The sequence below is a fragment of the Triturus cristatus genome, chromosome 5_1 (genome assembly GCF_964204655.1).
Source record: "Triturus cristatus chromosome 5_1, aTriCri1.1, whole genome shotgun sequence".
NCBI lineage: Eukaryota > Metazoa > Chordata > Amphibia > Caudata > Salamandridae > Triturus > Triturus cristatus.
This window is the reverse complement of record NC_140587.1, coordinates 1,006,230,622-1,006,302,710: the sequence shown is the minus strand read 5'-3', so window position 1 is coordinate 1,006,302,710 and position 72,089 is coordinate 1,006,230,622. Positions and strand designations below refer to the sequence as shown.

The following is a 72,089-nucleotide window of genomic DNA, read 5'->3' as shown; positions in this document are numbered from 1 at the left end:
CCAAAGGAAATGATGGACGGAGTGTTGAACATTGCAAGCACTCACCCCCAGTCAACTGATCTGGGTTTAATCCATCACCATTCTTTAGCCCACTCTGCCACCCCAGTTCAGACATGGCCATATGCAAATCATTCTGACCCTGTGCCTCATGGGAACAGTCCAGCCCGAACTGCCAAGCCATGTCTTCCCTGGACCGGAAACAAGCTTCCTAGGACCGGTTTCTGGCATTTCAGCCGTCTTCAGCCAGGCTTGCTTGAATCCAGTGGCAAAGTGAGCAAGGGACTCACGTCTGAGCATACCCTGCCAACTTATGGCGAACAAAGCAAAACCAAAGGAAATGATGGACGGAGTGTTGAACATTGCAAGCACTCACCCCCAGTCAACTGATCTGGGTTTAATCCATCACCATTCTTTAGCCCACTCTGCCACCCCAGTTCAGACATGGCCATATGCAAATCAGTCTGACCCTGTGCCTCATGGGAACAGTCCAGCCCGAACTGCCAAGCCATGTCTTCCCTGGACCGGAAACAAGCTTCCTAGGACCGGTTTCTGGCATTTCAGCCGTCTTCAGCCAGGCTTGCTTGAATCCAGTGGCAAAGTGAGCAAGGGACTCACGTCTGAGCATACCCTGCCAACTTATGGCGAACAAAGCAAAACCAAAGGAAATGATGGACGGAGTGTTGAACATTGCAAGCACTCACCCCCAGTCAACTGATCTGGGTTTAATCCATCACCATTCTTTAGCCCACTCTGCCACCCCAGTTCAGACATGGCCATATGCAAATCAGTCTGACCCTGTGCCTCATGGGAACAGTCCAGCCCGAACTGCCAAGCCATGTCTTCCCTGGACCGGAAACAAGCTTCCTAGGACCGGTTTCTGGCATTTCAGCCGTCTTCAGCCAGGCTTGCTTGAATCCAGTGGCAAAGTGAGCAAGGGACTCACGTCTGAGCATACCCTGCCAACTTATGGCGAACAAAGCAAAACCAAAGGAAATGATGGACGGAGTGTTGAACATTGCAAGCACTCACCCCCAGTCAACTGATCTGGGTTTAATCCATCACCATTCTTTAGCCCACTCTGCCACCCCAGTTCAGACATGGCCATATGCAAATCAGTCTGACCCTGTGCCTCATGGGAACAGTCCAGCCCGAACTGCCAAGCCATGTCTTCCCTGGACCGGAAACAAGCTTCCTAGGACCGGTTTCTGGCATTTCAGCCGTCTTCAGCCAGGCTTGCTTGAATCCAGTGGCAAAGTGAGCAAGGGACTCACGTCTGAGCATTCCCTGCCAACTTATGGCGAACAAAGCAAAACCAAAGGAAATGATGGATGGAGTGTTGAACATTGCAAGCACTCACCCCCAGTCAACTGATCTGGGTTTAATCCATCACCATTCTTTAGCCCACTCTGCCACCCCAGTTCAGACATGGCCATATGCAAATCAGTCTGACCCTGTGCCTCATGGGAACAGTCCAGTCCGAACTGCCAAGCCATGTCTTCCCTGGACCGGAAACAAGCTTCCTAGGACCGGTTTCTGGCATTTCAGCCGTCTTCAGCCAGGCTTGCTTGAATCCAGTGGCAAAGTGAGCAAGGGACTCACGTCTGAGCATACCCTGCCAACTTATGGCGAACAAAGCAAAACCAAAGGAAATGATGGACGGAGTGTTGAACATTGCAAGCACTCACCCCCAGTCAACTGATCTGGCTTTAATCCATCACCATTCTTTAGCCCACTCTGCCACCCCAGTTCAGACATGGCCATATGCAAATCAGTCTGACCCTGTGCCTCATGGGAACAGTCCAGCCCGAACTGCCAAGCCATGTCTTCCCTGAACCGGAAACAAGCTTCCTAGGACCGGTTTCTGGCATTTGGTTCTTACAAGTAAAAACAGTCCTCGGTTGACATCCTTCACTGTACTCGGGCAGTCACCTACCCTGTCTTGACATTTCCAGGTCCACTCTCTAATCTCCTCAGAGTCAAGCATTACACCTTCTATCTTGGGAACCACCCTCCACAGGGCCACCCACCGCTTTAGGCCCCTCTTAGATAGCCTTGAACGGTAGGATAAAGATATTGTTTCTTGATTATGTAGGTATCAGGTATAGGATTATGTTTCCATTGTATCTTTGGAAAACAATTATGCACGACTACGAATACAGTTTATTATATGCTTCACACACAAATTCTTTATCTAATACTTTGGATGTACTTCAACTTGCTGATTCTCCATCAACAATTGTTGATACTTTGGTGGGGAGTGACACAGTTTCTAAGGCTGCTTCACTTCATCAGTCTAATACAGATAGATACAAACCTTTTAGAATATCATTTTAAACATATCTCAAAAGTTCAAAATTGGATCAGAATTTGGATTAGGTTGTTTCACACATCAAAGTCTGCAAATATTACTCAATCTTTATTTTTGATACATAATCTGTTGTTGGCCACACCACTTTGTGTTAACAAATGTGATATTTCTTTATATTATAATTTATGTTGAGCATACAATAATGAAGAAAAACATTGCTTTATATGTTGTTCTACTGTCAATATGTAAATGCATATTGGAAGTTAGTGTTGTCTAAAGGTTCTAAGATATTGAATATTGGTATAACTTAACCTTTTTGTAAATTTTGTTTTAGGTTTGTTATCTACTCTTAGTTGTGAATCTAACAATAATGTTAAGCAATCAAGGTACCTTTTGTACTTTTGGCTTTAGGCAAATCATTTCTTGTTGGAAAATGGTTTCCTAGTTATCTTTTCTATCTTGGTGAAATCATGTAAATGATAAGCATAGAAGTGATATTGTTTCTGCTTTGGATATTAAGACCAAGATCGGGAATGATACTTCATGGATACCTTTTGTTAAAAGCCTGTCTAGAAGTTCTTTTACTTCACAGGTAACAATAGATTATTCTACTCTAGTTGTTATTTGTAGTTTTCAAATGTTCTCTTACTTATTCTTGTCTCTCGTCTTTTCTTTTCTGTCTTTTATTCTTTTCTTTAATTTCCTTTTCTCTTAATGTTTTTTTTCTCCATATTATCTAAAGAACGATCCCCAGCATCTGATTCCTGTATTTGCCTTTTATCCTCTCAATACCTGGTTTAATACTATGAATAGAATTAAATAAATTGGTAATTGTGTATATTTGTCTTAATACTTCATAAAAAATTCTATTCAGCACAGAAAAATATTAGCACCTTTATTTTTTGAGGGCATTAACACTTACTATTTAGATGACCACATGTTGATACCTCTTCACAGCAATCAGGTTTACTTCAATTTCTCTTTACTTGTTTCTGGTTTAAATATATTGCATATAGTTACTTAACTTACATCCAAAGGCGGGAGGACAGTGCTTCAGTAATCTCGAAATAAGCGTAATTCAAAGGCCCAAAAACCAGTAAAGAGCCAAATTATAGTCTTTTCAACTCTCATCACCTTCGCCATCCCTACCCCCTCCAGCATATGAGACAATAAAAACCATCCAGGGCAGTCGAATGGGTATTCTGTAAAGGAGTTTACTGTCCAACTCTGTCTCCGAGTTATCACAGCAAGGCTGCGCTGTGCATGTGGCCAATGAAACTGTACTATGAGATTGTACGAGTCGATGCACCCATAGGTTTTTGGGCAGGGGAGTTCCTTAAATTCCTGTGACAGAAAAGCAATACATTGCCCCCATGTCCGCTCTAATTGCACTTCATTCGCCTCTGAGCTAGCTGAGATTCTTTCCATTTCTAGGCGGTTCCACAGTGTTTGTAGTCATGTACCATGCTCTGGGACAGTATCCGTTCCCCACAGTGCAGTTATAGTCTGCTTGGCTGCACATGAAATTAGCATTATGGCCTTCCGTCATGAAGATTGAAGGTATGTGAGTTCATTGGGGAGGCTGGGAGGGTGTAGGCTGGATAGGTCCAGAAGGTCCCTACACTAGCACTCAGTAATGAAGCATGCCTCAGACTGAGGGTAAGAGTCATGTAAAAACACTGGATAGTTGTTGAGATTAGGAAGGGAAGGTTCTCTTTAACCCCTTCGCTGCTGCGGACATTCCGCTGCAGCGCTGGGGGGGGCAGGGGGGCAGCGCGGCGGGCCTGTGCTCATGACGGAGCCGCTCCGTCATGAGCCACAGTTGAGCTGTGCTCATGACGGAACGGTTCCGTCATGACTCCGCCCATTTGCGTTGTCGCCCCGCACAGGCGGGGAAACAGCGCCGCGCAGGCGGAGCGGCCGCCGGCAGGATTGTCATGACGGAACCGTTCCGTCATGAGCACACGACAACCGTGGCTCATGACGGAACGGTTCCGTCATGAGCAGGGAAGGGGTTAAGTTGAGTAGTCATACATACTGTTTACGTGGATGAGGTGAGTGCCAAGACAGCAGTCTGGAAACCTGAAAGAAATTGACAAGAACAATCAGGTCAGTACTGAAAAAGGTTCCAAAGAAATAAAATCTCTTTGAAATACAATCTGTTGATGAAATTATGATTATCATCTCATTGTATTGTTAATTACCCTATCTATCTGCTCAATAAAAGTATTTTTTTTTTAAAGAAATCCAATCCTTTAGAAAGTTTTAGCTTTTAAAGGTATTGTGCTATCAAAAGATGTACATCCTGAGATCATTATTTTTATTTTTAAGGATATGTACTTATTATCCTATTGTCCTTTACCTTCATACAACTTTTTTGGGTCAATTCAAGAAAACAGTAACTCTGCTTGAGAAAAAAGAAGGTTGGTTACAAAAAAACAAAGAAACCTGAACAAACGTAAGGCAGTTGTCGCTTTGTTACTATCAGGTCTGGCTTTTGTTATTCTTAAACATTTATGTAAGAATGACTGCGGCTAATATTGAATCCCCTACTCTGTCTATTCTTGAAGAAATGTTAGATTCATTCCATCCGAATTCAAAAATAATACTGGCAGGAGATTTTAACACATCTTACGAGCCATCATCTTATATTAGTGAGGTAACATAAGAGGAAGATGAACAATGGGGCATTAGAGCACTAAACGGGAAGCCACAAACTAACTTTACGGCAACAGGACGCAAGCTAGGCTCTATAACAGTGAGCAGAGGATTGAGGGCATGTAATGGTCACACTACCTCATATCCTGATTGAGCACCCACCTTTAGAAGAGGTAATTATGCAAGTGTTATTGACTTTGCTATCTGATGTGAGGTTGTGGCCATTTTTGGCCGATATGAGAGTAGATAGGCAATCTGACAGTGACCACCTTCCCTTGATAGTATCACTGGTCGGAGATCCCTTAGCTAGGGCAACAAATACATGTTATACAGTTGTGCCTGAACCTGTTTTATCCAATTGTAGATGCTATGTTTCCTGGCCTAAAGTTATGACAAACCCACTTTTGCTGGCCCAGATATATGAGCTCTATGTTAATCATTATACAAACTATGAAGGGAAGAACGAATTGGAAATCCCAGTACGGAGCATACACAACTTATTCTTTAAAGAGCTGCAACAGGTGTTCTATAAAGATATGGCCCACAAGAAGCCAGCCCTGGAGAAAAATATTAAATGGTATGATCTTTCCTGTAAACGAGCCAAATGTTTCCTAAGGACTGCTGTTCTAGGAGGTGAAAGGAGCCAGATAGCCCATGCAAGGCATACTTATAAAGTCTTACTAAAACAGGCTAAAAAGAGTTGACACAACAGAATTTTGGAGGACATGCTGCTTGCAGTTAAAACAAATCACAACAGTCTGTTCTGGCGTACAGTGACCCAAACTAGAACAGATAACAACACAAAGAGCTACCAACATCATATATCAGCTGATAAGTGGGTATCCCTTTTTTTGAATCTGTAAGAGCTACTGACTGATGTCCCCCCAAGTCCTTGTGGTAACACAGCACCCTTTATGGGCTTTTTCCTTGTCGTGATACCACAGAATCTTATGGCTCAGCTATTACTTTTAGCTTAGAAGACACTGCTAGTGCCATCCTTGCGTTAAAAACTGCTAAGGCACCAGGACCTGATAAGATCCCAGGGGATTTATACAAATTGGAACCTCAGATTTGGAAAGTCTATTTTAATTTACTTGCCAATGCTATAGCACAAGGGGGAGAGATACCTGATTCCTGGAGAGAGGCAGAGATTGTCACACTATATAAGAAGGGCGACGCTTGTGAGCCCTCGAATTATAGGCCAATAAGCCTAATTGACAATGCCCAGAAGATTTTTGCAAGACAAATACTTGACAAGTTGTTATACTGGGTAGACACAAATAACATTATGTCAGCCCTTCAAGCTGGGTTTCGCCCCAAGATGAGTACCATAGATCAAGATTCCAGATTCACCACATTAGATTGGAAATATGTACTACTTCAACAGCAGAAGCTCTATGTGGCGTTTGTTGATCTTAGGGCTGCTTTTGATCTTATTCCCCGTTCTATTCTGTGGCATATCCTAAATAGGATGGGAGTTCCTGGGAATTTGACTCATCTCATGTCCAAGCTGCACAGTAATAACTTTGCTCAGGTGCGGTGTGGGCATGTAGGAGAGATAACTGAATGCATCCTTATACAGTGGGGGGGTGCCAGAGGTGTGCCCTTGCTCCTATGCTCTTTACTCTCTATATAAATGAAGTGGCTGACATTCAGAAGGATTGTCTAAATGATTCCCCTACACAGAACAGTAGTAAGGTACCGATCCTTTTATTTGCCGACAACTCCCTTCTCATCTCCAAGACTCCAATGGGACTCCAGCTCCTTGTTAACAAATTCACAGACTTCTGTGTGCCAAGGGGTCCGGAGCTCAATGCTAACAAAACCAAGTTTATGGTGTTTGGGAAGGGAGTGGCTAAAAACGTAGTCATATGTGCTGGGGGGGACATTGGAGAGGGCGAGGAGTTTTGATTATTTAGGAGTTAAGGTAATGGAGAGCTTGAAGTGGAATGACCAGCTCAGGAAAAGCATGTTACTACTCTTGCATAGAGCAAATGCTACTAACAGGTTGCATAGACAAACAAGCTCTCATGCTGTCTCACCGGCTTTAGAAGTTTATCGCAGTAAAGCACAAGGGGCTGCTCTATATGGAGCTGAGTTATGGGGATGCGCTGATGTATCCTTACTCACTGCTGCAGAAAATAGATTTGTAAGATGGTTGGTCTCTGTCCCTAGCACCACACCGCTAACTCCCCTGTTCTTTAATTCAGGACTTGCAGATCTAGCCGCCTTAAACCCACTTGTCTATTTGATTCAACTATGGGTCACCCCTAGTTAAGGGAATTTAGTCTTGTTGAAGTGCTCTCTACTAGAGGTGCCAAATCGATATCCTGGGTCAATCATGTTTCCAATTGGTTAAATAAGCTGTGCTTAACAAGATTATGGACTGACCTGGAAAAAATTAGCAAAATTGATCTGAACCTCATGTAATCTAGTTACTGGGTTTACATCCAAGTTAGCTATTTTAATAACCAGCAAATGGGTACATTGACGAATAGATTTTTCGACATTAAACCGCTTTCCATTTTTTGAGGAATTTTTAGATTTTGTTTCCTCTCCTTTAGCTAAAAGCCTTTATATTCGTTTTGAACTTGGTACTTTACCCTTCAGATCTCTAACTAATAAATGACATAAGGTCCCAAGTCCCAGTATTTGTCTAGCGTGTGGCTGGGAAGATGAGGATGAGGCATATATATCATTTTTTTATCCCCATTATCTTGGCCCGTGCCGGAAATGGATTATTCCCTTATGTCATAACCTAAAGGTGATTAAATATTTAGTGGCTTTTAGAACTTTAAAAAGTGATACTACTCCTGTTATTGTTATTGCTGTGAGCAAATTTCTACAGGCAGTCTGGCATAAACGTTGTAGGGTTTTGAATTTGACTCCTAGTGTTTAGATTAATTCTTTTTTAATCATTGTCTGATTCTAACTGTGCCAATTTAATATTTTGTATATTAAGCAGAAATATAAATTTCACATGTTTTAAGTGTTTTCTTGAATTGCACATAGCCCTGCCTGATCACAGCTTTTCTTTTACACGCTAGTAATAATGAAAGGGAAGGAACTTGGAATAGTATCTACGGACAGTGAGGGTATGTGAGTTCATTGGGGAGGCTGAGAGGGTGTAGGCTGGATAGGTCCAGAAGGTCCCTACACAAGCACTCAGTAATGAAGCATGCCTCTGACTGAGGGTAAGAGTCATGTAAAAACACTGGATGGTTGTTGAGAGTAGGAAGGGTAGGTTATCTATATGTTGAGTAGTCATACATATAATTTAAGTGGATGAGGTGAGTGCCAAGTCAGCAGTCCGGAAACCTGAAAGAAATTGACAAGAAAAATCAGGTCAGTACAAAAAAAGATTGCAAAGAAACAAAATCTATTTGAAATACAATCTGTTGATGAAATTATGATTAACATCTCATTGTAATGTTATTTACCCTATCTATCTGCTCAATAAAAGTATTTTTTTTTTAAAGAAATACAATCCTTTAGAAAGTGTTAGCATTTAAAGCTATTGTGCGATCAAAAGATGTACATCCTGAGATCATTATTTTTTTAAAGCATATGTACTGAATATCCTATTGAGAAAAAAGAAGGTTGGTCACAAATAAACAAAGAAACCTGAAAAAACGTACGGCAGTGAGGAATATTAACAAAACAAATCCTGCATAGTTAACTAGTCGGAGATTTTTAAAGTGTCTGACTTCAAGTTGTTTGACATTATTTTTAATGAAAATTGTGACATTATTCAGTGAGCAGAAGACATTAAGTAGGAGTACGTTATCACAACGGAGAGTAAGAGACAATCAAACCAGTTGCACTCTCCCGCTGATGATACTCACACACCAGAGCAACTGATTAATAGAGGGGATTTATTTTCTTCCCTGCTTAGAATCCTTGATTAATCAGTTGCTTTGTTGTGTGATATTAAGTAGGAGTAGCCTTATCATCCCTTAGAGATACTGTATTGGGTAAGAGCTTCATGTGAAAATGTCCAATAATCAATGCTGAATTGTTTTACGGACAACTGGAATATTCATTGTGTTGTTCTGTTATACTAGAAAATAGGGGGTAAACTGAGACCTCAAGTTTAAGTTTAGACCTGAAGTCTATGGGTCCGATTCACAAAGGTAAACATAGGCCTGTTGTCTAAGGCCCCCATTCACAAAGGTAACCTTGAACCTGAAGTCTACGTTTAGACCTAAAGTCTAGTTTTACCTTTGTGAATTGGGCCCTCAGTGATCCAAGGCAAAGAAGCATGAGCTGCCCAAGATAATTAAAGTGAAATGAATTTGGTGAGGAAGATATCATCTTGCTAGACTTTCCTCTCTCCCCACCCCATTTCCTGATGAGTTGCAATCGTCAGTTTGTTAGGTATGAAGATTGGTGTTGTTAGATGGGAAGGGAAGTGGTGGGATTCACGGCATTCCTGCAGAAACTCCGATGAAGCCAGGTAAGTGGATTTTGACACAGTATGCATTGAGACCTAGGCTTTTCAACATGTTGTGAGGTCCAGAGCCTACCTCTATGGTCTGGAGGGTGCATCAAGTGCACTCTCTAGTTGATATGGAATTTCTCTCTATGTACTAAGTCATATACATTAAGCGGTTTTGGCAGCATTCCAATTTTTTAATCAATAGTACTGACAATGCCTTGTTTCTGTTCAGGGATGTGCATGGTGCCTACAGGCCCCACACATGTGAAGTTCTACTTGAATGTAATGCCCAGACACTGTCTTTGAAATTCCCATGTATGTGTTGTGTGCTTGTTGTATTATTAGTGAGTGGTAGTGGCACTACTGTTAATTAGTCTGTGCCTGCAGAAACCACTCCAGGTAAAACATAGCACAAGATGGAGATTGTGGTACAGCCTTATCAGAGAGTGAAAGAATAATGATTGTATTCTTAAACTAGAAACTGTCTGCTCTGCAGAAGACAAAATTAAATATAGAAATTACCTACTCCAAGATGTTCCAGTATATTGACAGTGGGATCACCATTCACTGGAAAATATGGGAGCACCCAAACTTTCCTAGTTGGGTCCAGCTCCAAGTTCTTCAGCGACCTAGAGAAGGAGCACACTGCAGAATGCTCTAAAGACTACTGAGTTCCAGCGCTGGTATGTTTGATAGCCAGTGTGCCAGATGTGAATAAACATACCCTAAACTCTGCACATTTTGCTGGGGAACTGTAGGCCTGATTCACAAAGGTAAACTTATACTTTCATGCAAGTTTATGATTGTTTTTTATTCACAAAGAGATTACGATTAATATCCTAATGAGTGCAGAGACTCTGCACATAAATGTATTCATTGTGAATAGCAAAAAATTGGAAATTTACCTGAAATTATAAGTTTACCTTTGTGAATCAGGCCCTGTGTGTCTGCTGTGGCATGGCCTGCTAAGAGAGAATAAGGAGCCCCTCACCATGCATGGAGGGAGTTCCTAAAGAGGATTAAGTTCAGTTGCTGTGCCCAGTGTGTGGGGTAGCCTAAAAGAAGCAGACTCATCTCTGGAGTGTACAAGTGCTTTCTCAACGCTGGAGAGGATTCTTGGCCTTAATACGACCTTCTCTACCAAGTAAAGTGAGCTGAATCATTCCATGACCCCAGTATGTTTCAACCAGCATGACCACAATGTGCCTGTCGTCTGCTAGAGGCTGGAGAACTGGTGTTGAACTGGTGTTGACTCTGCCACCACATTAACTTTGTGACTGATGACTGTGGGAGGATTTCTATTGGTAAGGCCCATTGAAGTGCTGCCAGCCCTACACTGCTCCTGCCAGGACCAGCATACTCAAAGAACCAATGCCTTGAGTCAGTAGCGTAACGAAAGTTGAGGGGGCCCCCCTGCAATGTAAACAGAGGGCCCCCCGCTCCGGATTTAATCTGAAGCTCTCAGGCCTGAGTACTGTGCTGAGGGGGCCCCTTGCAGCTCTGCCCCCCCACGGGTGCTGTGTGGGCCTGTGTTAGCCCCCTGCCGTGAGTTGGAGAAGGAAGGGCCGCCAGCCTGCGCTATTGCGCTATTGGTATTTGCGAGCAGGACTACTCATCTGTATTACAGGCACTCGATCCACTAGGTAACTGTCCGATAACCTTCAAAACTGACTGTGTCTCTTTCTGCTAAAACTCCAGTGGGCTATTTAACAACAAGGGAACAAATTGACCTAAAGAACCTTAGTAGAGGGACCTATATGAAATGTCCTATCCACAGAACTATGGAAGCTGCTTGCATCATATAACAGTGACATCACACCTATTCCAGATTTATGTTGGAATAAATCTCTATTTTTAGAACCGAGTAGCATTTGTCTTGGAGGGGTGTGGCTCATTAACATTTTCTATATATTGTATTTTGCGTCAGTGTGTGATTAAAGTTTTTTAGAAAAATGTGTTTTTTAAAAAATATTACAAAGAAAAGCATGGGTGTGCTGCTGTGCTGCTAGATTAGCATGATAAAAAAGGCCTGATTTCTGTCAAGCACTGATGCCTTTCTTTCACATTCCAATCCAAATATTCTGTGACACTAATTAGAGGCACCAATGCACTTTGACATTTATACTGAGCAAAGAGTAGTAAGTATGTATGCAAGGTACACACTATGCTTTCCCTGCTTTGGATTCAACATGATGTAACCACACTTGATATTCATAGCCTCCCTCCTATTTGTTTTCTTCAAAAGCCTCCTTTTCTAGAAAATCTCAATTAGGATTTTATTCACAATGATGTATTTCTGTTGCTAACATGCTGTTTGTTTGCTAAATTAAAACGTATTTCTGTTGTAGTTTCCATACATATATTTTCTTTATTATGTGCAATGTTTATTGCGACTGTGCTTTGTAACAGGTGCGTTATGTAACATGCTGTTTGTCTTCTATAACATGCAGAAGTGAAAGTTATCTGTGTTATATTTTTTATTTATTTTCCACAATTTTACTTTTCTTCGTGATGTGTTATAGTAAATAGGCTGTGGATTGATTTTTTCAGTGTACTGGGTGTCAAAGTATTGTGGCTAAAATTTACTTTTGACAGTGTGCAATTTATTTTACTACATACAGTTGTGGGCACTTGAACTTTGATCCCTTGCTTCAAAGTCGGCGTCTTTCTCCCTTTATTTTGTCAATGTTTTTTTCGTCCTAGTTCTATAATATACTGTTTCTTTGCTAAAATAAAACGTATTTCTGCTCTAGATTAGCTATATATATATATTCTTTATTCTGTGCAATGTTGGTTTTCTGCGTGCTGTATAATGTGCATGTTCTGTTATATAATGCTTGTCTTTTATAACACCCAGTAATAAGTCCCCTGTGTTATACTTACTATTTAGGTTACACTATATTGCTTTTCTTCGCATTGTCATAAATATGCAGCTCCATTAATGTTACACTTTAATACCGAAAACAAATTTGTGTTGCGTGTATTTTTTGCCATCCACACTGTATATCTGCCTTACTTAGGGTTACATCGTTTTTTAAAACTACGCTCACTTATTTATGTAAGCAAATTTAGACTTAAAACTACTGTTTAATTTCAACTGGGGTTTTCCTGTGCATGTAACTGCACTTCATAAGTAACACATGTTCTTATAATGCAAACATCATCCAAAAGTATTGATTGAAGTGCTTTTAAATAACACCACTTAAATCCATAATACATTTACGTACACACAAAGTTAATAAAATATTTGCCCAGGATCACAGGATATCGGGCCCCAGCAAAATTTAACTTTAATCCCCAACCTCAAATTCGGCACCTTTCTCCCTTACGCCACATCCACTCCACAATGACCTTTCTCTCACACATTTGGTTCCTTCTTTACAGCACATTCATTTGCCTTTCACACCTGATCCCTTCCTTCTTTTCTACTCTTACCACTTCAAACTTTTTCCTTTTAACATTTTCTCCTTCTCTCTTCCACTCCTTTCCTAATTTCGCCCCACTCTCGCCCTCACTTACTCCTATTTCATCAGCCTCTTAGCCACTCTCTCCACACTTTCTCTCCTTCTCCCATTCTCCTCCTCTTCCCTTCTCATCTGTTTTACCCCCTCCCTCTCTTACATTCCTCTCCCTAGGACACATTTCACAGTGAAATTAACTATATTTCAATGAGTCCTTAATTTTAGCCTGAGTTTTCCAGTGTGCACAGTGGCACTTGATAGCAAAAACAAATCACCCAAAAGTATTGAAAGTAATTTTACATAACACCACTTAATACTATAATAAATTTTCTTACATACAAAATAAATAAATATTCTGTCTCTTTGGTTAAATAATGTTTTCTTTCATATTTAATGTACAACACTCTTTTTTTGGCTTTGATGGCCTTTTAAGTCAACAGTGCACACATGGCAATCCTTCTTTTGTTGTCAAAACTGGAGCCACTAAGCATCCTGTTTCCCACTTGCATCAGAAGGCCTTTTGATATTTATTAGCATTGCCATCTTTTCTATATGGTTAATTTGCACCCAGACAGTAAACAGAACATGTACTTTACCATATGCTGTTTCATTTCACAGTTTGTTGTGAACTTTCAGCCAATGGGCTAAATTATTTCCTTGCTGGATACATTAACATACTGCTTTCAAAACACAATTGCATTTTACTATAGGTTTCTGCAAAATGTTTGTACCATCCATACTGTATATATGTTTCTTTAACCCAAAGATAATGCACTTTTTTTAAACATCACTTGAGGACATAATACATTTGCATACAGAAAAAAACATTAGAGGAGTTTCCCAAGCACACATGCTGTTAGGCCACGCCACGTTTGTTGTTGCAGGCTGCACAACATGTCTTTTGCTTGTGCAACCGCTGACGCTGCAAAGTAGGTACTTTTGTATTTATCTTTAGAGCTGTGCAACATGCTGTTTGTCTTAAGCAATTTTAGCCTTCAAATTAGTGCTTAATGTGAGCCGGGGTTTTCAATGCAGGCTGACGTGTTTCAGGCTACCACTCCCTTGATCACAGGCAGGCTGAAGTCAAACAGGAGATTGCAGTTCCTCGTTTAAATTTTACAAATGTCCTGCCCTCAATGGGCTCTGAGCATTCTGGTACTTGGGGTCCTGCATAGTATAACCACGGTGGGTCTCCATGTTGCTCCCACTTTCAGCCACAGTTAAACGAGGAACTGCAATCTCCTGTTTGACTTCTGCCTGCGTGTGATCAATGGCGTGGTAGCCCGAAACGCGTCAGGCTGCATTGAAATGGCTTCCTGTTGTTCATCATGCTGGCTGCACCTTTATTAAATAGAAATAACCACCTACCCGTGAGGCTTTTTCCGTCTGAGGGCAACCTTTTTGTGGATAAATTACTGCTGGTCCAGCCGTGGAAATTGCCCGCCGCCTGAGTGTGGAGTTGTTGACAGCATTGGCGTGTCAGCGAGGTTTGGTGGTTCTTAATGAAGACTTTGGTATGGGCAGAAAGCTGACTGACACTAAGATGCCAACCCACTGGGGATATTAACTCTGGCTGAAAGTGGGAGCAACATGGAGACCCACCGTGGTTATACTATGCAGGACCCCAAGTACCAGAATGCTCGGAGCCCATTGAGGGCGGGACATTTGTAAAATTTAAACGAGGAACTGCAATCTCCTGTTTGACTTCTGCCTGCCTGTGATCAAGGGCGTGGTAGCCCAAAACGCGCCAGGCTGCATTGAAATGGCTTCCTGTTGTTCATCATGCTGGCTGCACCTTTATTAAATAGAAATAACCACCTACCCGTGAGGCTTTTTCCGTCTAAGCTTTTTTGTGGATATATATATATATATATATATATATATATATATATATATATATATATATATATATATATATATATATATATATATATATATATATATATATTTATATATTACCTACTGGCGGTCGCCAGTAGGTAGTTATAGTTAGGACCACGTTTCCATAGGAAATCTGCAAAATTCTATTTTGAATAACTTTGGCGCCGGTCGACGAATCCTCGCGAATTTTTCAAAATAGGTGGGGCGCTACGCTCCGCTCCTACCCTGAAAGTCTCGGGGGGATTCGTCAAGCGGGGGCTGAGATAAAAGGGGGGTCCCAAAACGCGTTTTTCCCATGCATTTTTCCATAGGACCTTTAGACAGGGCTACAGCCCGAACGGCTGAACAGAATTACTAGAAATTTGGCAGAGAGGTAGTCCTCAGGTCAAGGAAGTGTCTTTTGTAGGTTTGGTGTAAATCCGTTCAGTAGATTCTGAGAAAATAGCCTTTAAATCAATATATATATCTGAGCCAGCTTACGGTGCGCTTACGGTACGCTTACCGTACGCGTACGGTGGCGTGCGCGAGCGCAATTCTGATTGGCTCTTAGATCTTAGTAAACATTCGAATCGGCCGAAACCAGGAAGCGGCGGCCGCCATTTTCTCTCTCGCACTGAGAGTGATGTTTAAAATATAAAGCACAAAAACATGTAAAGGGGCTGTTTAGACAGCTCCCACACACATAGCAATGTTGAGGGAGTCCCCAAAGATCCCCCAAGGCCAAAAACGGAATTTTTATTTTTTCGCTAATTTCGCCGATTACGCTTACCGTACGCGTACGGTAAAAGATTATAAAAAAAAAAAAATTATCCACAGTCTCCCCACCCCGTGTGCAATTGGTGCCCGAAGGGCACCATTTGTGCATGGCTTATAACATATACGAAAAATTAAAATATTACCTTTCAAAACGAAGTGCATCATATGTCCTCCATGTGCGCACGGTGCGCGAAGCGCATCGTGCGTACATGGCCCATCTAGCGTAACGTGGGCACGCGGTGCGCGTAGCGCACCACGTGCCCTCCGTGCGTGCACGGCACTAACTGCGTAAAGTGGGCGCACAGTGCGCGAAGCGCACCGCGTGCTCACTGTGCGCGCACGGAACGAACTGCGTTAAGTGGGCGCGCACGCCACGAATGGCGTAAAGTAACTTAGCATTTAAAAAAACCTACAAATTCACTGAAAACACCATAGGTTTCACACACGTTATAGTTAGCGGAAATTTTACAGATAAAAAACCAATGAAATTCCCCCGTTATAGTTAGTGCAGGCAACTATAACTCACGCGACCGCAATCTTCTGCTGATGACATATGTGTCTTTATGAAAAAAAAATATTTGTAATATATGTATAGCTAAAAATGTATGGAAGAAGACATGGGCAAATAAGTGTCTAAATACAGTATTAGCATCAGCAGAGGATTGCGGTCGCGTGAGTTATAGTTGCCTGCACTAACTATAACGGGGGAATTTCATTGGTTTTTTATCTGTAAAATTTCCGCTAACTATAACATGTGTGAAACCTATGGTTTTTTCAGTGAATATATATATATATATATATATATAGATAGATAGATATATATATATATTATCTACTGGCGGTCGCCAGTAGATAGTTTAAGTTAGGACCTATTTTCCATAGGAACTCCGCAACATTCTATTCCCAATAAGTCTTGCGCCGGTTGACGAATCCTCCCGAAATTTTCCAAACTTTTGGCCAGCTCCGCTCCGCTCCTACCCTGACAGTTTTGTGGTGATTCGTCAAGCGGGAGCCGAGAAAAAAGGGGGTTCGCAAAACGTATTTTCCCCATGAAATTTCCCATAGGATCTGTTGTCGCAGCTACAGCCCGAACCGCTGAACGGAATGACACCAAATTTGGCAAAGAGGTAGTCCTCAGTTCAGGCTCGTGCCTTTTGCATAAATGGTGTGAATCTGTTCAGTAGTTCCTGAGAAAATTAGAGTTAAAAGTACATAAATATCTATGGCCGGGGAGGATCCGCGGACCCTGCCCGCACCGTATGCGCACCCACCCCGAACTGAGCGCGCACCCTCCCGATCGCGCGCTGAACGCTAATTGGCTGTCGAGTGCCTCTCTACATTCGAAACCAGGAACTGTTGGCGGCCATAAGCCAGGCTGAAGAAGCAAGGGGAATAAGTGTGTAAAACATATAAAGGGGGCAGAGTGGAAATACTCTGACCCTTTAGAGGTGCTTAGGGGGTTCCAGAAGGACCCCCTGGGGCCCCCTTATTTTTTTTTTAAACTGCGAAATGCGCGCACGGTGCGCGCATCCTATCGCGTTGGGTGCAAGGATCCACGGAATTTTTTTAAAGAAAAAGACAATAAATCATTGGTTGTATGACTACTTTGTACAGTGAAAGGTAGGGTGTATATTTCTGTTTTTTAAAGGTATGATTCTTATTGGTTAACAAAAACAGATTGTAAGGAACATTATATATGATTAGCTGATATGTTGAAAAGTGAAGCACACTTCATCTCTTGTTTAGCAACATTGTGTGCTGAACTTCTGACCTGTGTGCTCAGTGCAGTGTTCCATGACCTGTTTCTATGGTACCAGGCAGAAGGCAGATTGGGGGAAGGGTTGAAATGTATTTCAGTTGGAAAGGGTTGAAATGTTTAACCAATAGAAATGTGTGTTTGCTTTTGAGTTTATGTGTGAAGGATTGTGATTTGATGTTTACATGTATATGTTTGGAAAATGAAAGGGAAACTTTTCCATTCTTTGTTTTTGCTGAGAGGTGCACAGTGCAAAGATTCTGTAAAAGAAAATATGGTGAGTGACTGATATACTTCTTAATCTACAAAAGAACTTGAAAGATGAGTTATTTAATTGTGAGGGGATGTATGTAGACTATTTTGATTTTAATCAGACTAATGTATTTCTCCTGCTAAAGTGTAGGGAGTACTTTTTTTCTCTACAATCTTATTGACAGTGTGTGTGCATGTAGAAACCATTCTGTGATAAGTATTTGTGATTTTCATGTGTTTGCAGACAGATAACTATGCTGTTTTTAAATTTTGGTAGAATTAGAAACCAGTCATTGTTTATGAATTTGTGAAATGAGTTATGTTATGTTTCTATACTAAAATGTAGTACTTCTTCTAGATGAAGAAATGTGTTTTGGTATAGTGCAAGGGATAGTGTTGTTTGTCTAGAATCATACCGTGAGTATGTGTGTATTTGGCAACCACTGCGAGAGAAGTATTTGGTAACATTGTGTATTTGCTGACAGATAACTGTTTTAACCTGTCATGTTGTGAAGTTTTAGTAGCATTAGAAGACAGTTATGGCTTATGCTTTGATTAAATGAGTCAGGCTTTGACAGAAAAGTGCAGTTCTGAAATATGTAGATTGTGTGAAGTTCCCTTACCACTTGCACTGTAGTGAATGAGTTTTGGTAAACTCCTAGGGATAGTGGTGCTTGTCTAGAATCACACTGTGAGTTAGTGTGTATTTGGGATCACTGTGAGAGAAGCATTTGGTAACATCATGTATTTGCTGACAGATAACTGTTTTAAAACCTGTCATGTTGTGAAGTTTTAGTAGCATTAGAATCCAGTCTTTGCTTATGCGTTGATTAAATGAGTTATGCTTTGACACTAATGTGCTGTACTTAAATATGTAGATTGTGTGCAGTACCATTAACTCTTCTAGACTAGTGAATGAGTTTTGGTAAACTTCTAGGGATAGTGGTTGTTGTCTAGAATCACACAGTGAGTCTGTGTGCATTTGGCAACCACTGTGAGAGAAGCATTTGGTAACATTGTGTATTTTTTAGCAGATAACTCTTTTAAAACCTGTCATGTTGTCAAGTTTTAGTGGCATTAGAAGCTAGTCTTTGCTTATGCATTGATAACATGAGTCAGGGTTTAACACTAAGGTGCAGTACCATGTACTATTCTCTTCACTGTGGCAGAACTGAAAATTTAAAAGTTGCACCCAAGCACTAGAAGTAGTCTGATGATTTAGTCAGTTTCTAAGTACCAAATAGACTGCTTCAAATGTCTATGCAGCATGCATGTAGTGTTCTAACATACTATACACTTGTCTTTTACACCTTCAATTCCCTAGTCAGTATCCATACACTTCCAGGAAACACCCTGCCACTCCCTTTGCAGTCCTCTAGTGACCCATTCAACACCATGTACTAATCCATTCACTGTGCCAAAACCCAAACACTTATAAATTCACCAAGACACTCTCTTTCCAGTACTCTAATGATTCAGTCACTGCCTAAGTATTCATGCACTGAGCCAGGCCTTAGCACATGGACTTCTTCAAACCCCTATCCACTATGCATGCAGTCCTCTAACCACCTACACACTTGTCTTTCACACCTTCAATTCCCCAGTCAGTATCCATACACTTCCAGCAAACACCCTGTCACTCCCCTTGCACTCCTCTAGTGACCTATTAAGCATCATGTACTAATCCATTCACTGCACCAAAACCCAAACCCTAATAAATTCACTCAGGCACTCTCCTTGCAGTACTCTAATCATTCAGTCAGTACCCAAGTACTCATCCAGTGACCCAGGCCTTAGCATATGGACTGCTTCAAACCCCTATCCACTATGCATGCAGTCCTCTAACCACCTACACAATTGTCTTTCACACCTTCAATTCCCTAGTCAGTATCCTTACACTTCCAGGAAACACCCTGTCACTCCCTTTGCAGTCCTCTAGTGACCCATTCAGCATCATGTACTAATCCACTCACTGTGCGAAAACTCAAACACTTATAAATTCACCAAGACACTCTCTTTCCAGTACTCTAATGATTCAGTCACTGCCTAAGTATTCATGCACTGAGCCAGGCCTTAGCACATGGACTTCTTCAAACCCCTATCCACTATGCATGCAGTCCTCTAACCACCTACACACTTGTCTTTCACACCTTCAATTCCCCAGTCAGTATCCATACACTTCCAGCAAACACCCTGTCACTCCCCTTGCACTCCTCTAGTGACCTATTAAGCATCATGTACTAATCCATTCACTGCACCAAAACCCAAACCCTAATAAATTCACTCAGGCACTCTCCTTGCAGTACTCTAATCATTCAGTCAGTACCCAAGTACTCATCCAGTGACCCAGGCCTTAGCATATGGACTGCTTCAAACCCCTATCCACTATGCATGCAGTCCTCTAACCACCTACACAATTGTCTTTCACACCTTCAATTCCCTAGTCAGTATCCTTACACTTCCAGGAAACACCCTGTCACTCCCTTTGCAGTCCTCTAGTGACCCATTCAGCATCATGTACTAATCCACTCACTGTGCGAAAACTCAAACACTTATAAATTCACCAAGATACTATCTTTGCAGTACTCTAATCATTCAGTCAGTGCCTAAGTATTAATGCACTGAGCCAGGCCTTAGCACATGGACTGCTTCAAAACCCTATCCACTATGTATGCAGTCTTCTAACCACCGAGACACTTGTCTTTCACACTTTCAATTTCCTAGTCAGTATCCATACAGTCCAGCAAACATCCTGTCACTGCCTTTGCACTCCTCTAGTGACCCATTCAGTACCAGGTACTAATCCATTCCCTGTGCGAAAAGCCTACCACTTATAAATTCACCTAGGCACTCTCCTTGCTGTACTCTAATCATTCAGTTAGTACCCAAGTGGTCATGCAGTGAGCCAGGCCTTAGCATATGGACTGCTTTAAATGCCTATCCAGTATGGATGCAGTCCTATAATCATCTACACAGTTGTGTTTCACACCTTCAATTCCCTAGTTAGTATTCATACACTTCTAGCAAACACCCTGTCACTCACCCAGTGTGTCTCCTTATAGTACTGTAATCATTTAGTCAGTTAGCATGTAGTGTTTTAGTGAGGTAGGCTTTAGGGCATGAACTGCTTCAAAGTAGTATGCACTATGCATGTAGTGTTTTAACCATCGTCACACTTGTGGTGCAGGGCTATAGTTTCTTTGTCAGTATTGATATAAAATGTGTTTGTACAGTAATGGAATAGTATAAATTTGAAAGTTATTAATATACATTTATTTGTGATTCTTTTTTACAGATACAGAACAGGAGTGTTTCTCATCTGTTTGCACTCTTCTCGTGCAAGATTGTTTGGATGAAGGGTCCTTAGGTGTTTCATCATACTTGCTGTGCCGCACGAGTATTTTTTGTTAGGATCCCCTCGTAACAGAACTCTTTTGAAAATCTTGCGCGTGACAAAGGTGGCATTGGTCTTTGTTTGCCCCTCGAGAAAAGTAGAAAATTTCCACATCACTGAAGGAAAACGTTGTGGGCGTGGTGCATCCTCCAAAAATTTATCTTTAGGTTCGGTGAATATTTTAAAGCGACATCATTTACAGTTTTTGTAAGTTAAAGTTAAAAAATGTTGTTAGCTGTGTGTATTTTATATATCTGTGATTTGAATCTTGTTTTTTTTTTGAGAATAGCATGTTGTTGTTTTTTTAACAATCTTTGAGATTGTGTTTTTTTTGCCCACTGTTAAGTGATGAGTACGATTGAACTCACTATTTTTAGTGAAATTTAATATATTCTGAGATCAGCAAAAAAGGCAAACAAATTACTTTGTGGAATTTTTCCTTTTCTTTCACAGATCCAACTTTTAAAATAAGCAATTTATATGAATTTATATTGGAATGAAAAACAGAAAAAAATGCATACCATTTTTTATTCCTATTACTGTGAAGGTAAGTTTAACTAAGTCTCAATATGCAGAATGAAGAGGTCTGCAAGAAGCTACAAAGTTGAAACACGTTTCTAAAAACACTCTGTTTATGTAGTTTTGAAATCTGACCATAATCAGATATCATGTGACCTGCAAAAAAAGAGATTTGAGAGGTTCATAATATTTCCCATTTTAGCTATTGAAGGACCGCAATTATTTCAATCATTCTTCTTTGAACATCTTTGCAGACAAAACTCTGTGCTTACCTTCTATCATTCGCAAGGAAATTTAAAAACGGAAATATGTCACTTTTTGTAACATAGTTATTGTGCAAGATACTCCCTCATATTTACAAAGAGAGGAAAAGGCACTCTGTGGACTTTTTATACTCCATGTAAATACAACCTCATCATGCACACCACTTTGTGTTGAAAGGGTGTTCTATAAGTGTTGTTGTGCATGATTGCACTTAATACTCATAGAACAAGACACATGTCTAGATTTATCAGAAATCTCGATATGTGTGTGAATGCTGCACCATTCTAAAATTGGTGTAGGAAAGCACAACAAGGAGAATTGTTTTAATTTCTCCACATTTTTATATCTTCAATGCATGCTGAAATGTTCAGCATACATTGAAGGAGAAAAATGCATTTTCTCATTGTTTTTGTGCAGGAAGGTGTGTCTTCCTGTAGAAAAACAAACAGCGCATGACACAGATATCCTTGCACTATGGTGCAAGGGTGCCTGTGTCACCACATGGCTGCAGTTTAAGCAGCCATGCAGAGGGAAACATAGATTTGCAACATATTTATGTACATATGTTGCACCCCTGTGCTTCGGAATTACTACAGCACACTGCAGTTAAAGAGGTTACTGTGTGATGCTGCAGCACTTCCTCATAGTTCTGCACTTATACATTCACCATACGCTACTAATGCATTCATTCGATTACGTACTACACATACATTCATCTAAACTTTCACACACTAACAAAGAAATTTAGCTCATTTTTTAAACCAGGAAAGTTAGTTCTTAGAAGAACTTTTTTTTCTTCTTCTATTTTGTTTTTTTAATTTTTTTGTACTTTTTGGAACAATTTTGTTATTTTTTTGTTTTTTTCAAAAGGAAAAAAAGACAACAGGAGGAACAAAACAGTCAACTTTTGCACAAAAAAAAATAAACACAAGTTTAGCACTTGTGGTTTTGCTGCGCTCGGCAGATAAATTCAATTGACTGCTCGCCGTAACATAGTAGTTTGTTGCATTTAATGCAACTAATTTTTAGTTTTCCAAATTCTGGATGTATGTCCGGGTGAGTGCTTGATGGTGATACTGCAGAAGTGCTTGCCACTGCTGGCTGAGGCTGCTGTCGGAGTCTTCTGCATTCCTGCTTGGCCAGGTTCACGGGATGCAGAGTCTTCAGGTGTTTTAACATACTTGCAGTCCCACAAGAGTATTTTTTTGATGGATCTCCTCTGGAAAGCACTCTTTGACATATTTTACATGTCACTTTAGTTGAATTAGTTTTATTTTGTCCTTCTGGGAAGGAAAAAAAATTCCACACCACAGAAGTGTATCTTTCTGGGCGTGGAGGTTCCACAACAAATTCCTCATCGGACGAATGGTCTGATTCTGGTGGTGGCTGCTGTGCAGAAGCCATTGTCTTCAGAAAAATTGCAGCTGTGGAAATCCTCCCCAAAAAGTTTCTTCTAGTTCCAAGGTGTGAGATGTTCCTCCAAAGAAGCTCTAAGAATGATTGAAATGGGTGGGGTCTTTCAATAGTTAGAATAGGAAGTGTAATGAACCAATCAAATCTCTTTTTTTGCAGGTCACATGGGATCCGCGCACCGTGCACTTACGCAGCACGCACCCAGCGCGCATCCGCCAAATTTAATTTAAAAAAAATATTAGGATTAGATGTAAAAATATATTAGTTTTAAGACTAGTTTAGAGTTTGTCTTCAATTAATATTCACATGAAATAGATATATAAAGGTTTTTTTAAAATGTTAAATATTTCGCGGGATCCGCGCACCTACCGCGTCATAGACGCAGATGACGCACCGCGGAAGCGCGTAAACGTTGCGTTACGTACATCGAACATGTTGGGTAAACGCTGGGAGTCGCGTAACCGGTCGCATTACCATCGCGCACTGAACACGTACCCAACGCATACCATGCGCGGATGCTACCGCGTAGGGATCGGGAATGGTGCGCTTAGGGTGCGCGGATCCAAAAACATTGAAAAATATATATAAAATACGGTTTTGCACATATAGTTAAAAAAATATTTTGAAAAATATAAACAAATATATTTGAAAACCCCATTAAGTTCAAATAATATTTTTTAATTTTTAAAAGAATTAATTGAAAAAATACGTTTAAAAAATGGTGATAAAAAAGTATTTTTAAAAAAACGTAATTAATGAAATTGACACACTGAATTTGAAGAATATACAAATCCAATCAAAATCATTGAACATGATATCTTCAGAGATAAGTTATAGATAGGAATTAGCATTTTAAAAACCTTTGAAATTCACTGAAAAAACCATAGGTTTCATGCACGTTATAGTTAGGAATTGGCATTCGAAAAACCTTTGAAATTCACTGAAAAAACCAAAGGTTTCAGGGGCGTTATAGTTAGGAATTGGCATTTAAAAAACCTTAGAAATTCACTGAAAAACCATAGGTTTCAGGGGTGTTATAGTTAGCTGGACATTTCCCTCGTACAAAACCCTAGAAATTCCCCTGTTATAGTTAGTTCAGCTAACTATAACTCGCGCCCCCGCAATGCACTGCTGATGACGTCACATATTACATCACTCATGACATGGTAGGTGACATCACTGATGACATCACTGATGACATCTCAAATGACATCACTGATGACATCACTGATGACGTCATCCATGTGATAAATTACTGCATCTTCTGACACCCTAATTTAACCGTTGATACACCAACTCAAAATTTCAGACGTCCATTCTCAAAACCCTAGATACTCCAATACCAATAACTACATACCCACTTATTAACTCCTAGGTCTACATACACCCCCACTCATTCACCTTTACAGTCACTCATACTTACAGTCACTCCGTACAAGACTATCATATGCATTTATACACCTACATAGACACTCACACACCACCAATCATCCATAGAGGTACTCTCACACCTAGTCAGTCATGCAAATATTTAATTACACTCCCATTTACTCACCTATGCAGTTATACACACTCAAGTTCACTTACTCATAAAAATAGTACCACATTCTTACACTCTTATACAATCATTGATACATGCACACACTCATCCATACAGCCACTCTCACAATCACACACTCTCACATATACCCACTTATATACTCTTACACACATATATACTGCCTTTCACATATGTAGTTAGTCACAAATGTACCACTGAGATATACATTCAATCCCTAACACACCCATACATACACTCACTCAACCATACAGTTCATCACAGATGCACTCTTAAAACCATGCACCCATAGAATCACCCACTCACACATCTATGCACAGAATCACACACAGCCTACGCACACAAACACTCAGGCACCCATACAGATACTCAGACAACCAATCAATAACCCATATAGACACTCATATAGCTATTCACAAAACCATGCAGGCACTTATACACCAACACACAGACACATACAGAAGTTCACACAGTTTAGTCACTAGTCTGCAGTAAGATACATTTATTGACTCACTTATAGAGTCAGTTACACACCTACAAAATTATCCATTCACACACTTGTACACCCTCTCATTCTTCAACAGGCCTTTCACTATAAATATATAAAACATATTTAAACTTTACAGAAACACACAGTCACTGGATGACGTCATCAGTGATATCATCAGTGATGTCATTTGAGATGTCATCAGTGTAGTAAAGTTAGGACTCCTAACTTTAGGACTCCTAAATGCCTTCTGTGAATACCGAAAGTCTTAAAGTTAGGATTATTCTCAGTTTAGGAGTAGTAAAGTTAGGACTCCTAACTTTAGAACTTCTAAATGCCTTCTGTGAATAATGAAAGTCTTAAAGTTAGGATTTTTCTCAGTTTAGGAGTAGTAAAGTTAGGAGTCCTAACTTTACTACTCCTAAACTGAGAAAAATCCTAACTTTAAGACTTTCGGTATTCACAGAAGGCATTTAGGAGTCCTAAAGTTAGGACTCCTAACTTCTGTGAATACCGAAATGAGTAAGTGCCTTCTGTGAATACCAAAATGGTAGTAAGTTTAGAATTTTGTCTTAAGTTAGTTCTGTGAATCGGGCCCACACACATTACTATTCCCCTCTGCACCAACCAGACTTCAGTTATATGGCGCTCTGGTTACACACACAGATATCTGCAGATATTGCATTAATCAATAGAGGTTCCACAATGTAAAATAGTGCATTTCTCGCTGATTAGTTTAACTTGCATTTATTTTTTATTTAAAGGGCATGCCATTTTTTATGCAGTTACTTGAAGGCGAAATACCAACAAAATACATACTGAATATGTTGTTCTTTTTAGGCATACCTTTGATCCTGCCCCCATGCTTGCTGACTCTGCTGTTTGTGGCCAATTTTATGGTGTATTGGGCAGGTTTTTACTGTTTAGTTCCCTGATATGAAAACAAATATTGCCTGCAGCAAGCTCAAATCCATTCAGTCCTCCACACATTTAAAGTGTGTCTTTGCAGGTTCAAAAGTGCCATAATCTGCACACATTGGTCACTTTTTAGGTTTTGCCAAAAGCAGCAATGCGTTGTCAGCAAAAAGAATTGCAAATAAAAAAAGCTTAAAAACAGGCTTCCCCATACTTACCACTGGTTAGCGTCCACCTCACTCTAGTTTCATTTCTTTTTACTGGTCATGCACCTGATTCTTGCTGGCTGTTTACCTCCTCCTGCATCCTTCGTGGGGCTGCTAACCCAGCCGTGGACCATGAACCTACCACATCTTCCTCTTTGCAGCCAGTGTCCTTTCACTGGCTGCGAGCTGCTCTAGGTACTTTAAAAGAAAAATTACAATGCATTCTATAGGAGTGCATGGCACTATACGGTTTTTGTAACTTTCTAATTAGATCCTGATATATTTTATGCCTGAACTTGACTCTGTTCTTCCTACGTTGGATTTTCAACTGCAGCTTTTTCAGTTCATTCACTACCATATCTTGAAAAACGTCAATGGCATCTCGGGCATAATAGGGATCAATGATGATGTTGGTTTAAAAGAACTGGATTTAGCAGATGCCAAATTAATTCCTGCATTGTGCAACAGTTCTTGAGTACTTTGTACTAGATCCTCACTGTTACCTTCTGATACTAACGAATCCAATGTTCGTAGAGCTGGAATATCTGAGACTAACAGATTACATTGATTTGAGTGAACCGATGTAACATTGGTTATATTAGATTTAACATTGTTTTGGGATTTTTTAATGGCGAAGTACTTTTTTAGCTTCATTTTTCAAATGAATTTGAAAATATCCACACACATTTGTGCGTAATTAAAGTTACTCTCAGGACATAATGATAGGCCCAACGATAACAGCTGTATTTCTGCTTGATCTAGTTGAACCTAGGACATGTTGATAACTGTGTTGGTGTTCTCATTTACTTCTTTTTCCACCTGCTGTTCTATTGTTTCCTGTTTCTTGTGTTTACTACATTTCCTTTGGTTCTGTCTTTGTCTAGTACTTGTATGGGCTTCCGTGGTGTTAGGGTTTGTCGGCGGCCCATTGTAAAAAATCAAGGGGCATATTATCAAGAAACGGCGTTAAAATTATCGCCGCTTTAGCGGCAGAAAACTGACGCTAAAGCGGCGATAATGGGCTTGATAATATGCCCTTGAGAATTCCCATAGAAGCCCATGTTCTGGTGCCAACATATACCGCCCAATACTTGTGTACGTATATGAGGGTTTTTTAACGACGAGCATCCACGTTAAATGAGACCCTGGTACACAGGACAAGTGGTCTATTTCCCCCCTCATTGTTGATTTCTGGTGTCAACATGGGCATCTCTTGGAATTCTCTGCGACATATTATCAAGCCCATTATCGCCACTTTAGCGGCAGTTTTCTGCCGCTAAAGCGGCGATAATTTTAACGCCGTGCTTGATAATATGCCCCAAAGTTCCTCTGCAGGAGTCAAGGTGCCCAAATCGTCCCCCATATAGCCTCTCCCCAGACTGCTGTCTTCCGACTCGGTCTCACTCTGAAACGAACTGGCATCAGAATTGGATGCTATTTGAACTCTCTATTCCCGATATCCGATCAAGCATTCTCGCTGGTTTGATCAGTTTGCGTAAAATGCTTGCGTTTGATGAAGTCTTATTTACCTGAGAATGTGAATATTTGTCCTGACTCGTAATCCAGATTATCACGGGCAAACCTAAAAGCCTTTCTTAGTTTAATTGTGTTGTCTTGTTTTTTCAATCTAATTTTGATGTCATATCTACTTTTGGAAATCAGTTCCTTGCACTCTGATTTTTCCAGCTCTCCGTTAATTCTTTCTATTTCCTTCAAAACGGTCTCACCATCACTGAGGGCATATTTTATTGAAATTTGTACTGGTCGCATTGAGGCTTCAAGGTTACTCTCGGCCCACTCCTTCAACATATCAGGATTTGGATTGTCTAAACTTGGGGCAATCATAATGTGTAACCCACGTGGGATCTGTCCTGCTTGCACATATTTCTCCAGGGATTTCTGCTCACACCATTTGGTAACCTAATTGCACATTACATTTTTTATCTAAATGCTGAGTCAATTTTCACATGCTCTGCAGCACCTCATAATTATGTGCAGCGATGTACACAGCACAATGTTTTAATCATGTTTTTGAACTTCATGCACCACACCCAACACCTTCCATATGGGCCACACTGCAACCAACATCCTATTTAACCATATAGTCCAAAAGGGTGCTCAGAATCTTAATGCAATCAGAATACATTACAACTTTGTCCAGAGTGTCAAGCAATAACAAGTAACAAGCCAGCCAAACAACCACATCCGGTTTCCTCTTCTGTAACCTTCTGTAGCGGGTCGCAAGGAGACACGGGCACAAGAGGGGTGTTTGAAAGGGGTTTTATTGCTTTCACAGAACGTTTGTGCAGGCGAGTGCTTCGATAATAAGGAAGGGGAAGATCCGGACTGCGGTGCTCTGGGCTGACACGACCTCTTCTCTCTCTCGAGGGGCGAGTCTTCTCCAGATTGCCGGGATGTTGATGGGGTCTCCGGACTCGTGCTGGGCCCAAGGAAGAAAGAAACAAGAAAGGGGGGAATCAGGTTCCTGGAAATACGTTCCGGTTATAGGGAAGGGGGGTGAGGGGTCACGCAGTGCTCTCAAGTAAATAACCTAGACTGTGAGGAAAAAAAGTGCTCAGGGGTAGGGTGCGCACTGAGAGTCGTATACGGTAGGGTCAAGGAGGCTTCCAACCCCTTCCTCCCACCCAAGCTTTGATTCGGCCCCGTACCTGTTGTAGCCACACTTCCCTTGAAGTGTGGCACGGGGATTCGCCGGGTCGGTGGCCTCCTGGCTCAGCCCTCTGCCCGTCCACGCTGTTCTCGGCTCCTCTGTGGCTTTCTCGGGGTTCGGGGTCTCCTCCTCCTCCGACTTTCGCTGGTTCACCTCCGTATCCTCCCGTCACTCCTCCACTTCCTCCGCTGTTCCGACCTCCTCCTCGTTCTCCCGTCGTTCGTCCTGCTCCGCTTCCTCTGCTCTCTCGATCGCTACGCTCTGCTCCACACTCCGCTCCTCCAGGTGTAACACACCCCGGCTTGTTCTCTGGTCCGGCTACTTCTGGATCCGGGATGTTGACGTCACAAAGGGGGCCTGGCCCGGATTCTCCGAACTCCGCCCAATTAAAGAAACAGTCGCTTCTTTCTGTCTCCCCCTCGTTGTTCCACCATTGCGTGTGAGACAGGTCCCCGTGAGGCTGTGGGGAAAGAGAAGACAGGGGTGATCGACTAAGGCTTGGTCTGGGGTCCCCCCTGACATTGTCACATATGACCTCCCCCGGAATCTCCCGATCGGGGAGAGGAAACCGGGAGAGGAAATCCGCACTAGCGTTTTCAGTCCCCTTTCGGTGTTGGACGGTAAACGAGAAGGGCTGGAGGGACAGGAACCCTCTCATTACCCGGGGGTTTAAAGAAGCATTTCTACTCATCCATTGTAGTGGTGCGTGATCGGTGTATAACGTGAAAGGGTGGCCCTCCAGATAATACCTGAGCTTGTCTATAGCCCATTTCACGGCAAGACACTCCTTCTCTATGGTTGGGTACCTTCCCTCTCGTGGAAACAACTTGCGGCTAATGTACAGGATGGGGTGTTCCATCCCATCAGGCCCTATCTGAGAGAGGACTGCTCCCACCCCATAATCTGAGGCATCAGTGTGTACCAGAAATGGTTTAGAAAAGTCCGGTGATGACAAGACGGGGGCGGTGGTAATAACGCGTTTTAAGGCGGTGAACGCCTTCCACATGTCTTGGCTTGGGGTGTGGAAAGATTGAGGGCGAAAATCCTGTTTCAAAGTGTCTGTGAGGGGTGCTGCGAGCGCTGAAAAGGGGGGAATGAATCTACGATAATAACCGATGAGGCCTAGGAAGGCTCTCATCTCTTTCTTTGACGTTGGAAAAGGTGTTTCTGAGATGGATCGGACTTTTTCTATTTGGGGCTCAATGAGCCCATGACCCAGAACATACCCAAGGTATTTTACTTTGTGGAAGCCTATGCGGGACTTTTTAGCGTTGATATGCAGTCCGGCGGCCTGGAGAGTGTCACAAATGGCCCGTAGGTGTAGCAAGTGGGTCTCCCAGGAGGGGCTGAATATGATGATGTCATCTAGATATGCCGCACTGTAGGAACGATGGTGATTCAGGACTTTATTCATAAGGCGCTGGAATGTCGCTGGGGCTCCGTGTAACCCAAATGGCAAGACATTGAACTCATATAGCCCATCTGGGGTGGCGAAGGCGGTCTTCTTCTTATCTTCCTCACGTAAGGGGACCTGCCAGTACCCTTTGGTCAGGTCCAGCGTGCTTATGTATTTGGCTTCCCCAAGTTTCTCAATGAGTTCATCTACTCTGGGTATCGGGTACGCGTCTAACGTGGATACAGCGTTGAGTGAGCGGAAGTCCATGCAAAAGCGTGTGCTGCCGTCCGGTTTGGGCACCATGACTATGGGTGATGACCAGTCACTCCGGGACGGACGGATAACCCCCAGACGCAGCATTTCATCTACCTCGTTTTGAACGACCTGTCGTTTGGCAGCGGGTATTCGGTAAGGGCGGACCTTCACCAAGGTACCTGGCTGTGTCTCTATCCGATGTTCAGCAAGGGATGTCCGTCCGGGCCGGTCCGTTAGGACTCCTAACTTTAGGACTCCTAAATGCCTTCTGTGAATACCGAAAGTCTTAAAGTTAGGATTATTCTCAGTTTAGGAGTAGTAAAGTTAGGACTCCTAACTTTAGAACTTCTAAATGCCTTCTGTGAATAATGAAAGTCTTAAAGTTAGGATTTTTCTCAGTTTAGGAGTAGTAAAGTTAGGAGTCCTAACTTTACTACTCCTAAACTGAGAAAAATCCTAACTTTAAGACTTTCGGTATTCACAGAAGGCATTTAGGAGTCCTAAAGTTAGGACTCCTAACTTCTGTGAATACCGAAATGAGTAAGTGCCTTCTGTGAATACCAAAATGGTAGTAAGTTTAGAATTTTGTCTTAAGTTAGTTCTGTGAATCGGGCCCACACACATTACTATTCCCCTCTGCACCAACCAGACTTCAGTTATATGGCGCTCTGGTTACACACACAGATATCTGCAGATATTGCATTAATCAATAGAGGTTCCACAATGTAAAATAGTGCATTTCTCGCTGATTAGTTTAACTTGCATTTATTTTTTATTTAAAGGGCATGCCATTTTTTATGCAGTTACTTGAAGGCGAAATACCAACAAAATACATACTGAATATGTTGTTCTTTTTAGGCATACCTTTGATCCTGCCCCCATGCTTGCTGACTCTGCTGTTTGTGGCCAATTTTATGGTGTATTGGGCAGGTTTTTACTGTTTAGTTCCCTGATATGAAAACAAATATTGCCTGCAGCAAGCTCAAATCCATTCAGTCCTCCACACATTTAAAGTGTGTCTTTGCAGGTTCAAAAGTGCCATAATCTGCACACATTGGTCACTTTTTAGGTTTTGCCAAAAGCAGCAATGCGTTGTCAGCAAAAAGAATTGCAAATAAAAAAAGCTTAAAAACAGGCTTCCCCATACTTACCACTGGTTAGCGTCCACCTCACTCTAGTTTCATTTCTTTTTACTGGTCATGCACCTGATTCTTGCTGGCTGTTTACCTCCTCCTGCATCCTTCGTGGGGCTGCTAACCCAGCCGTGGACCATGAACCTACCACATCTTCCTCTTTGCAGCCAGTGTCCTTTCACTGGCTGCGAGCTGCTCTAGGTACTTTAAAAGAAAAATTACAATGCATTCTATAGGAGTGCATGGCACTATACGGTTTTTGTAACTTTCTAATTAGATCCTGATATATTTTATGCCTGAACTTGACTCTGTTCTTCCTACGTTGGATTTTCAACTGCAGCTTTTTCAGTTCATTCACTACCATATCTTGAAAAACGTCAATGGCATCTCGGGCATAATAGGGATCAATGATGATGTTGGTTTAAAAGAACTGGATTTAGCAGATGCCAAATTAATTCCTGCATTGTGCAACAGTTCTTGAGTACTTTGTACTAGATCCTCACTGTTACCTTCTGATACTAACGAATCCAATGTTCGTAGAGCTGGAATATCTGAGACTAACAGATTACATTGATTTGAGTGAACCGATGTAACATTGGTTATATTAGATTTAACATTGTTTTGGGATTTTTTAATGGCGAAGTACTTTTTTAGCTTCATTTTTCAAATGAATTTGAAAATATCCACACACATTTGTGCGTAATTAAAGTTACTCTCAGGACATAATGATAGGCCCAACGATAACAGCTGTATTTCTGCTTGATCTAGTTGAACCTAGGACATGTTGATAACTGTGTTGGTGTTCTCATTTACTTCTTTTTCCACCTGCTGTTCTATTGTTTCCTGTTTCTTGTGTTTACTACATTTCCTTTGGTTCTGTCTTTGTCTAGTACTTGTATGGGCTTCCGTGGTGTTAGGGTTTGTCGGCGGCCCATTGTAAAAAATCAAGGGGCATATTATCAAGAAACGGCGTTAAAATTATCGCCGCTTTAGCGGCAGAAAACTGACGCTAAAGCGGCGATAATGGGCTTGATAATATGCCCTTGAGAATTCCCATAGAAGCCCATGTTCTGGTGCCAACATATACCGCCCAATACTTGTGTACGTATATGAGGGTTTTTTAACGACGAGCATCCACGTTAAATGAGACCCTGGTACACAGGACAAGTGGTCTATTTCCCCCCTCATTGTTGATTTCTGGTGTCAACATGGGCATCTCTTGGAATTCTCTGCGACATATTATCAAGCCCATTATCGCCACTTTAGCGGCAGTTTTCTGCCGCTAAAGCGGCGATAATTTTAACGCCGTGCTTGATAATATGCCCCAAAGTTCCTCTGCAGGAGTCAAGGTGCCCAAATCGTCCCCCATATAGCCTCTCCCCAGACTGCTGTCTTCCGACTCGGTCTCACTCTGAAACGAACTGGCATCAGAATTGGATGCTATTTGAACTCTCTATTCCCGATATCCGATCAAGCATTCTCGCTGGTTTGATCAGTTTGCGTAAAATGCTTGCGTTTGATGAAGTCTTATTTACCTGAGAATGTGAATATTTGTCCTGACTCGTAATCCAGATTATCACGGGCAAACCTAAAAGCCTTTCTTAGTTTAATTGTGTTGTCTTGTTTTTTCAATCTAATTTTGATGTCATATCTACTTTTGGAAATCAGTTCCTTGCACTCTGATTTTTCCAGCTCTCCGTTAATTCTTTCTATTTCCTTCAAAACGGTCTCACCATCACTGAGGGCATATTTTATTGAAATTTGTACTGGTCGCATTGAGGCTTCAAGGTTACTCTCGGCCCACTCCTTCAACATATCAGGATTTGGATTGTCTAAACTTGGGGCAATCATAATGTGTAACCCACGTGGGATCTGTCCTGCTTGCACATATTTCTCCAGGGATTTCTGCTCACACCATTTGGTAACCTAATTGCACATTACATTTTTTATCTAAATGCTGAGTCAATTTTCACATGCTCTGCAGCACCTCATAATTATGTGCAGCGATGTACACAGCACAATGTTTTAATCATGTTTTTGAACTTCATGCACCACACCCAACACCTTCCATATGGGCCACACTGCAACCAACATCCTATTTAACCATATAGTCCAAAAGGGTGCTCAGAATCTTAATGCAATCAGAATACATTACAACTTTGTCCAGAGTGTCAAGCAATAACAAGTAACAAGCCAGCCAAACAACCACATCCGGTTTCCTCTTCTGTAACCTTCTGTAGCGGGTCGCAAGGAGACACGGGCACAAGAGGGGTGTTTGAAAGGGGTTTTATTGCTTTCACAGAACGTTTGTGCAGGCGAGTGCTTCGATAATAAGGAAGGGGAAGATCCGGACTGCGGTGCTCTGGGCTGACACGACCTCTTCTCTCTCTCGAGGGGCGAGTCTTCTCCAGATTGCCGGGATGTTGATGGGGTCTCCGGACTCGTGCTGGGCCCAAGGAAGAAAGAAACAAGAAAGGGGGGAATCAGGTTCCTGGAAATACGTTCCGGTTATAGGGAAGGGGGGTGAGGGGTCACGCAGTGCTCTCAAGTAAATAACCTAGACTGTGAGGAAAAAAAGTGCTCAGGGGTAGGGTGCGCACTGAGAGTCGTATACGGTAGGGTCAAGGAGGCTTCCAACCCCTTCCTCCCACCCAAGCTTTGATTCGGCCCCGTACCTGTTGTAGCCACACTTCCCTTGAAGTGTGGCACGGGGATTCGCCGGGTCGGTGGCCTCCTGGCTCAGCCCTCTGCCCGTCCACGCTGTTCTCGGCTCCTCTGTGGCTTTCTCGGGGTTCGGGGTCTCCTCCTCCTCCGACTTTCGCTGGTTCACCTCCGTATCCTCCCGTCACTCCTCCACTTCCTCCGCTGTTCCGACCTCCTCCTCGTTCTCCCGTCGTTCGTCCTGCTCCGCTTCCTCTGCTCTCTCGATCGCTACGCTCTGCTCCACACTCCGCTCCTCCAGGTGTAACACACCCCGGCTTGTTCTCTGGTCCGGCTACTTCTGGATCCGGGATGTTGACGTCACAAAGGGGGCCTGGCCCGGATTCTCCGAACTCCGCCCAATTAAAGAAACAGTCGCTTCTTTCTGTCTCCCCCTCGTTGTTCCACCATTGCGTGTGAGACAGGTCCCCGTGAGGCTGTGGGGAAAGAGAAGACAGGGGTGATCGACTAAGGCTTGGTCTGGGGTCCCCCCTGACATTGTCACATATGACCTCCCCCGGAATCTCCCGATCGGGGAGAGGAAACCGGGAGAGGAAATCCGCACTAGCGTTTTCAGTCCCCTTTCGGTGTTGGACGGTAAACGAGAAGGGCTGGAGGGACAGGAACCCTCTCATTACCCGGGGGTTTAAAGAAGCATTTCTACTCATCCATTGTAGTGGTGCGTGATCGGTGTATAACGTGAAAGGGTGGCCCTCCAGATAATACCTGAGCTTGTCTATAGCCCATTTCACGGCAAGACACTCCTTCTCTATGGTTGGGTACCTTCCCTCTCGTGGAAACAACTTGCGGCTAATGTACAGGATGGGGTGTTCCATCCCATCAGGCCCTATCTGAGAGAGGACTGCTCCCACCCCATAATCTGAGGCATCAGTGTGTACCAGAAATGGTTTAGAAAAGTCCGGTGATGACAAGACGGGGGCGGTGGTAATAACGCGTTTTAAGGCGGTGAACGCCTTCCACATGTCTTGGCTTGGGGTGTGGAAAGATTGAGGGCGAAAATCCTGTTTCAAAGTGTCTGTGAGGGGTGCTGCGAGCGCTGAAAAGGGGGGAATGAATCTACGATAATAACCGATGAGGCCTAGGAAGGCTCTCATCTCTTTCTTTGACGTTGGAAAAGGTGTTTCTGAGATGGATCGGACTTTTTCTATTTGGGGCTCAATGAGCCCATGACCCAGAACATACCCAAGGTATTTTACTTTGTGGAAGCCTATGCGGGACTTTTTAGCGTTGATATGCAGTCCGGCGGCCTGGAGAGTGTCACAAATGGCCCGTAGGTGTAGCAAGTGGGTCTCCCAGGAGGGGCTGAATATGATGATGTCATCTAGATATGCCGCACTGTAGGAACGATGGTGATTCAGGACTTTATTCATAAGGCGCTGGAATGTCGCTGGGGCTCCGTGTAACCCAAATGGCAAGACATTGAACTCATATAGCCCATCTGGGGTGGCGAAGGCGGTCTTCTTCTTATCTTCCTCACGTAAGGGGACCTGCCAGTACCCTTTGGTCAGGTCCAGCGTGCTTATGTATTTGGCTTCCCCAAGTTTCTCAATGAGTTCATCTACTCTGGGTATCGGGTACGCGTCTAACGTGGATACAGCGTTGAGTGAGCGGAAGTCCATGCAAAAGCGTGTGCTGCCGTCCGGTTTGGGCACCATGACTATGGGTGATGACCAGTCACTCCGGGACGGACGGATAACCCCCAGACGCAGCATTTCATCTACCTCGTTTTGAACGACCTGTCGTTTGGCAGCGGGTATTCGGTAAGGGCGGACCTTCACCAAGGTACCTGGCTGTGTCTCTATCCGATGTTCAGCAAGGGATGTCCGTCCGGGCCGGTCCGAGAAGATAGGGGCGAACGGGGTTAGTACTTCTCGTAGCTTCTCGGTCTCATGGGTCTTCAAGTCGTCGTTGAGGACCAGTTGTTCTAGGGTGGAGGCGGTGGAGGTCCCAGTCGGTAAAGCCAAAGCGACTTCCCTGGGGGGGGCCCCAAGCCATTTTTTTAAAATGTTGATATGATAAGTTTGTTGCTTCCTAGGGGACATCTGTAGCAGGTAACTGGTCTTCCCTATGGTGTCCAGGATTTTATAGGGCCCTGTCCATTCCGACTGAAACCGTTTTGTCGGCGAGGGCAGTAACACCAAGGCCCAGTCACCGACCTCTAGCCTCCTCCATTTTTTCCCTTTGTCGTAGTATACTTTTTGTTTGGTTTGATTTTTCTCGAGATTGGCGTAGGCGAGATCTCTCAATTTTCCCAGGGTGTTTTTGAGAGACAGGCTGTAGTCTAGTATGGTTCTCTCGTCATTTTTTTCACCTTCCCAGGCTTCCTTCGTCATCTCTAAGAGGGAACGGGGTTGTCGCCCGTAAAGCAGTTCAAATGCCGAACACCCGAGGCTACTTTGTCTTTGTCCGCGTATCACATATAAAGCCAGCGGGAGAAGTTGATCCCAGTCCCGCCCACTTATGGATAACATTTTCTCGAGGGTGGCCTTTAGGGTCCCGTTGTATCGTTCGAGGAGCCCATCGGTTTGTGGGTGGTACACCAAGGTTTTTATTTGTTGTACATTCAGAGTCTTGCATACTTCCCGCATTAAGTGGGACATGAAGGGAGTCCCTTGATCCGTTAAGACCTCCTTCGGGAATCCGACTCTGGTGAACAATTCCACAACCTTCTCCGCTATCGCCCTTGAGGTCGGGCTTTTGAGGGGGAAGGCTTCTGGGAAGCGGGTGGCGTAGTCCACAACGACAAGAGCGTAAAGGTTGCCTTTCCGACTTTTTGGGAGGGGCCCGATGAGGTCCATCCCGACTCGTTCAAAGGGCGTACCGATGATGGGGAGGGGTTGTAGAGGTACGCTCGGGGGGCGATGTGTGTTCTTCCATTGGCAGACTTCACAGGAGAGGCAGTGGTTTTTAATCTCTTGGTATGCGCCTGGCCAATAAAAATACCTCAGGATGATGTGGGTGGTTTTCTCACTCCCCATGTGACCGCCCAATAAGTGGGTATGGGCGTAAAACAGGATCTGTTCTCGAAATGAGGTGGGGACCAATAACTGTAAGGGATCGTCCTCCTTACCCTGTCTGTAAAGGAGGCCCTCTTGTATCATGAAACGGGGATAGCTTGGGGAGGAGCTGTCTTGCTCCGCATGCGCTCGTTCCCACGCATTAAACAAAGAGGGATCACTAGTCTGCGCGAACCTGAAGCTTCTGTCAATGACCCAGGGATCAGGAGAGAGAAGAGTAGGGACGGCAGTGTGGGAGTGGACAGGTGGTCCCTTCAGAGAGGCCGTAAAGAGAGCGTGAAAATGGGGATTATCTGTGCCTATTATAATATCCTCTGGTAACGTTTCCATGACCCCCACCCGGACCTCGTGGACTTTTCCCACCTCTATTTCTAGGGGGACGTGTGCTAGGGGGTAGGGTTTCACGTCCCCATGAACACATTTAATGTGTACCCATTTTTGGGGAACTATCTGTGCAGCTCGTACAAAGACCCCACGTATCACCGACTGCTTACACCCAGAGTCCAAGAGGGCTTTGGCGGCTTTCCCATTCACGGTTACCCATACATGATAGGCTCCGCCTAGTTCGGCTGAGTATAGAACGGGTTTAGGCAGGTAGCCCACCTCCATGGGTTCTTCGGTTCTCTTTTTCTGGGGGCACAATCGGGCGATATGTCCCCAGGCCCCACATTCAAAACATTGCGGTCCCCTGACTGAAGTCCAGTCCGATTTGGGAGGGGGACGGGGGAATGTCAGTTCTGAGGGGGTTCGGGGCTTCCGATCTGGTCGAAGAACGGGTCTTGTTCCTTTCTCGTTATCGCCGGCGTAGAGTCTGGGTTGCGCTCGGGAGAAGGTCACAGCCATATCGACCGCTTGGGCGGTGGTGAGGCGAGAATGTTGCCGCAACCATCGTTGCGTAGCATAAGGAAGAGCATCTAAGAACTGCTCTAAATCTATTTTGTCCATAATGTCTTCTTTGGTGCTGCTGGCAGGAGTGAGCCATTTGTCTGCCGCGGCCTTTAAGCGAAAAAAAAAGGGTTTTTGGATTCTCGCCGCTAGCCCCTCTTTCCTTGCGGAATCTCACTCGGTAGGCTTCCGAGTCCATCCCTAAATGGTCCAAGATAACCGACTTAATTATGGCGTACAGAGTATCGCCAGAGGCATTTGCAACTTGGTACGCGGCCTGAGCCTCGCCCGTCAGGAGGGGGGCGAGGAAGAAGGGCCATTTCTCCGAGGGCCAGCCACACGCGAGGGCGGCCCTCTCGAAGTTCAATAAGAAAGCGTCTGGATCATCTCCCGGTACATACTTCTGCAGCGAAATTCCCGAGGAGTTGGGGGATGGTCGGACCTCGTGGGGCACTGGACTTCCCGAGCTGTCGACCATAAGCTTCTGCAGCCCCTCTAACTGTGCCGCTACCGTATTGGCAAAGGTTTCACGATCGGCTTTGGCTGCGGTGAGCTGTTGTTCCACAACCCAGCCCAACTGTTCTTGGCCCTTCACCAGATGATGTAGGATCTCCTCCATCTTCGGCGAGCAGATGGCTACCTTGCTGCCCGCATTCTCCACCACTTGTAGCGGGTCGCAAGGAGACACGGGCACAAGAGGGGTGTTTGAAAGGGGTTTTATTGCTTTCACAGAACGTTTGTGCAGGCGAGTGCTTCGATAATAAGGAAGGGGAAGATCCGGACTGCGGGGCTCTGGGCTGACACGACCTCTTCTCTCTCTCGAGGGGCGAGTCTTCTCCAGATTGCCGGGATGTTGATGGGGTCTCCGGACTCGTGGTGGGCCCAAGAAAGAAAGAAACAAGAAAGGGGGAATCAGGTTCCTGGAAATACGTTCCGGTTATAAGGAAGGGGGGTGAGGGGTCACGCAGTGCTCTCAAGTAAATAACCCAGACTGTGAGGAAAAAAAGTGCTCAGGGGTAGGGTGCGCACTGAGAGTCGTATACGGTAGGGTCAAGGAGGCTTCCAACCCCTTCCTCCCACCCAAGCTTTGATTCGGCCCCGTACCTGTTGTAGCCACACTTCCCTTGAAGTGTGGCACAGGGATTCGCCGGGTCGGTGGCCTCCTGGCTCAGCCCTCTGCCCGTCCACGCTGTTCTCGGCTCCTCTGCGGCTTTCTCCGGGTTCGGGGTCTCCTCCTCCTCCGACTTTCGCTGGTTCACCTCCGTATCCTCCCGTCACTCCTCCGCTTCCTCCGCTGTTCCGACCTCCTCCTCGTTCTCCCGTCGTTCGTCCTGCTCCGCTTCCTCTGCTCTCTCGATCGCTACGCTCTGCTCCACACTCCGCTCCTCCAGGTGTAACACACCCCGGCTTGTTCTCTGGTCTGGCTACTTCTGGATCCGGGATGTTGACGTCACAAAGGGGGCCTGGCCCGGATTCTCCGAACTCCGCCCAATTAAAGAAACAGTCGCTTCTTTCTGTCTCCCCCTCGTTGTTCCAGCATTGCGTGTGAGACAGGTCCCCGTGAGGCTGTGGGGAAAGAGAAGACAGGGGTGATCGACTAAGGCTTGGTCTGGGGTCCCCCCTGACATTGTCACACCTTCACAAGTGGTGAGGTGTGTATGAGGCCTTTTAGTTGCAGCTCTGACCAACATTTCCTGCCCCATTACCTTGTGAGAAATTTACAGGTTAAACAAGTACAGCATGGGCATTAGGGAGTGCCTCCCTGTTCTGTGATCTAAACATGTAACTTTAGTCAGTGGTGTGGCTATCTTTACTGCAGCTGATGACAAGGCACCAGGGCCAAGCCGTGAGAGAGGACCTGTCTGCTCTGCACTGGCTGAAGTTAATTTAACAGACTTTTGTTAAGAATTTTTGGAGTGCCTTTCTGAGATTGAGCTCTGTGCAGTCTCTTCCTGAGGAAAGGACTAGGGAAAAGCCATTGTCTCAGTGATCGAGACAGGTTCCAAACAGGTACCTGTAAGCCCAGAATGGTGGTTATACTGGAGTAATGGCCTTACATTGTATTCATTAGTTTTGTGCACCGGGCTTGTCATGAGGTAGAAAAGAAAAGAGAACAAAGACACAGTGTGGAAGGTGACAGATAAGGTGAGAAGACAGCAGACATGAAGAAAAGAGAATGGTCGAAAATGAAAAAGATGGCTGGAAAGATGTTAGGAGGAGGGCAGCTTTGGAGGTAACATATTCAGGAGAGAAAGAAAGGAGGAACATAGAACAGCAGGTGAGAATGGGATATTGAAGTAAAGAGAATAAAGAAAGTGGTGGGGCATTGTCAGAAAATGCACAAATGATATAGTAAAGATAGATCAGAGGGTAGAGTAATGAAGAAAAAAGATAGGAACAGGGAATGGAAAGACAGAAAAGGTAAATTATAGAGAAGGAGGAAAAGTAGGACAGAAACAATACACAGAAAGTTCTGTGGCATCACTGATTTTAATAGCTTGCAGACTGGACATACCTGTATATTAAGTTGTTGCTTCTCTTCAATGCACACAACATTGGCTGCAGTGCACAGGGAACCTTTAGTGCCATACACAGAGGAAAAATGTCAGAGGTAACATTGATTGGGGTGTACTATTAACATTAAATATTATCATCTCTGCTTAAGAAACAGCTGCAAAGTACATTATAGACTTTTTAAACCATTTATTACACGTCCCATTCACTGGTAAAGTCAGTTTTTTATTCAAAATTCTAGAAAAGGTACTTTTAAACATTATTTTTTACCCTTGCAAAGCCTCTAGAAGCCCATTTGCATGAGCTTCTAACTGTCACCCAGGAGCTGAATGGCTCTTTGATAAAGTGTGAACATGCTCCTAGAGCTGCGACAAAAACCTTGGGAGTGGGGCGAGTGTTCTGCTCCTCTGACGGGATGGCCATCAGGGCAGAACCCAGGTACTTAATTAGCTTCAAAGATGTCTACCTTATCACAAGATGATGTAGCTAACACCTGGGCCTTCCCCTTCCTTTGTCCCTCTAGTCAGCCAGTTACCAGTCCCAGTGGTAGAGTAGCTCCCCTGGTTTGAGTGACCAAAGAAGAAAGGTTGCTCATTTACCTGACCACAACACTGGGATGAACACCAGAGTTCTGCAAAAGGGAAGAAACATTCTGCCATGTTAGATTTAGTTAGGGGAGGGGCACTGTGGTATCATTTGCAGTAGAAACTGCTGTAAAAGTTTACATTGTTACCCTTATGAACTTTTTCCCTATCCCACAGGCTAGTGCCAGACATAATTGTGGCACCCTTGGGACCTCTCTACAGAGCACTGCTGGACCTAGGGAATACAGAAAAAGGACTGCTCCCACTGTTGAGACCTGTGAGGAGACCTAAAAGGCTAGATCAGTTCCCACTTGTACCCTGGACAAAGAAGCCGACTCCAAGGGTCAGTTGGCAGGCCTCCTGGTCAGCTACAGTACACAAGAAGCCGTTGGAACCCTTTTCCTGAGGAGGGCTGCTGACCAGTTCTAACTGGACTTGCCCTGGCCTGGAACCTGCTGTTGACATTTGCAAGAGTGAGCCTTGACCCACCAAGTGTTGCTCCTGAGGTACTGGGATCCCTGACTGTGTGAAAGTCTACTCCACCTACCATTGCGAAAAACCTGGGAGTTAGAAACCTTTTTGGCTCTAAAGACTTCCGATGGACTAGAACAAAATTGCCAATTCAATCCGACAAGGGTGCGTTCCCACTTGGCCAAAGAGTCAGGTTTCTCCTCCTAAGCTTCTCCGCAACAGAAAATCCATTTTAGAGGGACATGGCAGAGAGGGTATCTAGGCTCACGGAGCTCTGTTCAGCCACAGCTTTCAGCCTTACTCCACTGGAGAAATTCAAGCTCTAAGAAAGTGACAAAGTCCGAAATAAGAACTTTTTACAAAGTGAAAGCGCAAAAAGTATCTGGCTGGCAAAGGACCATTCTTGTGCGTGAATTTTGAATCCCTCTCACTCGGAGCTTTCCTGCCAAGAGTCAATTGCTTTTTTCTCTGGCCTTCATCCAAACTCTATCCGGCTTTGTGAAGTCCATCTCGGCCAGAGCCTGCTGTTATGCACCCGTGAGGATTTTTTACTTCCATTTCAGAGACTAAGTCAAGTGTATCCGACCTGTGCTCCATCGTAGGTGGCCAAAAATCAAAGCCTAGGTACCAGTCAAGCACAAGCAGATGTTGACTGTTACCGTTTACTGCTTAAAACTTTTAAAAATGTATATCTCCAGTTCCCCTATTGGATTTGTTTTGTTTTGGTGTCATTTTGTTCATTAAATTATTTCATACTCATCAATTTTTATTGTGTTTTTCAATGTTTTAACAGTTGTGGTACTTCCAAATGCTTTGCACATTTTCTAAGTTAAGCCTATCTGCTCTGTGCCATAGCTACCGGGGGTTGAGCTCAGGTTTAAATTACTGAAACCTTTACTGGGCCTAACAAGAATAGTGACCTTACTACTTGAGGTGGACTACCATCCACCACAACTAATAATCTATATTCTCATAATGCTGAGCTAAGGTTTTTAGATTCCCTGTACCAGCCAGAACTGAGCATGAGGCAATGACCATCCGATTTACTACCCCATTCCAAGGATCATCTCTAGCTAATGGATTTGTGGGACTGAGTAACTAGGTGCATACCCAAATAATAAAAAGAGGAATAAAGATTTCACAGAGACCTCAACTTGCATAAAAATGGAAAACTGCTGATTCATAGCCTTTCCCACAAGCAAATGATATTCTGTTTTAAAACAGGCTCCTGATCTACCTCCTCGGGGAATTAAATATTTCAAAGCATTTGAAGGCAAGAAGAAGGCAGTGCTTACAGCAAATACAAGAATTCATCATGGAAGGTTCAACAGCACAGCTATATATAAGATGTCGGCACCAGCACTGCCTTAGACCTGAATGAGGGACTTAATCAACACCCCACTATAAGGTTGAAAGGAGACACCCTAAAAAAGAGTCGACGGTCACATCTAAAAGTGAACAAATGTTTAGCAGACAGCAGCCCATGAATAATCAAGCGCATCTCTAAGCCCATTCTGTTGCCTCTAAACACTGAAATGGAAGTGCTAGAAGCATGGATCATCACTTCAAGAAGGGGGTCTCCATTTCTGTAGCTAAAAACAACCATTGATAAAATAGTGCTGCACCAAGAGACAAGGCAGAGGCCTCCATCACCAGGGCTACCAAACTCAGTCAGCAAGCCTGAAAATATCTTCTAGAGCGCAGCTTAGATAAGTGTGTAAGGTGCTGACTAGAGTGCAATGAGAAGAACAGACTGTAGGTAAGTAAGTACGCTTCAATGTGTAACACCACCTTGTCGAATAGCAGGGTTGGACAGGCCTGCTATTCCACCTGGCATTTCCCCAGTGGAATGGAGCACTTGGAAGCCGATTTTGAAAGCCCAGGGCCGCGCCTGGTGCCACTGTCACTTTTCCCAGCTCCCCGCAGTTATTTGCAGTAGGAGCAGAGAGGTTTCAAGAGAGATAAAAAGAGGGGGGAGGAGGAAGGTAGAGAGAGAGAGTGATCAGAGAGGAAGAAAAGAGAGAGGAGAGAAGGAGACCTAGATGGATGGAAAGAGAGAGATTGTTTGAGGAGAATATGGTAGTGGGGCTAGGACTGTTTTGGTTCATCAGTCCAGCCCATTCAAATAGGGTTACATACTTCTACCTAACTGTTGATTTAGTAGAGACACTGGGCAAACGGGAAAATGTTCTCAGCTTATCTGGAATCTGACACTGAAACACCTGACAAGGAACAGTGTGTGTAATAATTCGAATTAGAAACATTCCCTGAACTATACACATTTGTGAGAATTGATTCCACCTAGAAGAATGTATTTTTTTTAATTGTTTTTATTATACTTTTTCATCTTAAAGACATATGCAACATGTCAACAATGTAACATTGCAGGAATTCCCTTCATATGGAATACACAGTTCCCATGAGAAACCCACACCAGGCGGCATAGGGCGGTGTCTTTCACTCCTACTATATTCGTACCATACAGTGGCTCCGCTCAGGACCGTAGGTCAAGTGAACGTTTGCATGGTCATTCACTATGAATTGGCAGCACACTTACACAGTATCCCAGCGTCACTCCAAGAGCACAATTCCACCTAAGGGGTCTCCTCGACAGCAGCAGGGGATACCTGTGCTGGAGCGGGTAGTACAAAATTTTGTATACCCCCCCATTCTGCATGTTTATATTAATCCGAATAATCAATTAATTGTAATATTATTAATCCGTTTGAAGTGATAACTCACCAATTATATTAACAAAAGAATTACATGTGGGATTTGCATTTTACATGACTAAACCAATTGTATACTAATATATGTACGCATACTAATGGTAGAAAATTTGAATATTGCATGATATATGTTGCTTTTGTGACGTAATTGTAAGTTGCACCAGATGACATCACTGGGTGAATATAAACGCTTTGAATGTTGCTATTATGCTAGATAATTACACATAGGGGAATTAGTAAGGGTTTAACATTTTATTAGTCATTTCAAAGTTTTAATTAAGTTTTGTGCTTGTTTTACTTAAGTTGACTATTTGGGCATAAGCAAAGATGGCTGACTGAGACACACACGTGACTGCTACAGTTCCACGAGGTTTTGGATGAAGTGCGCCTGCGCCACCGCCAGCAACAATGGCCTCGTCCTGACCCCAGGCAAGATGTACCAACCAAGGTCGTACTGGGAGAGTTGCCAGGATCACAAAACAAAGGACTGTCTTTAAAACCGGAACCAGCAAGTGCGATGACTTAATTTAACGGACTATGTGAGAACTTCACCGGACGACCCCAAATCCACCAATCAGGACTGTCTAAAACTCATTCTTGATACATTTTGACATTAAAATCCTTATAAAAGATGGTAGAATAGTGAGTTAGCTCGTTCGTTCGATTTGTCTTGCTGCGAATTTCCTGACGTTATGCTGATGGAGAGGACGGTGACACTGCTGGACAGCTGTTATCCTGAATCTTTGAGAGACTGAATTGCGGCCTGACTTTGAAGAATTTAAAGATTTTCCACGACTTGACTGACTTAGAGGACGACTAATAGCCAGATTAGGTAAATATGATGTTCTGCGGTTTGGACGATGATTTTCTACAATTTGCAATTTAATTAGATAAACGATGCTTTGATTAATAGACAAATGTGTTGAGTTGATTTTTTTAAAAGAAATTAGATTAAGAGAAGAGCATAAATAAAAGAATTGATTTACCAAATTACAAAACCAACTAACTGATTCATCGCCAAATGAGGGGAATATCACGAGGTTTGAAGCTAATAAAGGTATTCAATGCATATTAGGGTTTAGGTGAAAAGATATTCCTTTCATGTCAGAGTATGGAAACTTATCCCTCCCGGGAAAGCAGATCAATGAAATGTGAGTGTTGGTGTTATGGGCCCCACCAATGAATGTATTTGAGTTAATGTGTTATTGCGATATTGGGTCTGTGATGAAGGGAGGATTTGACATTCAACGCTGCAACACCTGGTGGGGACCATCATCTTCCTATTCCACCCCCTCCAAATGCTCCACCATTCCACCCCATATCTCTAGGTCACACTCCGCATTCTCATCAGTCCTCACCCTTTTCAGCTGACACACCTGCTAGAATATTAATACAGAGTAGGCATCAGTGGCAAAGAACCTTCCCATGGGAACTCCAGGCGTGGCACTGGTCAACATCAGCCATCGAATTCTCCACCATATCCATTGCTTTAACCTGAAGTTGTTCCAAGGACTGAACCGAAAGCGTATGGCATTGTCATATTAAAAATAATGATACCTGGATTGATTTATAATGCAGTGTATAACATGAACGTTGCTACAATAAGAGTTTGTAAAAATTGATTCCGGTCCCACCCTTTTAAAAGGCATTCTATTCATCTATCCTAAAGGGTGAAAGACTGCGTATGTTACACCGAGACTATAACTGGTGAATTACAAGTCACTTTTGATGTCAACAGGAAGCAGATAATATACAGCGCCATCTTGTCAACGTGGTTGGTCCACTATCGTAGGGAAGAGCAACAAAGTGAAGACACGATGGCTTAAAAAATGACTACCCTAGGAGCCATGCAAGGTTTGGTTCTGGCCTGGCCCAGGATAAATGCATCACTTAGACTGGAGTAGGGATTCTGTTAATCTTACTCAAATATTTATTGGAGATTGCCTTTCAATGGAGCAATCACACAAGATCCCCTGGATTATGCATGTCAAAAACAGTTTATCCTCTCTAGGTTTAGTACACATATTTGAAACCCCAAATAACTGTTCATCCATTTCTAAAAATGGGATTAAAACTCGTTTTATAAACCAAAAGGCAAAAAAAAGAAAGATTTAAAATTAACAGCTCAAAATACTTAGTAAATTCGTACCTAGAGTGACCTACTAGTTACGAAGGGATAGCCTCATATTTATTAATAATAATAATAATAATAATAATAATAATACATTTTGTAGAGCGTGACGGCTTCCTCACACAGAGGTGTCCCAGCGCTGAAGCGGTTTTTTACTTAGGTTTCACCTAAATCTCATTCCATGTATGCTGGCCTATCCAGCGGGAATTGTCAAATTACATCATCTTCCGCCCTGTCCATGCGACGGTGTGTCTACCCAATGTAATTTGCACCTTTTTTTCTTTTCTAAGTTTTATGTGGACCATCGCAAAAGATTTATATTGCCAATGATGCGCAAATATAATTTTAGGCAATGTCGCCCAGGAATGGTATTTTTAAAATCATTTTCCGATCCCCTTGTTTGTTACTGCGTTGCATATTTTTATGCCTTTCATGGAAAACCAGGATATCGTTTAATAATTTAGAATGACATGTAAGTTTTTTTCTGTTTTTAACAGATGGTTTTAATAGGCCATTTTAATATTTTGCATTATGATGAATGTTTTTGTCCTGTATGCTTATGCTTTTATGATCTTACTAAATAACGATCGAATAAAGTGATTTGATTGACTGACTGACTGCATCACTTAGACAGTAAAAATTAGGCTTCCCGGCTGGTGGTGCCTTTCTGCACTCTTAAAGCACCTCAAGAGTTTGTGTAGCTACACTGCCACCCCGAGGAGAAGATTGTCAGGAAATGCCCTCCTGTCCCAGGATACTTTGAAGCATTGCATGAAGGCTTTCCCAACACTACCATACAAAGTTCAAGAGATAAGCATATTCACCATATAGAGGGGGACGGAACAAGGAAATATTTGACCTAAGTTCTTGCCTGTCCGCTATACTCCTCCCAATAAAAAGATCATGTGTGTATTCTTCCAGATGTGCCCACCTCCAATCCTCATCTGTTTCCGTAGTTCTACTCTTGATGTTAGCAGGATCAGACTCCTGTAGGATGTCTGTGATGGACCAGTATAGCACCTTTCACAAAGTAGACTGAGCTAGAAATATTATTTATCAGAATATTATTGGCTGCGGATACCAACAGTGCCAATGTCCATGCCATTAGTCAAAAGCCCTTGACCCACTGTTTTAGCATCATCAGCTCTGCCCTCTGTGCTGGTGCATCCCATGACTGTGCAAACAAAGAAGCTTGAAAATTCAAGGCTGCACCCATACCACTGAGCATTCCATGCTACATGCTGCACCTTATAATCCACTCTAGAGAAGGCACAAAACTGAAGATGAGCACAAAATACTGAAAGAGGCCACTGCCACATAGTGCTCATATATGACTACAGTCAGGCCTAAAAAATATCTCTTACCACACATGAGCTAAAACTGCATAAGAAGACTTCTTACCTGAGCCTCTATAAACCAAGGGCAAAATATTTTCAAGCACCATTTCTGAGCTATACTAACTGTAAATTGAGATTTAGCAATGCAAACCTACTCATCAAAGCCAGATTAAACAATAAATCCCACAGAGAGAAATCAATCCTCATCATAGGAGCCTATCTGTGCAACTCATGTGAAGACAAAAAGAAGTGTTCGGGTGACGTATCCACCCCCATTAGAACCCCCTCTGTTTCAATGTATCGTAAAACTCAACCACTTAATTCATGAAGGGACAGTGTCCCGCTTTGTTCAGGATGTCACCTCTACAGATCAATGCTGAAACGTCTGCCTTGATAACCCCCACCCTCATAACCTTTGATGGAGTTTCAGGATTGCAACATCGAATCAAAAAGAACTGCTGTTTTCACTGGTGGCCGTGATACAAAGTGTGGCACTACAGCCAGAGCAGGACTTTGCTCAGATTGATACCTGTACAAAAGGGGGTGGTGATGGACGGAGCATCAGAACCAATCAAACACTCACACCCAGTCAACAGATCTGGGTTTGATCCATCACCGTTCTTTAGCCCACTCTGCCACCCCAGTTCAGACATGGCCATATGCAAATCAGTCTGACCCTGTGCCTCATTGGAACAGTAAAATTGATACCTGTGCGGAACCACATTTGGCACCCAGGTTACGGCTAGTCGCTAAAGCAAGAAGCAACAGGGGATCCCGTTTCTATTCGCAGACCAATTGCTACCTCATGCAGTGACTGCCTCTGAACACAAACATTTCTGCGCTCCCCAACCAACCTTAATTACCCACATCTTACTTCCTTAACACTGGTCAAAAGGTAAATGGGGATGGTGGGGTTCTAGGGTGTGAACATGTGGAGTGGGAGGGGTAAGAGGGAGATGGGAGGAAAATTGCAGGAGTTAGTTCGTGTTAAACACAGTGTCTGCGCCATTGTAAAAGAAAAAAAGATTGAAAGCAGTTGATGAAGAATAACTGGAGCCCCGTCAGAGGGACACTGCTGCATACACAACCTTCATGCAGACAGGTCAGTGGGCCCCACTAAAGGTTCGTGACCTGGGCCCATCTCACTCATTCCAAAAGGCAGCCCTGAATACAGCCAGACTTGCCAACTTTGGAACTGGGGAACCAGGTTCGAGTCTTGGTTTCAGCTCAACATCCTGTGATTCTGGAAAATCACCTAATCTCCCCGTGCCTAAAAAATGAATGCCCCAGTTACTTACCAGCAATCTTCATTACTCTGAGTCTTGATCTTTCCTGACACAGTCCTTACACCTGAGAATTATCCCCAAACTGCATAAGATATTCCCTATCTAACAAAATAATTCCCCTAAAATGGCTGCCATTTACCCAGACATCCCATAAAGGGGAACACTGTTACATCATTTCCTGTTGAAATACCAAGCAAAGTAAAAACACAACAGAAAGCATAAGCATATTATTATAATCAATCCCACCTCTGGGAGGGAGGCCAGGAACCAGGACTGTGTCAGGAAAGGCCAGGAATCAGAGTAATGAAGATTACCAGTAAGTAACCGGGGCATTACCTCATCGCCCATCTTCCCTGACCCAGTTCTTACACCTGAGATCATGCCTAAGCATCAAGATTGATTATACAAGCCAACTAAACAAGAGACACACACTTTAAGAAAAAAAACACTTACTGCACTGACACGCAGCCAGCTGGGGTAACACGTTTACAGAAGAAAACAACAACAGGGAATGACTGTTTCCTCTTTCTGGAATGGCTGAGTAATTTGCGCCCATCTTAGGGGAACTAGGGAATATGTCCAGCAGTGTGGGGATAATTCTCAGGTGTAAGGACTGGGTCAGGGAAGACGGACGAGGAGGTAATGTGTCATTGTCTAATGTAACTGGTGCTCATGTAAAGTCAAATTCACGCTATATAAAACTGCTAACAATTTTAAACAGTGTCAGTATATGTGAAGCTGGCACTTTCCAAATCAATTACATAAGTAAATTAAGTCCACTGTTTCTAGAACACACCCCTCATTTACGAAGGAAAGGAAAAGAGAAGATGTCACATTGCCTCGTTATACTTAAATCTTAACCCAGTGGAGTAGAAGGTTGGCATTGTAATTTTAATTGTATATAGGATCTATATAGCGCTTACTACTCCTGAGGGCGTTGAAGCTCTTTGCGGCGAGTAGCATGCTGCACCGTAAACTGGAAGGTTAGAAATACGGCTGCCCGTGGTGCACACAGTGGGCCCCTTAAGAGGGCAACCCCTCAGTGCCGCTTCAGGCACCCCCCTTCTCTGGAAGTCCTCCCCCTCTGGTCTGGCGCCTCTTCGGCATCATTTCCAGTGCGCGGTGGGCTGAGGACAGGTATTTATACCTGCCCCCACCCACTGGCCACCCTCTTTGTCCCCCGCTGGACACGATGTCCAGAGGGACTGGTCTGGCGCCGGCGGTGTTGTGGTTGCATCCACGTTCATCCTCCGTTGTGTGGTGTGGTGGCGGATGTGTTGCGTCCTTGACCGGCTTCTTCTGTTCTGCAGTGAGTCTGGACCCCTGCCTGTACGTGATGGGGACAGCCCCATGGGTGTGAGGTGGGTGTGATGGGGTTGCTGCATGCTGTGGGTGTGCGGTCCTCACGCTCACCGACGGAAACTGTGGTGTCATGTCGCATCATGTCGGTTGTGGAGGCCTTGTTTCAGTGGTTTGAACAGTGGAGTTCGGGGCACTTTGGGGGCCATGTCTAGTCTTAATTAAATAGTTAAGAGGGTTAACGCGCCTGCTGCAGAGGTCCTTGTAAAACAGTGTAATTCATAATTGGTCAGTTCACCAGATTTACCTCATCTGAAATGATCGACGTGTAACCTGCAGGCTGCAGAGATGAATCCTAACCGCGACTGCCGACCCACGATTTAAATTTCTGTAATCAGTAACATGGGTATCGTTAAGTGTAGCAAAACACTTGATAATATAGTTCATGGCAGACATGGTCGAAGACTCGACATGGTCAGGTGTTATAATTATTGCGGCAGAATAAAGCGCCGCTTATGTATGACCAGTAAAGAAAATTCTGCTGGGCCAAGATTTAGGAATTTGGTGAATGGTGACATGTGCCTGGCAGCACCTTGGAGTGCAAAGGGGGCCGAGACATGATGCCGCGTGAGTGCCGTGTGGCCCCCTGCTCAGTGATGCTTGGCAGGGTCTTGGGGCTGCCTCACTGTGCCCAGGCCCCGTGTACAACCGCCAGGGAGCGCTTACCGCTGGGGTCCCGTAAGTTGTAGCTGGGGCAGCAGTTCATGGGACGCCCCAGGGTGTGCGCAGTCCCTCGCTGACAGGGCTCTTGACTTCTGGCCTCGGTGAAGGCCACCATGCTGGTTTGAAGCCTGGCTCCTTGCAGTGGCAGTGGGATGCAGACCGGGTTAACACGGCAGGCACTGCTGCCTTTCTTGGAGTGCCTTGGGCGCAAGAGGCTTTTGGGTGAGATGGACTAAGACCGTGTGCTGCCGTGCCCGCTTACCTGATTGTCTACCATGAGAGCCACATGCAGCATGGTGTAGGGCTTTCTTTGTTGCGGGTCCGAAGTCTTCCTTGTCGAGTCGGGAGGGTTTTATGGTTCCCGCCACTGGTCAGCTTGGAGGTCCTTCACAATACGGAAGGAGGTAGTGCGGAACAACAGCCAGAGCTGTCACTTTGGAGCTGGGGTCCCGGGTTCGGGTCTCGGTGTCCGGTCTTCATCCTGTGATTCAGGGCAGGCTAATTGGTCTCCACGTACCTCTGGAAAGGGGTGTGTAAGCGGCCGGTGCTCGTAGGTGCTCCAGTGCCTCTCTGGTCCAGTTTGCCCTATGTAGAGAAGCATAAAGGAAGAAGGAGAAGAAAGGAAAAAATGTGGGCGCCATCATGAAGGGGATCATGAGTTGTGCTGCGCTATTGTGGACACTTGGGATCACGGTTGGACAATTGTGCAGGGGTAGATGGTATGGGTATGTTGGATGCATGGCTCTTAACGCGTAGTGTGTTGGCGCAATGAAGGGCAGATCGGTTGGGCTCTTTGTAGAGCTGAGCAACTGGTGGTGCACATGGGGTGGCTGGACTGGATGGCAAGGTCATTGCCTGGGGCACGCTAGGTGGCCCTGCAGAGTATTTTGACTGATGTACACACCAATGGAATATGCTGGTATTTTATCCCATTTCCTCACCCTAGTTCCTTGGCATCTATTAGCCTGGGTTACTGGCGTATACTTGCCACGGTTTCTTGGGAGTCAGTTTGCCAAGGAATTCAACTTGGGGTTCTACAGGTTTATTAGCTAATAGATGCCCGGTTTTTAGGAGCAAAAAACCTGCATGAAAATTGTGATGTGAGGCTGCTGACTTGCTCTAGCAGTGTTTGCCTCATTTTCATGGCTAGTGATTGTTACTTTTTCTGGGTTGAGGTCTCATTTTCTTAGTTGCGTTTCGTGGTACTTTGATAGGTTGCCCATATTGATGTAACACTGCAATACACTTGAAGTTTTGTGGAGTTTTACGACTTTGAGGTAACTTATAAGAAACTCATTATAGATCTTGCAGTCTCATCATTTAAAAACGAAAGAAGTTTCAATATTCTTCACGGAAGCGATAGTTGTTGCTTATTTACCTTATGCAACTATTAACCATGGATAAGTCAATTGTCCTGGCTGGTGATACGTCCTATGTGATGAGTTGATTAAATAAATGGATACAATGCCAAAAGAAGCAGAACTATGTAGCCCGTTATGTCAAGCAAAGATGTCAGTTTTAAGGTTTTATCCCTATGCCAAGAGAGCTTCGCAGTTCAGGCCAGAATCATTAGAACATCGGGTGGCTTTAAAAGAACTTTTAAGCATGCAGGTGGCACATGTGATAATGGTGCAGGAACATTATTCCTTAAGGTCCACCTTCTGTCTGTCGAATGGGGACAACCTTTACAATAGATGAACATGCGTTTTAATCAATACTTTTTTTCAGTCTGAAAGGATGATTGGCCTATTTCTGACATGCCCTTGACAATCCTTGTTTGACTTGATACTGGGTCATGGCCAGCTTGTCTAAGCTGGGTGGGGCGAGTTGCACAACAGCCGATATGTACCATCGACTGTTCGGATGGCTCGGGGAGCAAGGGATGCCTTGTCTGCTTGTTGGGGCAGGCGAGTCGTCGCGGACGGAGCTTTGTAGTCTACTCTGCGGTTGGTTTAATGGACTGTGATGATGCAGTTGAATTTATTGCATGCATGCGCTGAGAGATGGGTCTAGCGATGCCACACATAAGCTTAACCTGGTTTTGTATTCAGGCCAAGGACTCTCTGGGGCTGGAGATGATTAGTTTGTTGGCATGCCTTGCCAGATGTTTGTTGCAAGCCCGCACATTAGAGGATCCGCTCTCCTAGGGTAACATCGTAGGGCAACATCCTTAAGAAAACAGCGGGCCTGACCTGTTCCTTAAGGTAGATAGCAGAGCACCCTGCTGTGACAAAGTGGGCCCAGTGCGAAGGGCTGCAGTTTGGTCACAGTTTGGGTTAGGATTGTGACCAGGATATCGAAAGGCTCGGTTTCAGACAATTATTTAATTTCAAGCAATATCATTGGTTAGTGATATGGTAGAGCACCAAATTTAATAACTGCTTTTTGCGTACAGGCAGTAGGACTGCAGAGTTGATAGTAATAGGAAGCAGCACCTACTAGGATGTATCAGTTATGTTAATCCAAGTGGGTAGGACGAGGTGTTTGAATCTGGTGCATAGGAAACCCATACGGAGTATGGGCAGATTAGTTGCCACAGGATCCACAGCACCCCACCAGTCCGCCCCTAGCACTTTTGATTAAATTTAACCCAATTTTATTACAAGGGTATTGTAAAGTCATTCTGCATTACCTCAAAGTGGTCAATAAACACCTGGTGGGGCATCACTGGCTTCTATCAGAGGGCATCAAGCAAGACCCCTGGGGTTGTTACGATAGATGAAGAACTTTATAGCTCAACATTCAAATACAAGAGCAGTTGAGACAGCGGATGTCCCGACCACATTTATTTTAGGGTGCCCTTATGTCAAACGAAGGTACAGGAACAAATTCAGACAATTGCCTGGGATTGCACAATTTAGTCAAGCAGGGTACAGTGGCATACATTACTTAAGGCCATCCCACCAGAAGTTGTACTGTCGTGTATAATAGTGTGGACAGGCACCAACAATTAACGGTCTGAGGGGGGGTCATTTTGGCAGGTTAGGTACACACACTTCATATCAACGGGAGCAGCGATGATTTGACATGCTTCTTTCACCCTAGCAGCTAGACTCTGCCAGCAGCAGCATGCCCAGCTGGGAATAGTTTGCCTTGAACCACAGGCAAGGGCATCAAATGAGTTGAACTATGTACTTAGGCCACGCACATTAGGCAGAGGGTTTCCAGTAGGAACCACATAAAGGAGGACTGCACCAGAACATGAAACTGCCACGTGAGATTCCGTCGTAATGATCTCACACTACTCATATGTTTTACATTTAAACTTCCTTGGTGGAGGGTCAGTTGAACAATACAGGATTCAACTGCACGTGGTAACGTCCTTTGGGAAGTTAATGGACAGATTGTAGTATACAGACATGCAAGTTTGTGAAGCCCTCTGGTACAAGCACTAGATGCTGGGCAGGCAGGTTGCTTGGTGAGGACGGTCACAAAAGTGTAATAGCCAGGGGTGGCCACCCTGCAAGACAATTTTACACTCTTCCTACCGGAAGCCCATGTGTGTGAAAGGACAAGTGTTGCCTGTCATTAGTGCAGAGGAAATGAGGATTAGAGAGCATTCCATGGACCCCTTGGCTTTTAGCAGAATGACTGCTGCACAGAAGGATGGAGTGTGATTCAAGGGGCACAGGTGGTGTGATGGCAACGCAAGACTGTCAGCCTATGCTGGGTAGAAGGTTCAGTATCACCAACCAGAAGGGTACTAGGTGGCAAAACCAGTAAAGAGGTTTAACATAAGTGTATCGCTGGTCTTTTGGCTGTGTAGAGCCATTTTCATTTGGAGGTATGTCCGAGTTAAAATGTTGTGCTTTTTAAGGTTCTCATGACCGATGTGATTTGTTGTATCTTTTCAAGGGGAAGAGATAAAAGTTAGGTACTTAATAAGTTACAAAGTAGCACATTAAGGCGGGCAGTGTATAATTTCTAGTTGCAACCGGGAGACTCCTCTCATTAACGTCAGCAACTGCTCACATGGCCAGCAGTAAGCAGACTGAGAAGTCTGGGGGCAAACACCACAGATTAACATGAACAGGCAAAATTCCTGTAAGAAAGGAGGGATACATGGCAAGTACACGAGGACTCCCTTGCTTAATGTCACATATTTCTAAGCTCATCGGATAGTTGAGCCTTTACACATCATAGTCGGATAGTCACCAAGGTGGAACAAGCTATTGGGTATGCCTTGCCAGGACAGTGACACACACCTCACACGAACTGGAGCCTCTATAAAGGATGAATGCTGAAAAAACGGACTGGGGTACGTTTGGCTAAAAAATCCTCTTCACCAAGCTGCAGGGCATCATGTTGTTGCCAGGTGTCTTTGAGTGAAAGGCAAGTGTATTAAGGAAGCTGTATTAAGTAATGAGGTTACTTGCATAGGCAGAGGGGTCCCAGCGGACCCACAAAAGGGGGGCTGCGGCAAGACATGAACCTGGGAATCTTGGATTCCGACATTTTCATTGGATTAATAATGCACAAGACTCTCTGGCTATGCGGGGTAAAAATGTTCCAACATGTATTACAAGGTGACCAGAATGTAAGCCAAACCCAGCTTTGATTCTGTGGAGGGCAATCAATTCCGGGGAAAACTAAGTGAACTAGGTCTACTGATGATTTAAGCACCAAGGTTGCCCAAGGTGTCACTCCAAGAAAGGATGCGGTGACTGCAATAGTGGGCATAATACATACATTCCCTCAAACCAGATTTGACACCATTAATATGTTCGCCATGGTTTAGCAATCAAAAAGGTCTGTGCTAATGCCTCGTCATACCGAGCAAAGTATGTGCACTCTGGAACCAAGGGCATGTTACAGGTTGCTTCAGTTAAGCAATAAATTCCCCACCCTGATAGCCATAGTAGCTAGGCTGGTTGTGGAAGCTGTCCTCTAACAAGTGGGCTGTTATCCCAAAAGTTGAGGAAACCAGAGGTAAAGCACAAAAAAGGCTACAATGTATTAAAAATATTTGGCATGTCCATTATTCAAGTAAATTAAATTTGGAAGGTGCAGGTAAATTGCCACTGCTCGTGCAGTACACGGTTATAAGTGTGAACCCCCAATTTTGGGAATAGTCAAGTACGGGGGTAAACAAGGGTGTCGGCAAACCTAATGTTAGGCACTACATTGCACGCAGTGCACAATGGATTAAATCGGACAGAACCAGGGTTACGAAGAGCAGTAGTTTTGCTTTCCCATTTGGGTAAGAATTTTGGCCACCGTGGTACTTCTATACAGGAGGAGGCCAGCTGGCAGAGAGAATATGATAGTGTTAGCCACAGTACACAATAGGGTTTTCACCCTGAACTGCGGTCAAAGTAGAGAGCAGTTGTTTCAATTCTGGCCAGGCCATTGAACAAGCCTATGGATGGGTAAATAAATCCATGGGTAAAACAGAACAGTAGTCCCCAATTTAAGTGGAGGCCAGCAGACTTGCCTTCGATGGGGTAAATAAGCAGTGCACAAGCCCATCAAGCAAGAGGGCTTAATGCAACTTGAATGTAAAATCAAATAAAATCAGAAGGGCTTGGTACATAAGGCGTGGTCTCTTGAGTGGATACGTCACTAGGTTTCCCTCTTAGAGACGGGGTACACCTGCAGTGGTGGATGGGAAATGTCCAGCTAGAAGGACTGGGAACCTTCAGAGGTAGAAGGAAAGTGTCCAGCTAGAAGGACTGGTAATCATAAGTTGCAGGAGGTTATGAAACCTGCCATGGTGGGGTGGGGGGCCCTGGATATAACGGCAGCTGCATCCAGGGCTGTGGCAGACTTACAGGGCGATCATGAGGCTGATTGGTATGAGGGGTAACCTTTCAGGTGCACCATAAGGGTGCATTATGCCAAAATCCCAGGAGTCTTTACGGAAGGACCCTGGTAGAACGACGGCTCCCCGCTAGTCCCTTGGGCGGTGGTAAGCCTGAGCAACCGGGGGCTTGTCTGGTTATGCTCCACCCCTAAAAAGACGTGAGTAAAAGAACTGGTGGCCCATGATATGTAAGGGGTACAACCTCCACAAAATGGTAGAACCGTTTGGATTGGCCATGGTGCAGTTGGCTCATTAGGTGGGCAGGGCAGCTTAGGTAAGTCACCGCTGCATGCACTTGGATCGCCCGTAAGTTAACCCACCAAGTTGGCATACTATACTCCTTGTATGTAATAAACCTGCAGCAAACTTTTCCCAACAAAAACGTGTGTGGACTGTATTATTTTGCGCAGCGCAACTATTTACTGTTAATTAGGGGCATTGCCCATATCGGCACTAAGGCTCAGATTTTCTCTGCGGGTAACGTTGTTTCAATATAATAACATAGCACTCGTTTCAGGGGATGGAAGACACACTCCAATAATGAGGCTATTGCTGCTGAAACTAGAAGTGTACAGTTGTCAACATTATTGAAAGCTAAAGATTGAGTCAACCGTACGAAGATGGACGACAGTTTGTGCTGAATGTGGTGGTAGTCTCATTTAAACAAACTACTGATATCCAGCGCTTAATCGATGACGATGGTGGGAGGTAGTGGACACTAACAATCATTTTGGCAGCTGGAACTTAAACAAGAGAAAGTCAATCAATCAGGTTTTTTTTAAAGCACGCTACTGACCCGTGAGGGTCTCAATGCGCTGGGGGTGTGGGTGCAGCTCTGGTTTCAGTCGAAGAGACAGGTCTTGAGGTTCTTCCTGAACATGTGCTGGGTCAGGGAGCGTCTGATGTTCACTGAGAGCTGGTTCCAGGTCTTGGCTGTGATGTAGGAGAAGATTATTCCGCCTGCTCGGCTTCTGCGGTTGCGGGGTGTCTGCCAGGGTGAGGTCGGCGGAGCGGAGGTTCCTCTTGGGTACGTGGAAGGAGACTCTCTTGTTGAGGTATTTGGGACCGATGTTGTGGAGGGATTTGTAGGTGTGGGTGAGCAGTTTGAAGGTGACTCTCTTCTCGACGGGGAGCCAGTGGAGGTCTCATAGGTGTTGGGTCATGTGTTCGTGTCTTGGTGTCTCGAGGACAAGTCTGGCTGCGGTAAGTTATAAGGAGGAATAGAAGGATAGAGAAAGAGTGAAAGAGTGAAAAGAGAAGGATGAAGGAGTGAAAAAGAACCCGCAAGGGTGAAATAAAAAGGCAGGATGTGTAGGATGAAGGTGTAAGATCCCTGAGGTCAATGCAAGACTAAGCAGCCCTGGAAGCCGCCAGCATTCAGCAGCTCTAGAGCCGGGCTCCTAAGAAAAACGGTGAGCCTCTGCACTTATGTATTTATTATTAACAATAATAATAATACAAATTAGGCACTGTTGATATCTAACATGATGGGACGCAAAGACAGTGCTATTAGTGGAGGTTAACATGCACAATAGCTGTGTAATTCTTCTTGGTTCAACAACTGTGCTACTAATATCATCTCCAAGCCGAAAGGTATTGGTATCTTTAGTCAGTCTGATTGAAACAAAGCATGGTGGCATGATGCGTAGCATTTCGAAGTAGGGTGACCAACCGTCCGTAAATTTCACGGACCGTCCGTTATTTTAGTATGATGTCACAAGGTGTCCGTAATTTGGGGTCCCCAAATTACGGACGCCTTACAGACATCATACTAAAATCGAAATGGGACATTTCAGTAAGGAATGCAGTTTCCCTGCGAGAGACCGTATGAGTTTGAAAGATTTCACTCTGGGCCTCTCGCACCTATCTTTTAAACTGTAGAGGCTGCCTGCAGCGGCCCCTCCCTGGCCTCGCATAGACTGTGGAGTGGCCCATTGTCATTCTGAGACTGAAGCGAATTAGTTCTGCTAGAATGACAATGGGCCCAATTGTAGTGACAGCGTGCACCTAACAATTTGCTGGTGAAGATGGCTGACGACAAGGGTTCTATGCCAAAGCTGAAAGATCTGGCTTTTCTGATAGATAAGTTGGAAGGATTGCAGCGTCAGGTGGATGAGGAGGTGCAAACTGGCGTGACCCAGGAAGGCTCGTTGCTAAATTTTCCATTTCTATAGGGCTTCCTCGCGGGGTATGTGGTGGCCTAGCTGAGCTCCGAGCCTCAGCTGTCCTTGGTTTTGCTATGGTGCCTGCACCGGATCTATGCAGCTCAGAACTATTCTGTTCCGAACGTTGAGCAAACTATCCGTGATTCCCTTAGCTCTTTCAAGAAAGGGCGGCCGGACTAGCAAAGCAGCCCAGATATTGCAGCTCTCATGCTGCTAACCTTAAACAATCTGCACAGTGAATACGTGGACACCTTCTTAATGAGAGAATTATATGCTGTTTTATTGTTGACTTGGAAAGGTGTTTGACAACTCAGCGGTCTGCTCACACACTACGACTTAGGAGACTTAGTTTGGGGATCAATACTCGAACTAAGGAGCCTTTTCATTTCCTTTTCTGACCTTAAGACTCTTAACATATAGTTGTACTATTTTAATAGTTGATGTATAAAGAAAAAGTTGGCTTTATTTCAGCAGAAATCTCTCATAATGGAAAGCGTACATTACTTCACCTGGTTTCCAAAGGTCAAGTTGTTGATGATGCTTTTTCTTAAATTCTAAAGTAGCTCGGAATTGCAAAGCAGATGAATGCGGGTCTGCTTCAGCCAGGTTTGTACTCTGCTTCTCAATGCTACGAGGTCTCTGCTGCAGTGTTTTAGTTTGGGAACATAACTTCTGTCTCCTAGTTTCTTGAGCATATGGTTCTGTAAGAGGCTGCAAATAAGAAATTGTCCTGCTCTTTACTTGGCAAGTGGTTTGGTGCAGGGGGCGTGGCTTGGCGCCCGAAGGAGATGGCGGCGTTCGGCTAGGAGCTCCGTCCACACCAGGGTCTACCAGCGGTTCGCGCCTCAATTTCCACCAACAAAGGGCAGTCTTCCCTGTAGGAACATGCCAGGATCATTTTTAATCCTTTTTCGGCGCTGAGGCACAGTTATTTTAGGACTTACAGCCCATTTTATTTTCGGTCGCGGCTCGTTATCGGCCGCGGCCGCCATCTTGTTTACTCTCGCCTGTGATCGCCTCAGCAGCGCGCCTTACCGCGCATGGATCCCCTGGACGCCTCACGCTTTTACTACTGTCCCCAGCACCTCCTGAAGCACAGATGTGGATAACCTGCTCTCTAAGGTGACTTTTCTCTTCTTTCTCCAACCATGATTATTTTCAGCTGACTGGAATTTTCAATTTTCTTCATATACGGCGGCCATCTTTATGACTCTAGCCTCCAACTTTTTTTGACTCCAATTCTGTGGCCTGGCATTTTCCTTCCTTTTTTTTAATTTGCTCCCTGGTCCTTTTCCAGCTGGGCAATGAGATATTTTTTCTTTTTTTGACCTCACGTTCCATTAGCGTGCTGATGGCGCATTGCTCCAGTCAAGTTCAAAAACGTAGTTATATTAAGAACTCCAAATTATTCACGGCACTGGCCCATTTGGAAGCTTCCCAGTCCCTATCTTCGACCGAGATGACATCAACTGCGGACATCTCCTCACAGCCTTCGGCAAAAGTGAACTCTAAGAGGTTAAAGAAAGACCCGCCTTCACCTCCTAAGTCCTCCTCGCCCATCTCAATGGAGCTAATCCTCGAAGAGATACGGGCCCTGCGCCCTTACATGGAGGAGACGAATGCTAAATTGCAGATTCTCACTGACAATTGGGCTTCGATGGACGAAAGAGTGTCGTTGGTGGAGCGCGACGTTTCCTCTCTTCAGGAATCCGCGTCCAAGATCTCCCACACGCAGATTTCCTCTCTTCAGAAGCAGGTGGAGGACCTTGAAAATCGCAACAGACGTAACAATCTCCGTCTTTATGGCTTGGTGGAGGGTTGTGAAGGAAATGATCCCATCAGTTTTTTCAAGTCCTTTCTCCCAAAGCTTCTTCACCTACCTGAAGACACTTCACTGAATATCCAACGTGCCCACAGGCTTGGTCGAGCTTCCTCCTCTCCTTCCACGTCAACGAAGCCTAGAGGTGTAATAATGTACTTTCTAGAGTACACAGACTTACTGAAAGTCCTCTTAGCCGCCAAAGCCTCTCCTCGCCTCACATGGTCAGGCTCCACTTTGTTCTTTGCGCAGCATTATGCCAGGACCACTGCAACTCGTCGCAAGGCCTTCCTAGATATGAGACCTGACCTTCGCTCCATTGGTGCCAGATATGGACTTTTTCATCCTTGTCTATTTAAGGTCACTCATAATAATAAGACTACGACATATGAAGATCCTGCACGACTTCGAAGTTTCCTGAACTCCTGTGGTCAACCTGACATGGAGATAGCTGGTCCCTCTTCCCACCCACCATGACTTGTTTCTGTGGTTGCAATTTGATTCTCTAATTTGTTCTGCCTTAATCCATTCATTTGTTTTTTTTTTTGCAGGTTCTTCAGTTTGTATGACTTCTAGTTAAGATTATATTTTTCATTTTTTCATCCGATAATGTTGTTCCGGCTCCTCAGTTGGTCACATGTTTGTTTCTTATCTTTGTTGTATTCGAGTTTCTAACCATGTTCTTTTTCTCCCCTCACAGATCATTGTTTTGCGTTCCGTTGTGTTATCTCTGGTTGGACGTCTCCCTCACCCCGAATGCCTTGCCTCTCCCAGTTGGCCCTACCTCCCTCCCCTCATCTCCACGTGTGTTTCCGCTTGTCCCCAGTTCCTGATTGTATTTTTCCCCTGCTACCCCTCGTAAGTACCCTTTATTCCTTATTTATCATGTTTTGCTATGTTATATACCTTCTTATCTTACCTCTTCCCTCGTTACTTTCAGATTTATTGGTGTCGTTACCTTTTCCTTCGCTCTCCTCCAATTCTCTTTCGTCACTCCTTCTTCTCCCCATTGCACACTGGCTCTCTTGCTCATATTCATCTCCCTTCACCTATTTGATTCTCCCTTGGACCTTATTTACCACTATTTCTCAGAATTATTGTATCTTCTTACCATTTTTTCTATTTTCTTGGCTCTCCCCTATATTTATGGCTCCACTGGTTCTTCTCTCATTTTTTTCTTCTTTCCTTACTTCATCACGTCAGTTCTCACCTCATTCTTTTTCTTTCTTGTGCCCCTGCTTGCTACGTGGCATTTCCTTGCTGTCCTACTCTCCAATTTACCCACTTTTTGATTAATCCTTAATGTCAGTTCGAATTATATCCTGGAATGTTAAAGGTCTGCATTCTCCTATCAAGAGACAAAAAATTCTCTCTCATTTAGCCAAATTAAATGTAGATATTGCCTTTTTACAAGAAACACATCTGTCTGATGATGAAGCTGCTAAACTTAAGAGAGGTTGGGTGGGTGCTGTATTTTCATCTCCGGGTGATGGCAAGAGAAATGGTGTGGTTGTACTGGTTCGCAAATCTCTTGCTCATTTGCTCTTAGCTTCTGAATCAGATCCTGAAGGTAGATGGTTGTACGTCAAAATCTCCTCAAAAGGCGTCCCTCTCTCCCTCCTTAATATCTACGCCCCTACTGGTGGCGATCAGGTTTTTTGGCGCGCAATGGCCTCCCGTATTACTGAATATATTGATGATAATTTTGTTTTAGCAGGTGATTGTAACCTACCCCTTGACCCTTTTTTAGACAGAAACTCCAAGGCACCTTTTATCCCTAATAAATCTCACAAGCTTTTCACTCAAGCGATATCCCAACATAAGCTCATTGACGCCTGGCGTCTCTGCAATCCTACTTCTAAAGAATTCACCTTCTATTCCCCGACTCACCACTCCCAGTCACGTATTGATTATGTTTTTCTCTCCCACCATGTGTCCCAATCCCTTACCCACGCTGACATAGGCCCCATCTTATTTTCTGATCATGCCCCCGTTTCGATAAACATTGATATTTTACCCAAGTCCACTGGACCAAAGAGATGGCGCTTCAACAACACCTTACTCCTCGATCCCAAATTCTCCGCCTCCTTTGTAGACTTCACCACAGAATTTTTCACCATTAATGACACACCCACTATGCCTATCCACGTTGTCTGGGACGCCTATAAAGCAGCAGCCAGAGGTTTTATTATCAGCTTTGTAGCTACTAAACGCAAGAATGCTCGTAAACGCACCAGTGACCTCCTTTGCACGATTAAAAAGTTAGAGCATTCCTTCTATACATCCCACTCGCAAGAAAGTTTGACTGCTCTCATTGCTGCTAAGATGCAATATAACAAACAATCCACTGAGGATGCTTCATTGTATTTGTTGAAATCCAGTTCTAAATTCTATGGAGGTAAAAATAAGGCGGGGAAGGTCTTAGCCAATTATTTAAAAGTCAAACAAAACAAACTGAATATTGAATCTGTCTATGATGTTAATTACGTTTTAAAGCATACAGATGTTGATATTTTAGAGCAATTCTCCCAGTTTTATTCCAAACTCTATTCTTCTGAGACGCACCCCACTGCTCACTCTCTTGCTACTTTCTTTGCCACCATCCAACCACCTTCCAATTTCCCTGTTGATTTATCCGCCCTTGAATCACCAATCTCCAGCGATGAATTACTTACAGCACTTCAGTCACTCAAGAGGGACAAGGCCCCTGGGCCAGACGGATTCACAGTTGAATTTTATCTGCATTTTTCCAAATTGTTGTTACCCAGACTCCACTCCCTTATTGATTCCTTCATATTAAATGGCTCTTCCTCAGGTACATTCTCAGACGCCCACATTTGTATCATCCCCAAAGAAGGCAAAGACACCCAGCACTGTAAGAATTACAGACCAATTTCTTTGGTCAACATTGATTATAAATTGTATGCCAAATCTCTCGCCATTAGATTGGACCCCTATCTTCCCGAGTTGCTAGGCCCTGAACAATCTGGCTTCGTCAAAGGTCGCTTCATCACAGATAACACCAGACTTTTGTTTAATGTCCTTTCTAAATCTCCACAGTTCCAACATTCACTAGCAGCCATTGCCCTAGATGCAGAAAAAGCGTTTGATAGGGTGGAGTGGACTTTTCTTTTTTCCGCCCTCAAATGGTTTGGATTTGGCCCACGTTTCATCTCTTTTATCTCCTTCCTTTACTCCAGCCCTAGAGCGGCGGTTTGCGCCAACGGTCTAGTTTCCTCTTTTTTCAATCTAGGTAGGGGCGTTCGTCAGGGATGCCCTCTTTCCCCTTTTCTTTTTAATTTGGCCCTAGAACCTTTTCTTTCAAAGCTTCGTCAGAATCCCAACTTACACGGCTTCCAAGTTTCCCACACCAACATTAAACTTGCTGCCTATGCAGACGATATTTTATTATTCATGTCTAACCCCACAACTTCCATTCCCGCATTTCTAACTGAAGTCCATGATTACTCTCAGATCTCAGGGTATAAGCTAAACAATGACAAATGTGAGATTTTACCCCTTACTAAGTTCACTTTTAAACCGGACTTTATAGCGTCCAATTTTACTTGGAGCCCCTCACACATCAAATATCTAGGTTTACACATTACCTCCTCCCTCTCTGACACTGTTTCGTTGTGCCTCAATAAATGCATCCAGAAATTATCCAACCTCACTTCCAGATGGCACCCACTATACCTCTCCTGGTGGGGTCGTCTTGATACGATTAAAATGATGCTCTCCCCGTTAGTCCTCTACACCATCTCCAACGTCCCAATTCCTATCCCTGCCAAGTTCTTTAAGAAAATTAACACTATTCTCTCTTCCTTTCTCTGGTCCGGCAAAAAATCACGTATGTCCCTGCTCAGATTGCAACTCCCCAAGTCTGAGGGTGGAGTTAATTTTCCGAATTTTCCCGCTTACCACAAGGCATTCCTTCTGCGGCAAGCTTCCCATTGGCTGCAAGACCCTGCCGAGCCGTCCCCCTTATGGGTTATCATTGAGCGACTTTCCTTATCCCCCTTCACTTTTGCTGAATACCTCTCATTCTCTCGTAAGCCTCACTTTTCCTCCATTCCTATCCATAAGTTTACAGCCAAGCTGCTTCTCTCCACCTCCCCAGGCCCCCCTTCCTCTGTAACAGAGTTTCTTAACTCTACTATCTGGCACAACAACAGTATAACCATCAATCGCAAGCCCTTTTACTGGAAAACCTGGAGACAGAGGGGTTTAATCTGGGTATCTCAACTCTTCTCTAATTCTGATTTCTTATCCTTCTCCGTTCTCAGCCAACACTTTCATCTTCCCCGTTCTTTTGCCTGCAAGTATCTTGCGCTTAAAAATGCAGTCATGTCCACTTATGCTCTTCTCTCTAACCCCCGCGTGCATCCTCACCCTCCCAATCCTACCTTACAGCTTCATTCCTTCTTGCGTACTCACCCTACAGCCTCCTCATTATACCACTCATTTCATACAATCCTCACACCTAGACCAAAATCCAAAGTTGAGGAACAGTGGGAATCTGACCTTGCCATTTCTTGGCCCACCTCCCTTTGGGACAAATTATGGACCAAACTTCGCAAGACATCTAGAGCTGCTTCCCTTACACAAACTCTTTTCTTCATATACAACAGACTTCTCTTTTCTCCCCAGGTGTTGAATAAGAGATTTTCTTCTACACCGGATCTCTGTTGGTCCTGTTCTGCTCCTAACGCCACTCTTTTTCACATGCTTTTCTCTTGCACTTTCACGCAAGATTTCTGGACACTAGTCTGGGCCCAAATCAATGCCATATTCCACACTACATCCCCCTTCTCTTTTGTTAATATTTTTTTAGGGAGTCTCTCTCCTTGTTGGGATGACACTGATCTTAACACGCAAATTGTTGATTTGTTGTTAGCTGTTGCTTTCCAGCAAATCACCGTCAACTGGAAAAACTTTACGAATATTTCTTTTAAAGCATGGTGGTACAATGTTTGTTATAATCACAGGCTAGATACTGTTTTTGTGCACCCCCTTAGTTTAGCTGCTAAACGACATGATTTATGGCTTCCTGTAACCTTGTACCTAGATACCTGTGCTAAGCGCTCCTCTCATGTATCACCTATTCAGCAAGAGGTCTCTAAGCCTCCTTGAGTGACATTGCTTTTCATTTGCAATATTCTCTCTATATAAGTTACTTTATTGCTCATTATTACCAACGCTGTTTTTTGTTATTTAGCCTCAAACTTTTGTTATCCTCTGATCAATTGTATATTTTCATCACCATGTTTTACTTTTCTCCTCTATTTGAGGATATGTTTGTATTCTTTCTCATGTATTGACACCTTTACTTATTCAATAAAAACCTTTTGAACTCAAGTGGTTTGGTGCATTTACTTTATTGTAGCATTGAAGTTTTGGGTCGAATTTCAAGGTCTTCAGTTTGAAGTCTTTAAGGTTTAGGACGGACTGTATTAAGTTTGGCTCAGAATTATCACAAATATCTGCATGCTTACCAAACAAAACGTATTGTACCACTGGTCTGAATTTGCTATAAAATGTGCTGTTCCTTTCTTGCTCTGCTTAATAGATTATGTAGAGAACTTGCTATTTCAGCATGTGGTGTGCCTTCTCCTGCATTGGGCTAGGGCAAGGCATTCTGTTTTTGTCTTGGCACCATGCTGGAGAAAATAAATTGACGAACAGCGTTTTCACTGGACATTTAAAAGTCAGATTTCAACATACAAATAAAAAAATACTATTTAATGTTTGTTACATTAGCACAAAGTCCTGAATTTTGACCTTCTGTCCTGAATTTTTGTCCTGAATTTTGACCCTTTGTTCTGAATTTTTACACTGACCATCCTGAATTTGCACCCATGCCAGTTGGTCACCCTATTTCGAAGTCTCAGCCACTTCCTCGTGAACTGGGTGGGACACGCTGAAAGGGAAGACAAGACACAAGCCTGTATTTTACAGAAACAAAACACTTCACACGTGTTTACGCAAACATAAAACACATTATGAAGGTGTAAATTATGCCGTGCACGCTACATTTCGGTTCTCGGAAACAACACCGCTCATGTCGTCCTCAGTGCTGTGAAAATCACTCCAGCAGCATTAAACAGGCGTCAAACAGCCATGCGCAGACCTGTAGAGCGGATTAATGCTGACCGTAGAGACAGATGGAGATCAAAGGGAGCCAGGTTATTATCCCGACGGTTTATATCAAAGGAGTGTTTATTTTCGAAAGGGTATTCCCCATGGTTGGCATCTCAGAGCAATTACATTGGAAACCCGCCCAGATTAAGCATCGTTCACAGTCCAATGAGCAGGTGTTTTGCGTCATTATCTCTGCTGGGTTTGCCAGGTTTGTGTGTGGACAGCATTGATTGCCGCGCATTCATTAAGCCGTGATTTTAATAAGCTGTTAGTGGCGATATCTTTAGGCCCTTTTCTCAGGCGTTCACGCGCTACCGAGGCCGTTTAGTGTCATAAAACATCACAAGCAGGAGGCGCCTTCCTATTCCTCACACACTTAAAAACACAAGCTGCGGTGCAGCCTTTCCAGTGAGGACGACATGTACCCACCCACCTACGGACGCTGTTTTCCCTCAGAAACCAACCAACGCACTTCTACATTTCACTTCACAGACTCCATATAGGTATGACGTGTTTGATTGTGTAATGGTTCTTAAATGCAATTTCTATTTTAGATTGAGTCGTGAGGAAGAATCAATGCATGTTTAATACATGGCAATTTTGTTACAACAATATAGCTATTTATGTCACAGCAAAAAAAAAAAATTACAGAGTAAGACTACTTATGGCTACTCCAAACAAGTCACTGAAAAACTTGACCTAAACCGCAGGTGCTGTTGATCTATGAACCTTTCTTCATTGCAAAGATAATTATCAAACATTACCCCACCATAGCACGCTTGATTTTCTTCAGTCAGCTACTGCAGCATTGCTGCCACGTGGCTTTCTTTCTTCGCGGAGTTCTGCTCCCAGCATGCCCTCGCTTCACTGCTTTGGATGCTGCTGCGTTGAAAGGCTCGTGCTTCACCCCGCTCCATGCGTCTGTGCCTTCGTCTCAGTATGGTGACTGCTCCGAGGTGCCACAGGAGGAATGCCTCAAGACCTCCACGGCTGTGCCTTCCAGCCCCTAGATTGGTGGCCTTCCTGCCCCTAGATGGATGCTACCTAGGCGCGCAACAACCATTGGACTCACAGGGCTTCAGTCCCCCCCCCCCCCCCCCCCCGTCGTGTGTGGCAGCCCGGGACGAGAAAGCTTCCCGGCGAACACACAGCCGCACCCGAGCACTTCACAGGTCTTTAAAAGACCATTTGCATGTTAATGAGGCCTCGCTGTTTTTTCACCCCCTCTAAGAGCCCCTGCAGCTCCACTCTGCCTATGGCTTAAAAGATTCAGCCCCCCCCCCCCCCGAAATTTTTTCTTAGCCCCCCCCGAAATTTGGCTCTAGTTGCACCTCTGATGCTACCTAGTGTACACCTTCACGCTGAGTGTGTAAATAATGCATGAGATGTGTATAGGCACCGAAGGAATAAACTGTTGACACTTGAAGAGGAATCCCATACTAGTTTACATCAAATGACATAACAGACATGTTGACGAGTGGTTAAACCCCTTGTGGCAGCTGTCCTGTCCCATCTGATAAACACTTTTTCCTGCATTAAAAGTGACGCATCCGCGGCGCAAGGGGCTTGTAAATAAGCCCCCACAGTCCCTAGGTTTACACCCCTTTCAGCAAATGTCCCACCCAAAATATTGCTGCCATGTTGCATCCCTTCATGTATCTTCCATGTTGAACGGAATCTGCATCCCCCATCTGTGTTGCAAGGAGACAGTGTCCACAACAAAGGATGCCATTTTGTGGAAAAGTCCTTGCTCTTCCTTAATTCTGCAAGTTTGTCGGAAGTGTGCACCTATCACAAATTGACATGTTCATGGGAATGCAATCAATGGTATGTCCTTGCACCTCTGATGGATGACATACATTATGTAAACCTGCCGTGAATGGTGGAAAATCTGTGGCACCCCAGCTTTTTCAGATGTTCAGTGACATTAATGTGAGATATGTAGGAGTTAATACCCGGATGGTACCCAGCCTTCCCCAGCCATCCAACACTTAGCCAGTCAATATCAAGGTTCCCTTAGTAAGAAACTTTTGAGGTACTGAGTCAAGTGTCCGCACTCTGCCTTCCAGGAATGCACAGTACCAGACAATGTAGTGCTACTTGGACAAGTACTTGAATGGTGATCCGTTCCCCATTATTTACCATCTCAGTGCGCAATGTAGGCTGTTTCTCTAGCCCAAGATCTAGTGGTATATGTGTTTCATTGAAGAAAGAGACTATTTGTTTCTGAAGGCACAAGAAATGACTCTTTTTCAGATGTATCCAATTAAAGAGCCATATGAAACTAGAGATGAGGTGGACCACAAACAATCAACCGATCAGTATTTGTATAGCACAACTAAACACCCGTGACAGTATCCAGGCACTGGGTAGCAGGGCTCGGTCGAAAAGCCAGGGCTTGAGTCTCTTCCTGAAATCCTCCAGGAAGAGTTGACACTTCTGCACATGCGTTGACTTAGTTTTCACATTGGGAAGCTAGATTCACCAACAGAACGTGTAGTGAAGTACAATGGGCTTATAAAACAACATGCTTTAAATGTATTAGTATCATGGATGCTATTTATGGTTTGCTATGGGTCGGAGCTGCGACCCCTGGATTGCCCCTTGTGACCCCTTGCACTGCCTTTGCGACCCCTGGCCTCAGAGGTGGCAGAATCAGTGCATAAGAACAAGACACGTTGCCACTGTGTTAATGGCAACGTGTCTTGTTCTTATGTCTATTTTTTTACACCAATTGAGGATAGTATATAAATATATTAAATAATATATACACTTTTCACTATTAGTGTAATAAAAAATGGAGTTCAGTTAGCTGGAATAATGACCTTCCTTGGAATGTGAAATAAGTGAGAAATGTTTTTAAATGTGTGTTGTTTGCATGCTTGTACTTCTGAGATTGTGAATGTATGTGTAATCTTGCGTGTGTGAATGCAAAGGTCAAAGGGCATGTGATGTCAATTACACTATTCCATGCATTTTCGTGAATTGACGTGCATGAATATTATTCATTTAAATACAAGAGCGGAAGGTGGTGGGATCAGAATTGTCAAATGTGTGTGGGCTGAGCTGTGTCGGCTCACAGAGGAAGTGCTGCTGGGCGGTGGTGCGGGGCGGAGGGTAGTGGCGTTGGACATACGATGGCAAGGAGTAAAGTAAATAAATAAAACTATTTACCTCGCGCTCGCTGCATTGCAGAGTTGGCGATGCAGCGAGCGCAAAGTAAATAGTTTTATTTATTTAATTATTTACGTACTTTACTCCTTGCCGTCATATATCCGACTCCACTACCCAACCCATCCTGCCCCTCACCCGCCCCACCGCCTGAAGCCCTGCCTCTGCGAGCCACCACTGGCGCTGAGATTAGTAAAACAACTAGCTGGAAAAATTTCAAAGGACATGGAGAGCGGCTTGAAACTAATTTAGTTAGAGTCTACAGTTTGCGGCGAAAATGCTAGCTTTGGCATTCAGATTCACAAAGGCATGCTTTTCAAAAAAGCAACTAACATGCACAAATGCAAAATAAAGTCTACCAATTAAAATTAGCTTACAACATTTTACATTTTGTGAAGCATTTCATTGTGTAAATTTATTTTTTACATAAGTCTAAAACCAATAACAACACAGTGTCAAGTATATATTCAAATTTTAAGGGTGTATTGGATGGTATAAATCTGTAAGCACTTGTAAAGGGCCAGAAAGAATCTGTCAGAGTACCTGCCAATACATCAACAGTGGCGCTGAGCAACCAGTTGACAATTCACACCCTGTCTCCGGAGACCTGTGCAACAATTAGTGCTGTAAACGTGGTTTAGAGATGAAGAGCCCAGGGGAAAGAAGAATGGACAGAGAGAGAGTTGTCAAAACAGCAGGAGGAGTGATGCACTGAGTTATGCGAGTACCCAGAGCACTGGTTTGATGGTGTTGGTATTGTGAGCACTGGTAGTGTTCTAACCTGAGGGAGAACACACAGAATGTGTGCCCTATTGCCCGACCCTGCATGTGATCTTCCATTGTTTAAACTTTCAACCACTGTAGTCCTTCTGCTCCTGTGGCCTGCCTCAATCTTGTTCATGTCTCATTTTGCAGTTGCTGATTTGTAGTTACTGGTGAGGAGCGTAGCATATACTTGTGGACAGACACTGTTAGCCTGAATCACAAAGGTCAACTTACACTTTCGTGTAAGTTTACGATTCTTTGCTATTAACAAAGGGATTTACGAGTAGTATCTTGACGAGTGAGGAGTCTACGCACATAACAAGACCTAGCTTTATACGTGCGGAGACTTTTCACTTTTTATGAGTTTAAAATGTTTTCTTGTCACTGAAATTTTCACTTTACTATATCATCACTTTAACCTTTGATTGGTCCGGGGGAAAAAAAAAAAATATATATATACACACACATACATTTAATTGTAACTATTCTTTTGTAAACCATATTCATTGATCTGAATCCCTCTAATATTTTAGTAAACAGGTGATGTGCAAGTTATATCCATTAATACATATGTACACGGGTCTTGTGCTCCTTGTCTGGGGTGCAGGATGGGATTAGGGACATATATAGGGCTATTCATGAGCCAACTACCCCTTTCCGTGGACCCACAACATCAGAGGAATCTACATCCATTCCTCCGATCTACATCCATTCACAGCAAAAGTGCACCATCCAGAGCCTATTTTTTTACCACATATCTTGTGACATTCTCAAATCTCACAATCCATTAGTGGGCTGCCTCTCATA

At 43.8% G+C, this 72,089-nt stretch overlaps 1 protein-coding gene and 1 pseudogene across 1 annotated transcript; one reads left to right on the top strand and one right to left on the bottom strand.

The window, feature by feature from the left end:
• Nucleotides 1-34,332: 34,332 nt before the first annotated feature.
• On the bottom strand, nucleotides 34,333-51,533 carry LOC146832780 (uncharacterized). Its single transcript, XM_085603977.1, has 4 exons — nucleotides 51,422-51,533; nucleotides 40,860-40,921; nucleotides 39,449-39,910; nucleotides 34,333-34,858 (listed from the first exon to the last, which is right to left on the bottom strand). The coding sequence occupies exons 1-4, from the start codon at nucleotides 51,531-51,533 to the stop codon at nucleotides 34,343-34,345; spliced, it is 1,152 nt and encodes a 383-aa protein (XP_085460103.1). The 3' UTR covers nucleotides 34,333-34,342.
• Nucleotides 51,534-59,248: 7,715 nt separating this feature from the next.
• Nucleotides 59,249-59,566, top strand: LOC146832779 (SLC35A4 upstream open reading frame protein pseudogene; annotated as a pseudogene).
• Nucleotides 59,567-72,089: the final 12,523 nt, after the last annotated feature.

Coding starts and splice junctions, on each gene's coding strand:
- LOC146832780 (XM_085603977.1), bottom strand. CDS start 51,533: ATGGTGGCCTTCACCGAGGCCAGAAGTCAAGAGCCCTGTCAGCGAGGG. Junction 40,922..51,421: donor CAACTTACGGGACCCCAGCG/GTAAGCGCTCCC, acceptor ATGGCACTAAAG/GTTCCCTGTGCACTGCAGCC. Junction 34,859..39,448: donor GGGAAGTGTGGCTACAACAG/GTACGGGGCCGA, acceptor CTTTCCCCACAG/CCTCACGGGGACCTGTCTCA.